The sequence below is a fragment of the Mytilus trossulus genome, chromosome 9 (assembly GCF_036588685.1).
Source record: "Mytilus trossulus isolate FHL-02 chromosome 9, PNRI_Mtr1.1.1.hap1, whole genome shotgun sequence".
In the NCBI taxonomy this organism is placed as follows: Eukaryota; Metazoa; Mollusca; class Bivalvia; order Mytilida; family Mytilidae; genus Mytilus; species Mytilus trossulus.
In genome coordinates this window covers 33,038,042-33,096,862 of record NC_086381.1, presented here as the reverse complement: position 1 = coordinate 33,096,862, position 58,821 = coordinate 33,038,042, and the positions used below count along the sequence as shown (strand labels likewise).

The window sequence follows — 58,821 nt, the reverse complement described above, 5'->3', positions numbered from 1 at the left end:
GTATTTCCCATTTCCATTCTCAATTTTATTTTGCTTTCATATAAAAACTTGAAAAGAAAGCTACATCATGTACATGTACCAAAAATATATGCAAGAAATGACATAAAACTGACTCTGAATTAGTACATGAAATTGATGTAGAACTCCCAAACTGAAGATGATCTGAAATACAAATTTATTTTTTTTTATTCGAGTCAGATTTTTTTTTAACAAAGCCCTTCAGTACTATCAATTAAAATTATTTAGTCAAAATGTAACACTAGTATTAAGGTTTATCACAAAAAATTGGCAAATACGGCCTTATTACCACCTAAAAACACTTCTGTGTTACTGTACACACTGACATGTGCGGTTTGGGAAGATTTTATGTTTTTAGATATATAAAAGTTCAATTTATTTTGCATATCTGAAAGATAAAATCATTTTTGGTGAAGATCTGGATTCAAAATATTTTTTTTGTCCTATGCCTGACAGACTTTTGGCCTTCTTTTACTATAGGGGTCCCAACATATTTGGATTTTACTTTAGGGGTCCCAGTCCATAAAGGTTTGTGGTATGTTATTATATAAAAACAAAATAGTTCCCTATATACCTGTTTTAAGTGTATTTAATTTTTTAATTAATTTTCCAATCTTTTTTGGTGCTTTAAAATGCATTTGCTTTTAGTAAAATGACCTAACATTCACTTTTTTTATTTTTTGTAATACATTTGGACCCTTAAAGTAAAAGAGTGCTATAATGCTTTCCTTTACTTTAGGGGTCCCACAACCTATATACAAGCCAAAAACCATATAAAGATTATTTGAATTGGACCCTAAAGTAAAAGAGTGCTATAATGCTTTCATTTACTTTAGGGGTCCCACAACCTATACACAAGCCAAAAATCATATAAAGATTATTTGATTTGGACCCTAGAGTTAAAGAGTGCTATAATGCTTTCATTTACTTTAGGGGTCCCACAACCTATACACAAGCCAAAAACCATATAAAGATTATTTGATTTGGACCCTAGAGTAAAAGAGTGCTATAATGCTTTCATTTACTTTAGGGGTCCCACAACCAATATACAAGCCAAAAACCATATAAAGATTATTTGACTTGGACCCTAAAGTAAAAGAGTGCTATAATGCTTTCATTTACTTTAGGGGTCCCACAACCTATATATAAGCCAAAAACCATATAAAGATTATTTGATTTGGACCCTAAAGTAAAAGAGTGCTATAATGCTTTATTTACTTTAGGGGTCCCACAACCTATACACAAGCCAAAAACCATATAAAGATTATTTGATTATTTGATTGGGACCCCTTAAGTAAAAGAGTGCTATAATGCTTTGATTTACTTATTATAAGGGGTCGCACAACCTATATACAAGCCAAAAACCATATACAGATTATTTGATTGGGACCCCTAAAGTAAAAGAGTGCTATAATGCTTTCATTTACTTTAGGGTCCCACAACCTATACAAGCCAAAACCATATTAACAGTTTTAATATAACGGACATATTTAAGCCTATAACATATAAACAATCAATACAACAGAATATTATTTAATATATCAATTACAAAATGTATTCAAACACATGTATATAGTGGGACCCTTCATTTTTCAACAGTAATGTTGGGACCCCTAAGGAAAAGGAAGGCCAGATTTTTTATTCATCAATTTGGGAAAGAGAATATTTTTTTCAGGAAAAATACTATAACCCTTCTGCCTTTTCCAGTTCAATGTTTGTTCCCTAAACATTATCCATCTGAACTTATAATTAAATTTTAGACATAAACAATACGTTAATTAGGGAGGGGGGTAGGAGGGGTCCTGACCCCGAAATCCCGGGCTTAAAAAAACGAAATCCTGCAATCCCGGACTTAAAAACACGAAATCCCGATGTCCCGAAATTCGAATAAAGAATTCCCGGATCTCGAAAGAGTCAATCCCGAAATCCCGACCTAAAACACCCGATCCCGGAGTCCCGATAAAGGTCCTATCCCCCATCGTTAATGTAGCCTAGGACATTCGTTCTGAACATGCATGACATATTTGCCACTAGACGTTAAACAACCAACAACCAATCTATATAGAGGACATTGTCTTAGTATAAAGCTGGCATTTAAGGTAGCGCCTTCCTCATATTAACAAATATTACATCACAGGAAAAGTGGTCCTTAATCCTAAATAGACATAATATTATTTGAAATAAAATATACAGACTGCCATTTTACCTAACTAGAATTTACAGTCGCTCCAATACAGGATTAATCACAGAATTTTGGCAACTAATAAGTTACTCTACAAAATTAAAGTATCACAAAACAATAAATGCACTTTGTGTTTGGACTCTTATGAAACTAATGAACACAAATTTTTGACATGTCCAAATGTTTTTGATGTTTGGGAAGACGTAATAAATAGATATATTCAAAAGTTCAAATTGAACTACCACTTAATTTAGATATTGTCTAATTTGGGGTATTACAAGAAAAAAAAACAGAGAAAAAACTACATAAGAAATCTAATTATACTATTAACTAAATATTATATATACAAAACAAAAAATGCAATCTGGGCAGGTAAATATTGTAGTATTAATAAATTATCTTAAAGAAAATTTGTTTATTAAAAAAATAAATATTGCAAAGAGCGTACGCCTGCTGGAACCCCTGGCTCTAACTAATAGAATGAGTTTATAAGTTGACTTTCACGTAATAAATTTATCTACCCAATCCATGCTACCTCAGATTTAGATTTTCTGTTCAAAATATCAACTTTATGTACTTGTCTCGATTTTCCTGATGTACTACGAACTTACTTACTATCATTATTATATGTGTAGTGTTTTGCAAATAAATACATTATAATAAAATAAAATATGAACGGACTCTTGCAGGACCTGTTGTATTTATTGTTAATTTGTTATCGTTTTAAACATGTATGAAATATTTATCACTGGCAACCAACAATCAATCTTTTAAAATAGGTCGTTTATATACAAATTACAAAGATATTTAGGTTTAAACTCCCTCGTGCAAAGAAGCCCTTAGACGGATATGTTTAACCTTCCTTTTGTCCAACACCTCTTCAATGGTTTCGGTTCTTATATTTACTTGACTTTCAAATATTCAAAATATTCAGCGTTCCCTAGGTAAATGATTTACTTAAATTCACCTGGTGTATGGCCAAAATGGCATAATCCATCATGCAGAGAGCGTGTCATTTTCTTTGCACAACCCATTCTGACTGGACGTAGCTGCATATTTGTACTTTGATAAAGTTGATTGTCGTACGATAACTTAAAATGGGCTTAAACAAATACTCAACTATCCCTTCATACAAAAATATCCCGATCCTTTAAGTCGCTATGTAAATTTATAGATGGATTAAGAGAGGAACCCACACACAACGGAGCTACATATATAAAAAAATGCATATCCTTTTTACAAGCATCGATTATAACGTTGACTAATAACATGTAGGCCCCAACATTTTCAAATTCATGGATCCACACCTTATATTAGTGACAACATTCATATGTTCGATTCCCAAAAAGATTACCATCGTAATTGATCATATGTTTATAGTTGATATGGACATTAAAAGATTATTTAAAATTACTATTTTAAAATGCCGATACCTTCAAATGGACATATAGGCAAAATATATAGCTGCAACTATTACATATGGTATGAATGCATTCAGCTTTTGGAAGACCAGCACAATCAGTTGGATGTAAACGATACCAGTATCATAGTACCAAGCTACTTACATTTTATCTTACTCCTAATTTCAGCGTGTAAAGCGGGAAGCAGTGTTAATAAGATTTCAACCTCCCACATTCGTGACTAACACAACGTTCATTGCGACACCATACCTTCAGTATTCGTTCCGTATAAATACATTGAACTGATATCAATATTACTACAGAATAGTTTTATCTTATGTGTTGTCCAATATGTTTTTATAAAAAAAATCTTTTTTTAATTATTAATTTTGCAACCAAAAAATAATTTTATATATTTAGTGCTGTTGATTATGATAATAGCTGTGTTTCTTGCTTTAAAATGAAGTATCCGCTTTTGGAAAATAATTATTTTGTTATCCAATTTTACACCGCTTACAACTGTCTGCCCTTGATTTTATTTTATACATTGACTTTTAGGTAATAGTAACTTATTTCCTTTCTTTTTGTTTTTTGTTTTGCTTTTATTCCATCTTGCACTTTATAGATATCCCTCTTTTCGCCCCTTTTGTGTTTTTGACATCTTCATCAAACATTTTAAAAACTCAAACTGTCAAAATGCGAAATAATCAAAACTGCACGTTTAGTATAAAGTACTTTCGTAGTTTGATCTAATATCAAATATTTTAAAAGTGTTACACAGACACATTACCGGTGAACGTCATAGTTACTTTTGGTTCTTATGAAATCTGAAGCTTTTTTTCATTCAGATATATCCGTCACTATTAACTAAGAATATAATTTAATACAATTTTGCGATTTCAATTTATGTAACGTGATTTATATAAACGGTTAGTAGTTGACATTGAACCTTATACTTTATAGACTCTTTTACTCTCATTATTGTGTGACCTTGTGATCTCTGGTTGCTGACTCTAGCACCCTGAAGGCAACATTTTAATATTATCTTTGCGTTGACTAGTATTTAAAATTTCACGGAAAAGTATTTTTTATTATAACACGTCCATTAGTAATTCACTTTATTTGATCCACAAATACTCACTTTGTTTGATTCACAAATACTCACTTTATTTGATCCACAAATACTCACTTTGTTTGATTCACAAATACACCTTTTTAACTTTAGTTTGGACAAGTAATGCATTACATTTTTCAATCTGAAGGTTTAACTGAGTATAAAAACAGATTTGATCTCTTCATTATTTCTAATCGCGAGAAATTTGACAACTTCACAAGTTGTATGGTTAGTTAATAATGTGGAGTAATTTTTCCTGTAAGTTTTTTTATGGACGTTCCTGTTTTTCCTATGATATTGATATTTTGTTTTTATCTTTTCAATGTTATCCGATAACGAGCAAGACAAACTTATTCCTTTCTGACCTTATACACTTGATATCATAAGCGAAGATAGGGTTTACATTACAAGAATAAGGTCGAACCTTGACCTATGGCATTGTTGATATTGTGTTACCAAAGAAGGATAATAGAAGGGTGTCGAAAAAAACAATCAAACTCAGCAAATCATAAAATCATATATAATATATATATATATATATATACAACTCGTCTAAACATCAACCCAACAATGTTAGATCTGTAAATTTGCTTTCGCAAATTTTTGGTTCTTCCCTCGCCGGGATTCGAACCCATGCTACTGTGATATCGTGACACCAAATCGCCTGCACTGCAGCCGTCCCGCTAGACCACTAGACCACCTATATATATATTTCAACATGTTATTACATTGAGTATAAACAACATACATGTAATTACTATAATAATCTATAATGAGTGTCGAGTGGAAATTCATTAGCCACCTGATTAATACCGCAGTCCAACAAGGCCCTTGCCGTCCTCATCACGCTCTTCTTACGACCCGACTACGTTCACACCAGTACTACGACCATCCTTCTCATTGTCATTTTCACATCAAATATATAAAAAGCTCCCTAGATTTTATTTGTCTGAATGTTATTATTCATTTGCTCTGACGGCTCATCCATGCTTCTCGTTTTTATGTAGATTAGACCGTTGTTTTTTTTGTTGTAATGGGTTTACACCATTATTTTTTGGGCCCTTTATAGCGTGATTTTCGGTGTGAGCCAAGGCTCCGTGTTGAGAACCGTACCTTGGTCTATAATGGATTACTTTAAATATTTTTTATAAATTGTTACTTGGATGGAGAGTTGTCTCATTGGCACGCATACCACATCTTCCTATATCTATTGACACATCTGTGTCATCTCTGCTATCGTTCACTAAAATATCATCATTTGAGCTTTATGGACCAGCGATAAGTTGTAATTCAAGTTGGATTGGTCGGTCGACATCTCTGCTTGATCAGGATTTGTTACTTTACTCCCTCTGTCTCTACATTTGCCCCTACCACCACGCCCAAGTGTTATTGTAGATTTTGGTGGCATGACTGTATTTCAATTGCTTCCGAGAAATCTACGTATTAATCAGAAAAAGAATTAAACTGTATAGATATGAAACACAATATTGACGTTATTCCTGAGAACTTAGTAAGATCGCGGTATGAACGTAGTATAGTCGTGGTAGGAACGTGTTATAATCGTAGTAAGATCGTGTTGCAATCGGATAACTTGTGATATGGTCGTATTGAGAAAGTGAAGAGCGTAGATAGATCTTGATAAGCGTAGTGAAGTAGAAGAATAAGCGCGTCAAGAACGTGGTATAATCGTAGCGGGACGAGCACGTAGTAGCATGGTTAAAGCAACGAAAATTTGCATTTTCATGCCGCTCATACCACGACCTCACCTCTAAATTTATTCTAGATCGCGGTGAGCGTGGTGCGATCGAGGTTTTGTGTGACTGGGGCTTAACGCGTGTTTTAAATTTACTGACCTAGTCTTCAGACACTAATCATGCTAATACAAAAGATAATCAAACTGTTGAGAAATAAACAATTTAAATCATATCCTTTTATAAATGTTCCGAAAACAAATGTTAAACCATGCGTGCAACGTCTAAAGTTGCTTGTAGATTAGTTCAAAACTAAGTTGCACCTTCTTATGGAACGCCACAGTTGTCTTATGTGAATTCTGATTAACGTTATGTTGTTTTATTATTTCTTGGTAATATTAGATATATGGAATAGTCATTACTTAATCACTTTTCGACATGACACGACATTACACGACATTGTTTTGTATTGAATTGATACAGTTTTGTCATTATATAATATGGTTTTGTCATTACTCGATGTGGTTTCACCATTATTTAATGTGATTATTTCATTAGATAAAAAGGTTTTAACATTACTTGATGTGTATGTGACTAACATTATGTAGTTGTTTACATACATTTCCTTATTTGAAACAAAGATAAATTCTGCACAATTATTTGAAAAGTGCAAATTTAACAAAGACTGATAGGGGAAAATCAATGGTGGTATTACACCTTAACTGTGCATTTGTATTCAGATATCGCAGATCAAATTTATTCGTTCATTGTGTAATCATACGTTTTTTGATTGAGTTAAGTCTGCCAATTGATATGTTATCGTGTGTTTTTCTATGTTGTGATGTTATACTATTGTTTCAGAAAAAGGGAGAAGGTTTGGATCCATTAAAACGTTTAATCCCGCTGCAAATGTTTGCACCTGTCCTAAGTCAGGAATCTGATGTACAGTAGTTGTCGTTTGTTTATGTTATATATACGTGTTTCTCGTTTCTCGTTTTGTTTATATAGATTAGACCGTTGGTTTTCTCGTTTGAATGGTTTTACACTAGTAATTTTTGGGCCCTTTATAGCTTGTTGTTCGGTGTGAGCCAAGGCTCCGTGTTTAAGGCCGTACTTTAACCTATAATGGTTTAATTTTTAAATTGTTATTTGGATGGAGAATGTCTCATTGGCACTCACACCACATCTTCATATATCTATGATGTGGTTTTGTTGTGTCATAATGATGATTTGCCAATTTTTCATATGGTTTTAACATTATGTAATGACGATTTTACACTACATGATGTGTTTGTTTCAGTATTTGATGTGGTCCTTTTATTCTTTGATGTGGTTATCAAATAACGTGGTATCTTTAGATAATAGATTTCCATGTTTCATGTGCCTTGGCTGAGTGTGGCAATCAATCGCGTTAGAGTTTAAATAAAAGTTTTGGTTACTTTTCGAATTAAACGTTCATTTAAGTCTCCGACTTAAGTTATAAATGAAGCCATTATTAGAATAAACGATGTTGTAGCATTAAGTTTCTGGTTCGATTTCAAGTCTCAGTTTAAAGGTAGCATTCGAGTTATCAAATATGATTTCGTCACCGTATTTTTTTTTCTATGTAAGACCAAGGGCTTGTGTCTGGGCTTACAAAAAGAGGACTGAGGGGTATTTGTACAACACATAAACAATGTTATAGTAAACAAAACACAACATAGATATTAAAAAGAAGTCAGATGTGTGATAATTGCCAATGAGATCACTATCAACTTAAATTCAAATGCCACAGTAATGAATGGATGTAAACAATCATAGATATAGTTACGTATACGGTGCTGTGGCTTTGATGTTGGTTCGCTTGTAGGGTCTTTGCATCGGAACTAAACGCATTTGTTTAGGAGCCGGTTGTTGGCGTGGCACTGCTTGTGTTCTTTTCATATATGTTATGATGCTAAACCCCTAACGGGAGGGATTGTGCATGATATTCATTGGATGAAGACATACTCTTTCAATCAGTTTAATTGAAGTCTGGAGCTGGCATGTCAGTTATCTGCTTGTTGTCTTTTGTTAATTATGTATTATTGTCATTTTGTTTATTTTCTTTTTTTACATCTTCTGGCATCAGAATCGGAAGTCTTTTGAACTCAATTTTAATGTGCGTATTGTTATGCGTTTACTTTTCCAGACTGGCTAGATGTATAGGGGGAGGGTTGAGAGATCTCATAAACATGTTTAACCCCGCCGCATTTGTGTGCCTGTCCCAAATCAGGAGCCTCTGGCCTTTGTTAGTCTTGCATTATTTGTAATTTTTGTTTCTTGTGTATAACTTGGGAGTTTAGTATGGCGTTCATTATCACTGAACTAGTAAATATATTTGTGTAAGGACCTATTGGTGACCTTCTGCTGTTGTCTGTTCTATAGTCGGGTTGTTGTCTCTTTGACACATTCTCCAATTCCATTCTCAATTTTATTTTATAGGCAACCATTCATCCTTCAACGCACCGAATAGTAAAATAGGGATACAAAGGCTACCACGTGAAAATGTGAAACAGTTCAAATTCAAAAAGAGTCAATCTATGAAAAACAAATATGACACACATCAAATAATGACAACCATTAAACCACGTGTTTCTCAAGTGGCTTTGGCAGGCACACACAGAAAGTGCACGTGGCGATGTTTAACATGCATGTGAGCACAAAACCGTAACCTAAACTCGGACTGTAACAGAACATTCTAATGCAACAACGTTTGTAACGTTCATTTTGATTGGATAACGTCACTTATTTACATGGCATCAATTGACAATTGATGCTATGGGACTTACGCGCAAGCGCAGACGGCATATAACAGATTTTAAATACATGTTTTAACGTTGTTTCCTGACAGTTTCATTAGAATGGAGATAACAATATTGTATTTTAAGCTCCGACGGCATCAATTGGGGATTTGATGGTCGCAAATACCCGTTTACTGTCTCCGCTAACGCGTCGCCAGTAAACTTAATTTGCGACCATCAAATCCCCAATTGATGCCGTCGGAGCTTAAAATACAATACAGTTATCTCCTAAACATAAGAAAATGTATAAAAAAACATCAAATAGGCTTAAATGAAAAGATCAGTATCACTGGGTAATAAAAATCCATTGCTGATGATCTCGAGTGCTCCAGAAGGTTAAGCAGATTCTGTTCAAGTTGTGGTAGCCGTCGTGTTATTCGTGAAAGTATAAACCCAGTGATTTGGTTTTAATTGGTAGTTCCCGTTAGAGGAAAAGATGACGGGGTTGTGGTACGAAAGTTGGAACATATCCTTCGTCACTTATAAAACAGATATCCCCAAAAAAGATTGTTGTTTCAATTAGTGCGATATATATCTGAGTACCAATTTATAATATTAAAAGATTGATATTCGTATATGTTTATTTAAGAATTGAATGCTTCTTTTTGTAAATTTATTGGGGTGTAAAAGCGTTGACCGAAGTACATTTTGTATGAAGCGCGGAAGCGCTTCATACTAAAAATGTGCGCACGGTCAACGCTTTTACAGCCCTATAAAGTTACAAAAAGAAGCATTTAATACTTATAATAACATTTTTTTAGCTATGATCATGAAAACACGAATTTTATAAATTTTGTATATTATTCACCTGTGCACTTTATTGTTGGACCACGTGCTATCATGAATGAAAAGTTTTATTGAGTGATGCAACTGCTTACGGAATAACAAGTGATGTGCCGTTAGCCAATCAAAATAAAGTATTATAATGAAACACACATCTAATGTAATTATATGATTATACAGGCTAAAGGCTAAAGACAAATCAGAGAATTCATGTTTTATAAAATTGAAGTTTGTCGCTCATTCTGATTCCCTCATTTCCCTGTAACTCGAGTGTGAGTTGATTTAAGTGTCTTAATGCCGACAACAAAGTACAAGTCTTTTGATTTTTGTGTTGAACCTTGGTGTCTTGTTTGTAAATGTATATGCATATATTATGTAATTGTTAATGTATAATTGGTATCCTGTTGTAGCACCATACGTGTGCCTAAGTTGAAATAAATTGTCTTGTCTTGTCTTGTTTTATAAAAAAGAAGATGTGATATAATTGCCAATGAGACAACAAAAGACCAAAATGACACAAACATTAACAACTATAGGTCACTGTACGTCCTTCAACAATGAGCAAAGCCCATACCGCATAATCAGCTATAAAAGGCCCCGATAAAACAATGTAAAACAATTTAAACGAGAAAACTAACGGCCTTATTTATGTAAGAAAAATGAACGAAAAACAAATATGTAACACATAAACAAACGACAACCACTGAATTACAGGCTCCTGACTTGGGACAGGCACATACATAAATAATGTGGCGGGGTTAAACATTTTAGCGGGATCCCAACCCTCCCCCTAACCTGGGACAGTGGTATAACAGTACAACATAAGAACTTAAAATAAAATTGAGAATGGAAATGGGGAATGTGTCAAAGAGACAACAACCCGACCAAATAAAAAAACAACAGCAGAAGGTCACCAACAGGTCTTCAATGTAGCGAGAAATTCCCGCACCCGGAGGCGTCCTTCAGCTGGCCCCTAAACAAATATATACTAGTTCAGTGATAATGAACGCCATACTAATTTCCAAATTATACACAAGAAACTAATATAAAAATAATACAAGACTAACAAAGGCCAGAGGCTCCTGACTTGGGACAGGCGCAAAAATGCGGCGGGGTTAAACATGTTTGTGAGATCTCAACCCTCCCCCTATACCTCCAACCAATGTAGAAAAATAAAGCATAACAATACGCACATTAAAATTCAGTTCAAGAGAAGTCCGAGTCTGATGTCAGAAGATGTAACCAAAGAAAATAAACAAAATGACAATAATACATAAATAACAACAGACTACTAGCAGTTAACTGACTTGCCAGCTCCAGACTTCAATTAAACTGACTGAAAGATTATGATTTCATCATATGAACATCAGGCACAATCCTTCCCGTTAGGGGTTTAGTATCATACCATCATAACATATATGAGAAGAACATAACCCGTGTCATGCCAACAACTGTTTTTAGAATAAATGTCTTTAGTTCCGACGCAAAGACCTTATCAGTGACTCAATATTAACGCCAAAATATGCAAACTTTAATGACTTGACAACAGTATCGTAATTATATCCCTTCTTAATCAGTCTATTTAAAGGTTTTGTAAGTTTCTGAGGTGAATACTGACACCTTTGTGCTTTATAAAGAATATTTCCATAAAAAATTGGATGTGAAATACCTGAACGTATAAAAAGTCTGCATGTTGAGCTATATTTACGAATGATGTCTTTATACCGATGATAAAATTTAGTAAAAGTTTTGACTAGTTTGTGATATCGAAAACCCTGGTGTAATAATTTTTCAGTAATACATAAATTTCTCTCGTTAAAATTTAAAACATTGTTACAAACACGAGCGAATCGTACAAGTTGAGATATATAAACACCGTAAGATGGTGACAAGAGAACGTCACCATCTAAAAACGGATAATTAACGATAGGAAATGAAAAATCATCCCTTTTATCATAAATTTTAGTATTCAGCTTTCCGTTAGTGATATAGATATCAAGATCGAGGAAAGGGCAGTGGTCATTATTAGTATTAGCTTTATTTGTCTTTTCTTGTCTTGCCATTATTGTTGCGGTAGTGAGACACAACAAACCTATATTTCGTTGTCGTTAGTGGCGTCGTCCATTTAGATTGTCAGATTTCTCGTTTAAATTGTTTTTAAATTTTTCATTTCGGGACCTACATGTATTATAGCATACTATGTGGTATGGATCTTGCTCATTTGTGAAGACTATACAGTCAAACATATTTGTTTAAATCTTTTTCGTCATGTGGTTAATCTTTGGGTGAGAGTTGTCTCATTGGCAATCATACCACATTTTCTTATTTCTATATACGTTTTTTTGCATTAAAAATACTGAATTAGACTGGTTTGGTATGATACATTTGAAAAAAATTGATGAATTAGTACAAAACTTGTTTAGGAGTTATTTTACAAGATCAAGATAAAAACTTTTCTTTTTTAAATTTGTATTTACCGATATATGTACAAATAAGTGTACAGTAAACATCACGATTATACACTGACAGCAGCAATATCAGTCGAGGCGAGAATTCCGTGGTATCTTTCACGAATTATCATATAATACTGCTTCTATTTGAGAATTAAGAAAGAAGTAAAAACGGCAATACCAAATAGTTAAGGAATATTCCCCGTATGCCCGATAGGTGGTTAACAGTTTAGTACTTTTTTCTTATTTTTGTCTGCCGTTCCACTTTTAACTCTGAACAAAAAGTCGAATTTTAATTGGAACTTGAACTTAATGGATAGCGAAACTCATTCAAAGGACATTAAACAAACGACAAAGTGCAATCAGTTTAAAAATAGTTTTTTTTCGAAATGGTCACGTGGTTTTACCTGTACCACGTAATGTGATAGCCATATCAAAGAATGAAAGGACCACATCAAATACGAAAACAAACACATCATGTAGTGTCAAATCGTCAAATTTGAAACATCATTACGTAATGTTAAAACCATATAAAGAACTGGCAAATCATCATTACGAAACAAACAAAACCAAATCATGTAATGAAACAACTACATAGTCACATACACATCAAGGAATGTTCAAACCACATTGCCTATCGAAACAACTACATTAAATAATGATGAAACCACATCGACTAATGACAAAGCCACATTGTTTAATGATAAAAGCATATCAAGTTATGATAAAACTATATCAAATCATGATAAAACTATATCAAGTCAATACGAAACCACATGATAAAATATTTAAATTTAATTAAGTAATGACTATGCCATATTCGGTTATATCAAAACATCATTATGTAAAGATAAAATATCATCAAGTTCTAATAAAACAGGATAACGTATAATGAGAGTTCCATATAAGACAGCTTTGGCGTTCCAGACCTTTTCACAGTATTGGGTAATCGTTTAAACAATTTCAGTGTTTTTAATTTGCAACCTTATCCTTTGGTTTTTCCTTTTGAATTAAGAGTTTAAAGTCTGAGAGAAAGAAAACAACAACAACATATTGAATAACTAACATTCTATGTCTAATTTTATTGTCATATTAATTTCTGTTTCTGTTATTTTTAATGCTCTTTTTTCCTTTGCTTTTCGTATTTTTCTTGTTTTTCTTATCTTTCGTATTCTTCTTATTTTTCGTATTCATTGTGTCTTTGATCCAATCTAAGTAAGCAGCAATTTTGGTATGAACACTTGGTGTAGGTCCATTACATCCAAGCCCAAAGGATAGTAAGCCAGCTAACTTGTTATCGTTATTGCAAATCACAGGTCCACCACTATCGCCCTGTATATATAAAAGAATCTCTGAAGGAAACAAATGGGTGTATGCAAAGCCACAGTAGTTAGTAAATTAGTACTTCTAGGACTAGCTTCAACTGAACAGGTTGTCAAATCTGCTTAAAAATTAAAAAAATTATCACAATCACAGATTTGTTTGTCCGTGTTTTTTCATTAACTAAAAACAAAAACATCATGAGAAATGTTTTTCTTTTTATATAAAAAAAAGTTATTGGTTTCAATGATAGCTAATATCAAAAGTCGCATTCACACGTTTTCTTTATCCTTAGTGTAATACATAGCTTATCCGCCTTTTTTCAAATCAAATTATCTATTAATTTAGTATTGTGTTGATATCGAAATGAATTTGGTTTTGCTGTTAGTATTTGCATAAGGAAATACATGACATATCTGTTCCCGGTTTTGATTTTATATTACACCACATGGTAAAATAACAAGAGGCTTTAAGGAGCCTGTGTCGCTCACCTTCGTGTATGTGAATATCAAACAAAGGGTGCAGATGGATTCTTGGCAAAATTTTGTTTTGGTGAAGGTGATGTGTTAGTACTGAACATTCTTGCTGCTCACAATTATCTCTATCTACAATATCCCAGTAGTTTCAGGGGAAAATGTTAGGCAAAATTTACAAATTTTATGAAAATTGTTGAAAATTGACTACTTAGTATAAAGGACAGTAACACCTTGGAGGGTCAATTGACCATTTTGGTCATTTGACTTATTTGTATGTCTTACTTTGCTGTTCATTATTGATGTTTACAGTTTATCTCTATCTATAATATTATTCAATATAATAACAAAAAACGGAAAAATTCCCTAAATTTCCAATTCAGGGACAGCAACCTAACAACGGGTTGTCCGATTCATCTGAAAATTACATGCCAGATACATCTTGACCTTAATAAAAATTACACCCCATCCAGATTTGCTCTAAATGCTTTGGGTTTTGAGTTATAAGCCAAAAACTGCATTTCACCCCTATGTTCTTTTTTTAGCCATGGTAGCCATCTTGGTTGGATTTCCGGGTCATCAGAAACATTGTTTTAACAAGAAACCCCAAAGATAATTGTGGCCAAGTTGGATTAATTTGGCCCAGTAGTTTCAGATGAAAAGATTTTTGTAAAATATGGTTAAAAATTGATTATAAAGGGCAATAACTCCTAAAGGGGTCAACTGACCATTTCGGTCATTTGATTTTTTTGTAAATCTTACTTTGTTGATCATTATTGCTGTTTACAGTTTATCTCTATCTATAATAATATTCAAGATAATAACCCAAAACAGCAAAATTTCCTTAAATTTACCAACTCAGGGGCACCAACCCAACAACGGGTTGTCCAAGTCATCTGAAAATTTCAGGGCAGATATATCTTGACCTGATACACAACTTAACTGCCATGTCAGATTTGCTCTAGGTTGTTTGGTTTCAGACAAATATAACCAAAACTCTACATTTTACCCCTATGTTCCATGGTTAGCCATGTCGGCCATCTTGGTTGGTTGGCTTAGTCACCGGACACATTTTTTAATCAAGATAGCCCAATGATGATTTTGGCCAAATTTGGTTAAATTTAACCCAGTTGTTTCAGAGGAGAAGATTTTTGTAAAAGTTAACAGACGACGCCGGACGACGGACGCAAAGTGATGAGAAAGGTTCACTTCGGGCCAGGTGAGCTGAAAATGTACAAATAACCACGAATGCAACTATTCTATGACATTCTGTCGTAACAATTATGGAACATGTCCTTTATCACCATTACAGTTGTAATGCAGTTAAAGCAAACGCACGTCAATTACTTGTTAGAACAAAGCATACAAATTAGATGTAGCCTTTTATAACAGATTACATTTAAGAGTTGTTCATGATTTTGGCCAACTAAGGGGATTTCGATTTAAACTTGCGTTTTGTTATCAGAAATCTACATAGTTCATTGCATGGCCATTCAAATAGTTTCTACTCTTCAATGCTATGGATTTGCTTTATTCTTGTCATTTATATCTTAACTGAAACAATGATTGAAAAGTCTTTTTGATTGAAAATCAAACAAGATACCAAAATTGGTTACGTGCTTTGACGTCGATATAGATTTTGTTTCATAAAAAGCCAGACGGACGATAGTTTTCACACTTTTTTGTTAAAGTCTACCAAAATCATAAAATGTACTAATTTCATATTTTTCATGCCGGAGCCTTTTTTTATAGCCGACCATGCGGTATGTCATGTTCTCATAGTTGGAGGCTGTACTATTGCCTATAATTGCCATCATGCAGTTCATTTGAACTCTGGTGGATAATTTGTCTCTTTGGTATTCATACCACATATCATTAAATTTATATTAGTTGAAAAATTTCCAAATATTAGATTTTGGGTCAAATAAAATGTAGTTACAGTACATGAATCCTTTCCAATCTCCTGAAGACAAAGTATGTTGTTCCATAACGTCTCAGGCATGAAATTAGCAGTTCCACAGTATGTTTTATTGACTGCAGGCATAGACAATATTTGCAGACGATCGGGCGAATTCCCATCTGTAATCAAATAATATTAGATACTCCCATTGGTTCATGTCTGTCATAGTATTCATCTTCCAGTTTATTGATTTTTTTAAACAGATTTGTTGTTTTTCTCGTTTTGATTACTTCGCATTTTTCATGTCTGGGTGTTTTATAGCTGATCATAAAGTATTGATGTTTCTCATTGTTAAAGGTCATTCGATTTTACTGTTTACGGCCATAACAATTGTGAATAGCTATCGTTTTTTTTTAATAAAACCATATCTTATTTAGATATCGCAGGGACTTTCAAAATTCTGAAAAACTTTTTAAGATGTGTATTCAAAGATTATTATAAGTGGTTTAATGTCATTCGTAAACTTATTTGTCACATTCGTCCTTTCTTCTTCCGCTCCAATTTGTAATACACCATTTGAAAGACATTACAAATAAAACATAATCAAAATCACAGCTGTTAATTTTATTGGTCGGAGAAGTCAATATTATATTGCTCTTTTCTCTTTATCAAATGCTCTTGTAAGCTTTATTTTAAAATCACATACCTTTCAGTTATTCAAAAACGAATTCAACAAATATGATAATTGTTTCTGGCAGATAGCCAATGCGCATGGCAAATGAAGCATTCATAGCAGAAGATGCTATTGTGTTTATTGTGTTCTCTTATTCGTCTGTTTGTCTTTCTCTTTTTTAACCATGCCGTTGTCAGGTTATTTTCGATTAACGAGTTTGAATGTCGCTCTGTTATCTTTTGCCCCTCTTTTATAAGCTGTTGTGAGTCTTTTCTCGGTTTTTTTTTAAGTTCGTGTGGTTTCATCAGTTTTTGTTAAATTACAAGATAAGTTTAATGGATTTAGTTGAAAATGATTTGGTTGACATATTTGTATGTTTTATAGTGATTAAGATTATAACACAAAGTAACAAAGTATATAAATTCCGATATTGCAGAAATTCGGTTTTATCAAAGATTGAGACTTGAAAAGACAAGCAAAAGTTACTAATGGGATATTCAAACTAAGGACAATATCATTGCCAATAAATAACGATATTTTCAAGTTCCAATCCTTGATAAAAAATAATACTTACTGCCATATCTGTATTTTATACACTTATATTTGGTTATATATAAGATAATTTTGATTTGAGGGTGAAAAAAGAGAGCCAAAAGTATTATCATTTTTTTGCATGCACAGTTGATAATTTCAATTTTATAAAACATACCACCGTTAACACCCCATCCTGTTATTGTGCACATGTCTCCTGTATAATTTTTGCCTATATCAGTTTCAAGGTTGATTTTATTGATGGTAGATCCGAATTTGAGCGGTTTTTGAAGCTGCAGTAGCATGATGTCATTAAAGACACCAGAATAGTTTTTCGGCTAAAACATTAAGAATAAAATTCAATTAAAAAGTATTTGCAGGCGTGTTATTCACATGTATACACATATATCTATACAGAAACTATTTGTTCAAAGTGTTTTCTATATTACACATAATGATGTACTTAGGTGAGGTTGAGGAATTTGTATCAAATGTTCAGACTCCTTGGTGTTTTTCAATACAATACTATGTAAAATATTTTGACCCATAACTCCCATTTGAATTTTCATATAAGCTTAAGACTTCATAGCTCATGAAAGGTTATTTGCCAAAATTTTAGAAGATTCTTGATTTGCATTCTTTTGATTCGAGACCCAAATGATATCAGTGCAAATATAAGGTATAAGTCCAAGTCAATTTTAAATATCTCGAAAAGGAGGTCCCTGACCAATCAATATTTTTAGCTTATCTTTGTCCTTAATCGATGTTCTACCAGCTTATAGTATCAATTTTAATTTTTTCAAATTATTTTTTTCCCTCACCGCACTTAAGTACATCCATAAGGAAGACACCAAGTAAGCTAGTCATATTATATTTTTTTTACAGGTCTAATAATATTTTGTCTTTTATTTGCACTTGCATGTTGTCATAATTTGTGAAAACAGAACTTTGTCATTTGAAAGATTGATATTCTTGAATCCTTTGACGCCGTCAAGTTCTTCTTTGTGTACTCAATATTACATGAAATTGCTCTACGTTTATTAATAAATCGAAACATTCTAAAGAGTAGGACCCAGTTTCTTTCAATTTTTTTTTTTGTAATGATTTTATTAACAGAAAATTGTCAAATGTTTGGATAGTTGTGTTAAATGTTAGATTCCATGTAGTTATGTGTAAAATAACTGACAAGTAACCTCTGGATTGCCACTACTACTACACCGACAAATACACAACGAGTTCTAAAAAAAAAAACTTCTCATCAATCTAGATGCATGTCTTACAGTTTTATACATTGAAAAAATTATTGACAAAGCAGGCAATGAACAATCTCTTTTGATAAATTAACGTCTCAATCCGTTAGTCAAAGTATAGAAGTTATAAGTTTGACGTTTTAAAAAAAAACCCACTCCAACGTTATAAATCATAAGCTGCCAAATATGTGGTATCTGTTCTGTTGATAAGAATTGTGATGATTCATTTGTGTTGTTTTAAAACCTACCGTGTTTTACCGGCGGATGGAACGGAAAGACGAAAAAATAGGCTGATTTCAATATTTTCTCATTTCTATACATATATGTGTAGTGTAGTAAAATATGTAAAACTGAAAGCACATACCAAATAGAAGTTTTTCAGAGGTACAGTAGTTGTCATCTGACTCAAAAAAGAGCTGCCAGCTGCTATTCGCTGATCCTTCACCCTAAAATGACAAAAGACCAAAAGATAAAAGTCTGGTTATCATTAACTATATAAGCAACAGTAAACAATTCCTTATAGCCAACATACTTTAGAAGATTTTAATGCACAGTAGTGCAACTCATATGTATATTGGCGAAAATATGATAAATAAAGGCAGCAGTAGTATACCGCTGTTCAAAACTCGTAAATCCATGGAAAAAAAAACCCAAAACCTGGTTAACAAACATAACTGAGGGAAACGCATTGAATATTAAAGGAGAACAATGACACAACATTAAAATGTAACACACAGAAACGGATTAAGCATAAGACAACATCCAATGAGAATAACAAATATAAAATCAAAACCAAATGCATGAATTTGGGATAGAAAAGTACCGTGACACGTCTTTTGGTAATGGGAATTCACACTCGAATATAAGAGAAAACAAACGACACAACCGAAACAAAACGTTAAAATGTAATACACACAGAAACGAACTATAATATAACAACGACAATATTGCAAGCTTTGAACAAATGGACCGGTCAATAGTTTCCACCTATTGGACCTCGATGAAACTATTTGACCGCAAGCGTCATTATATAACGCGGAATGTACAATTCAGCTAGGGGATGGGAGGGTTTTTAGATCCGCGGAGTAACGATGTCGCTTTTAATCTAATATCTCTAGGGTTGATGCAAGTGCAAAACGTAGCGTTTCAGAATATTTAAATGAAGTTAACATTATGGTTGGATTTCTGCTATATATATTACAACAGTTTATTAATCACCGCTATTTTTTTTCTGTTGTCGTTTGCGATATAATAAAACACTAACTGACTCGATATTTGTAGTATAGTAAGTTTATTGTCCCCTAGGATACAACTATTGCCCTTGGTTAAGCTTCTGGACTATAGTTGCACCCCGTTGGTCAACAAACTTACTATTTCATTTATACTCAGTCAAAATGTATACAATATTACATATGGTGTAGCATTCTACTATTCTTATCGGATATTAAAATCACGTACATTTAAGGCTTATTTTACGTATACATACTCTTGTTTCTATGCTTACATTTAATAACGCTATGTTTCTATATATATGTTAATTGGGGGTCAATGTAAAAAATCTTGCTAAATGCAGACTGATGACGTCAAACATAACACAGACAAATCACCGTAGCAGACAAAAAGAAATTTTAAAAGTTTTCACTGAATATTTCAAGAATTTATCTTAAATGCAGAAGACAAAAAAAGCTAATGCGACAAGCTATGAAGTTGTTAAAAAATAGATATATTTTCAATATCATATTATATTTCTTGAAATTCAATAAAAAAATACACAGAAAAAAAACATTGAACTTCATTTCCCAAATACATTTTTTCCGGAGTTCACCACATACATAGTATTTATTGTAAAAACAAAATTAGCATGTTATCAACTGGAGAGTTTATGAGTCCCCTGCACTATTACTAATTGTAGACTTATAAAAACAAGTCCATTTCATCGTTAACAGTTTTTGCTGTATTAATCTTTAAATTAATTTATAAACTGTAAATAAGCAAGCTCACTTATATCCATAAATACTACAATGTCCTGCTGTCAGAACCCAGCTTTTGTCAATTATTGCTCCACCACAAAAGTGGGTAAAATTTGCACCATTTCTATACTGAAGAGACACCATCCATGGATGATCTTCTATATTGGCATTGTCACCATTGATAATCTTTACACTTGCACCAGCTGAAAAAGCCTGAATTATGATATAACATTAATTCTAAATATTCTTTATCAAATGTCAAGTAAAGAAATTTTATTTATCGGAAATGCCACATTATCTATCGTTTTTGTGAATGCGATTATAAAATTGTTATAATGAAATCACAAAATTATGATTAATCCATAAAAGCTATATGAATATAATGTCAATAAAGACACATTGAGACAGTTTTGATTTCGAAACAATTCAATAATAATCACCAGATGACTCAGATAAACAGTTTGATTGTATCAGCTTTCAATTACATTATCAACTCACGAAATTAATACAGTTCCTTTAAAGTTATAAAGCAGGTGTTATTACGAAACTACCTAGTTTTTCGATATAAGAAGATGAAGTATAAGTGTAAATGAGTCAACTCTCCATGAAAGTTACAATTTGTAAAAGAAAACCATCATTGGGGAAAGTATGTCTTCAACACTGAGCATTTTAATCACACCGAACAGCCTTCCATGATAGCCCCAAAAATGACTAGTGCAAACACATTCAAATACTATTTTCGTTGGCTAAAAAAAGGCCATCATAAAGAAATACGAGATTAAAAAGTTTTTAGAATGATAACCAAAGTATTAGTATTTAATCACCATAAAAAGATCAATAATAAAATTATTTTTAAAGAATACCCGTAAGTAAAAATGGGTTAGTAAACACAATTTTTGTTATAGCAATTATGCAACTCTTATAATCAAGAGAACGTGTAATATCTGTTCATTAAAAAAGTGTATTTATACATGTATCTTTGGCGTGACACGGTATGTATACATCCCGCCTATTTGTTATAGTGTTATGGTCACTTTTTGTATACTTTTCTTTCATTGCTGCTTACATTTGTATGTAAAATGTCTAAAATATTGACATATTTTAGAGACATGGGTGATAATACATAGAGGAAAATTCACTTCATACCAAACAATTACATTTTATAAATTTTGTGCGTCAGAATAGCTTTTTTGTATACAATTCATTCTGGAATTTTTTTTACATCTCAGTAGTGATACAGGCTCAAACTTTAGTACGCTAACCCTTACAAAAGTTGAAATGGTCAATCAATACGACGCAACAGAACACAAAAAGTCAAAAAGTCATAATTTTGTGACAAATACTTGAATGCATTACAAGCGTGTGAGCAGAAATCCTCATTATTGTGAATTAATCAACATTTTTTAAGCCATATAAACATCATGATATCAAACAGAAAAGGTTCAATTTCAGTTTGGAAACCAATTCGTAATTTTTTTTTTTTTTTTTTTTTATTAAAACCTGTATATTTGTAACCAAAGAGAGGGACGAAAGACATCAAAGGGACAGTCAAGCTCATTTTGAATGCATCTGTTGATAGAATAGGTTTCTCTCGATGCGTGGATATTATATTGATGGAAGTGACATGCATATTCTTAATCCCCCGGTGGCGCGACGTGGACTCATTCAATCAATAATAGTGGTAATTAGTCCTTGCCATGATATAAATGTTAATCGATGTTTTAGTAGTATTTGTTAATTGTACAAAAACAATGGATTTTTTAGAATGTTTTTAACTGCGTTTTGTTTATAAGCAGTAATTTTGGGGCCCTTTGAAGCTTATTGTTTGGTGTGAGCCAAGGCTCTGTGTTGAAGGCCGTTGATCTAAATGGTTTGCTTTTATAAATTGGTATTTGAATGGAGAGTTGTCTCATTGGCGCATATACCACATCTTCATATATCTACAGCTAAAACATAGCGAAAAGAGTATATTGCCATCATAAATATTCTCATACATTTCTATATAGTATACTGAGAATACTTATGTATGTGTAGGTTATTGTCTAATGTATGATAGTGATGAGAATACTGAAACGACTACCAGAATCCATGTGATCAAGAAATTAGTACAGCTCCGCCAGTATGTGTCGTTTTTTTTGTTAACTTTCAATCAAAATATAAGCTTTATTTATCATTAAGTGCAGATCACCACATCAATTTGTATGGCTATGTTACACATAACACTAAAATGACAGCATTACATCATAGGACTACATTGCAAAAAAATACCAGAACATTTGTTTTAGAGAAATAAACAAATTAACAATACATTAGAACATTTCGACTTGCTAGTAGTTGTCAAAGGTACCATGTAAAAGCAACAATGCTAATTGTTGTTGAATTTGTATAATAGTCATAATATCTTAAAACAATGTTCATATACGTACCGTGTAGAACACTACAAATTGACAAAAAAGGTATATTATGAATATTTTTATCGTAATTACTAAAATATTTCTCTTAACATTATCTTAACCATGCATTTGATAAAGAAAATGAAATTACGACAGATTTATTAGTATAATCAACAATTGTTATAATCATTTCTGTACTGAATTGTTTAAAAGCATAGGTTTAGAACAAAATTGAACGTTTTTGTTGTTCAGATCAAATTTCAAATAAATTAGATTCGTTTAAGACCGAAATACATTTACCTCTGACTTGCATCAATACCCTTTGACGCTAACCTTTCTACCCACTTGGTCATGTTACGATTTAACTCATGCGATTCACGGATTTGTTAAATTGTTTCATCTTGGTGGTCTTTTTCAAATCGATTGACAAGACATCAAAAGAGAAAATATATTATCGCTTCTATGTATAGATAAAACATTTTTACTTACCGACAAATATACTGACGATGAAAACTCGATACATCTTTATGTTTCCTAACAACTCAACTTCTTCTGAAATCTAAAATAAAACGACCAATACCTATTACATGACTCTGATATCTTTTTAATGCATGCGACCACCAATCTAGCAATTTTAGATTAATGTCGCGTTAAGACAACATTTCAATATGACAGATATCTCACTCAATAGTTTTGAGATCCACACAATATGAGAAATTAAAAATTAGCTGAAAATACTGTGCTGCAAATAGGCATCCTTAGATAGTTGTCGTCTCAGTACAAATTCTAATTCATAGTGATTTATATCCAGGATCTAATCTAGTGAAAAGTTCACATATTTTTACAGCTTGCCTTCATTTTGTGGTTTGTAATAAAAATTTAAAGATGATCGTTGGCCTTCTCAATCAGATTGATTTTCTTGTTTGAGCTCTGTTTAATCTGTTCATCTCAGTTTTACCTATGACATCGTTGTTAATTTCTTTAACAACGGACACGTGCGCCTTTACTTTCATTTATCTCTAATGTGAATAAGAACAAATGAAAGTTTCTCAAAATATCGATAATGATAGTTAATCAACCAGACATGTTCACAATATTTTAGATTGACTTTGAAAGAGGAGCGACAGATACCAAAGGGACAGTAAAACTCATCATGATAGGCAAAATAGTAAATTTTAAATGTCAGTCAAGATATGAGGCAGACTTAATTTTATCTATTGTATCCTCTGTGTCTAATTCGATGTTATCGCGATTATATATCTTCAAGATATTAATTGATTTATTTTGATTATGTGTCTATAAGATTTTATTGCCGGAGATTATAAATTTGATGATAATTGGATAAACAATCATTTATCAATTAAAGCAAAATTTATTATGAAAAACGAAAAAAAATAAAAAAAACTTAAGAGAAAAATTTTCCAAGAGAGAATACAATCACAAATTATTTCAAATACATCGATTTTATTTAATAGTGTTGTTTTATTTCTAATGTGTAACCCCTCGAACCACACAACAGTACATATGCTATATGCCGTAGGTTTTTCGGCCGACCTTCAACTCTGCGATATTAGAAGTCCACGTATGTTTGACAGAATATATGTTTTGCGTTTTTTATGTCTCAAATTATAAATTGTTTTTAAGATTAAAAATTGGAAGTGGATATATTTTTGCAAGTTTTTGATATCTTACATAACAAATTTAAGTCTCTCAGAAATATTTTAGTATCAAATTAATATTAGTTTTTTATTCACAATATTAACTGTCCATAGGTTATTTTGATTTTCTATTAATTTTTGATAGTAGTCTTATGGCTTACTGCTTAAATACTAATAAATCTTCCATTTTCTCGATCATTATAGACGTTGTTTTATGCAATAAATCTATAAGATCAATATGACATAGTTTTAGATGAATTTATTCAAAATAAAAAAGATATAAATCATTAATTGACAAACCATTTAAAAAAGATATAAAATGATTAATTGACAAACCTGTTTTGGAATTTCTAAGTTGTATTACCACTACTGTAATGCTTTTAAAATCTGAGCAGCCAATTTTATATACATCCACGTAATGCGTGGTATGTAGTTGAAGCTGTTACATCTTGCTACGAACATAACATAATTGTCAGCACGTCGATAACAATTTACCAATTGACATCGGTTAATTATGGAAACAAAAATAATGAAAACTTTATGGTAAAATATATGAAACGTTTTGGTTATTAATAAAAAAAAAAAAAACATCCAAAAAGCAATACAGAAAAAAACACGTTCAAACCAATTTTTACATTACACAAGATTGAACTACACGAAACAAAACATACGCCAGGGTACTCCTAAAGGTTCAAATGTTCGTGTTTAACTGGTGGCATCGATCATGACATAAGGTCGGTTATATCATATACAGAGAAAGGAGGAAGATATAACGCCGATGGGAAATGGACCATAGTGCTTGGTTAATGTTTCGTACAGTTATTGTCAACCTAAATACAGATTTGAGACTGATTGAGATAATATTATATTAGGTTATGTCCCAAAATCTAATCAGTTACTGAAGAAAAATGTCAATGTTTATAAAATATAAAAAAGGTTCACACAATAGTTCTCTTCTACATACATGTATTGTCATAAACTATTGAAATTACAGTTATATTGTATATTAGGATAACGATATTTGGACGAGAGTTGAAATGTATAAAGAATGGCGATTTGACTGTCAAAATGAAATTGTCGGTACTAAAATAAAATTGTTCAAAATTTGGCACCGGGACAAGATTTGATTATTCACAGAAAATTGTAAATCTGAATTTAGAAAGTTCTTGAACAAATCATATCAGATAAATCACCTTAATAATGCAAGTATATTTTAAGCAGTAAGATGGCACATGCAATTGCTAGTTTAATACTGATGATTTATTATTACCTTTAAACTATATCCCTATCTACTTTCCACGTTGTGTAGGTAATCATGAGACTCTTAAACATGTATATGTATAATCATTAAGCTTTTAATTAGAACCTATTTTTAAAATTGACTATTTTTTGTTGATCTATCGCGATTGAAGCACATTCGGAATCTACTCATCGGGAAAAACTTGTTTGAAATAAGAAATAAAATATACCAAAAACGTTTTTCAAAATGCATGTAATGTATGTAACCCATGGCTTACATATTTGTACTTTAATTTTTCAATTTATGTTTATTTTTAACTGTTAAACATTACTATTTTTCCTGCTGTAATTTCCTACACACCAGATGTCACATTGAATATGATTATAGAAAAATTATGTAAAATAATGATGTAAAGTTATTGGCAAAATGCATTTAACTGATTTTTTTGTGTTTTTGTGTCCAACGATAAAAAATAAGATGAGTCATATTTTAACACAGCTCTAGGTATTCACCCGAAACGAATATTATCATATTAGTTTCTTCCGTCGATATGTATAAAATTAGACTGTTTAGAATCCCGGATTGAAAGACACTTTCGACTTGACAAGATAATTAATACCTCCAAAACTTAGTAAAAAAAAAATCCAAATTAAATAAAAACCATCAACTTGTAACCTGTCAGTTGCTTTCTTCGTTTTCGCCTTAATGACATGTTCGTGTTACTGATACGGAAAACAGGCTTCAAATCTTGTCTAAACTATATAAAAAAAGAGAACAAAATTTCATATTAGATAAAGGCAACAGTAGTATACTGCTGTTCAAAACACATAAATCCATAACATCGGGTAACAAACTAAAACTGAGGGAAACACATATTATATAAGAAGAGAACAACGACACAACACTAAAATGTAACCTACACAGAAACGGACTAAGCATTAGACAAAATCATATGAAAATAACAAATATAACAGCAAAGCCAAATACATGAATTTAAGATAGATAAGTACCGTGACACGTCTTATAGTAATGTGAATTGACACTCAAAAATAAGAGAAAACAAACGACACAACGGAAACACAACGTTAAAATGTAACAAACAGAAAAGAACTATAATATCACAATGGCATCATTCCTGACTTGGTACAGGGAATTTTTTAAAGGAAAAAATGGTGGGTTGAACCTCGTTTTGTGGCATGCCAAACCTCCCTCTTTTATGGCCATGTAAAATATAACATTAAAATGACAACACAACATTACAGGACTACAATATAAATAAATAGGAGAACACAATTGACAAAGAAACAAACGAATAATATCTAACAAAAGGCAACAAGTTTGAAATTTTGTTATGCCAGAAGTGCATTTTTTCCTATACAAACACTAACTCATAAAAAGAAAATGATGTATTTTTACTCTTGAAAGTATAATTATTTCATATTTATGTTAAAATGATTAAACTCATTGAGACATGCTGATCATAAAGTATAAATACAGTTCGAGCTTGCAAAAACGTCAAATCTATATTTGTTGTCTTGATTAAATGTTTACCTTTATTTTTATCTTCTCTTTCAGAATGATATAAAGTCAAAAGAAAGTGAAAAAATCATAATATGACGGGAATGCATATACGGCTACACTTGTCAAGGCCAGACACGACCTTATATATTGTAACCTTCATTACAACAAAGTAAAAACTAGTGCCGAATCGACATAAAATATGGACCTGTAAACAACAATATTGAATACTATTCTTATGCCGAAGACTCATATTTGGTTCAGTTGGAGGCTCTTTGATGAATATTTATTCTAATAAAACCAAAATATACTTAGGGGTATAAGTTTTATCAACTTATCATTATTGACATATTCAACCACTGTACGATTTACATATATTAAATATTATCATATGTTTAGTAGTAAATTCAGTAGTTTTGCATATGTGATAAATAGCCTGCTGTTTAATTCATATCGCGCAACTTTGATGCGCACCCTTTATCGCATACCAATAATCACACCCCTACCCTTTATCGCATACCCTTTATCGCACCCATAACCTCACTTTAGGGGGTTTTTTTGCTTAAGAAAAATTTTACACAAATTTTTTTTTGTGATGACGTCATTGTTTGGTATGTGACGTCACGAACGTCGTTTTCATATTGTATGTGACGTCACGAACGTCAGGTTTTCATATTTTTTGGCACACTAAATACAACTATAAAAAATACAAAAATAAACAAAAATATTTTTAAAATAACAGCACGCAAATTGTAAGGTAACCCAGGTGCTTCGGATTAGTAATTGAGCAGTTCTTTTTAGGCCTTTGAAACAAGACAGAACTGAAGGTAACCCAGTGCTATGGATCAGAAAACAGTTCATATAATACTCTTCTGTTGAAACATATGATAAAACGTACAATACATGGCAAAATCCATATCACATGCCGTATCACCCTCAACCAATATCATCCCTCGGGCCTAAAGGCCCTTGGGCTGATATTGATGTCTCGGGATGATACGACATATGATACGGATTTTGCCATGTATTATTCTCTATATATACGATTGAAAATAACCACTTGTTAAAGACATACATTTTTATACCCCCGTATACGGAACGTATTATGGTATACCGTTGTCCGTCTATCCGTCTGTTGTCAACATGTCGGGCATCATCTGAAAAATGCTTTAACCAATTTGCATAAAACTTTTGGTGAATTGTTCATATCTATTGATGATATGAGCTCCCTTTTGTTTTTGCATTGATTTTATATTCCGAGTTATAAGGTTTTATTCATTAAAAAAATGGGATTTTCTAGTTTTCATACAATAATGCAAGAACGCTTACACCAAACTTGAAATACATTTATTATGAATTGTTTATATCTTTTGACATGAGCTTCCTTTCGAGTTTTCATAAGCCAAGCCAAACATTTATTGAATAGGACATTCACTATAGGTTATGATTTTTTTTAAATCGTAGACAATTACCAGGCTTCTCACAAAAGAACTCAAAGTTACTCAATTTTATTACGGCACAATATATATATATACACAAGACAAATAAATATATTTCACAGCACAGGACAAACACTCGACTATACCACTGACAGTCACATATAACAAGTAAAGTTAATGTTAAATATAGCGTCTAGCCATTAGAAATGTTCAATATATTAGTCCAAACAGTCGAATAAACACATGAGCTAGCCACAGTATACATAAGCACATCTTATATATAAGCACATAAAATACAATAAAATTAATAACTAACACAGTTGTATGCGGCGGGTGGGTGGGTAAATAATTTCAATGAAAATTTTCAAATGTACCGCGAATCCCGAAACAAAGAAATATATAAGAGCGTCCTGTATCCAGGTAACAAATTAACCAATCAAAATAGAGAATACTCGGAACAATTTCTTCCGAGTAAATGTAAACAGTGATTCACGTGGTAATTATCCATTTTTATAAAATCAAAAATTACACAATTACCAGGCTTCTCACAAAAGAACTCAAAGTTACTCAATTTTATTACGGCACAATATATATATATACACAAGACAAATAAATATATTTCACAGCACAGGACAAACACTCGACTATACCACTGACAGTCACATATAACAAGTAAAGTTAATGTTAAATATAGCGTCTAGCCATTAGAAATGTTCAATATATTAGTCCAAACAGTCGAATAAACACATGAGCTAGCCGCCAAGCCAACGGCCGCCAAAAAATAAACAAACAACTGTGTTGCACAAAGAATGAAGCAAATTAATTTAAACTAACATATAAACAATACACAATTTAAGCTTGTTAATCTAGCATGCAAGAAATAATATCCAGCACAAACTAAATAAATAAAGCAAGCAAGGAAGAAACAATATCAACCCTGAACATAAACTTTTCTCCATACAAGAAACCATATCTCATATGAAAAGAAACATCACCCCACAGTGCGAACAATACTCACTGAAAAGAGTCCCTTACCTGCAATATAAAATAAAAATTATTAGTACATAATATATAAATAAACATTACTACATCATAACCCAACAAACAAATACAACCCTTACATATTAAGGAAAATAAAATACAAAATATCCAAATTTTAGTATGGAAGAAATAATATCAACCATAAACTAAAAGAAACAAAAGGAAGTATGGCAGAAACATAAAATTCAACCACTACTAATCCTTTAACTCCATCTGAGAAAATCATCTCAAATGACAAGTTACCATATCTAAATCAAATGAGCAACCCGTCTTTTAAAATATACCCCTAACTGCCTTGTACCTTCACAATTCAGGTGCAAACCACCATCTTTATATGCAAATAACTCCACCTTTGGCTTTCCACATTTCAAAAAATATCTATACGAATGAATGAACTCTACATTATAACTCAAACATAAATTTAACAAAGCCATATTAACTGCCTTAATTTTTTGACCTGTTTCCTCAAAATCTACAGGACGAGGAAGAATACCAGACATAGCAATAACCATAGAAGGAAACAACAACTTAGCAGTTGAAATCAAATTACAATAAGCAGACTTAAACTGATCAATAGATAAAATATGAATATCATTGGAACCACAATGAATTATTAAACATTTATAACCTTCATAAATACTCCCCTTGTTCTTGTTAAGCTGATAGGTTATTTCTCCTATGGAAGCCCCCCGAAACGCAAACACATCAGCATTCTCAAGCTTCACATATTTGCAATTGAGTCTGACATAATTTCAATGAAAATTTTCAAATGTACCGCGAATCCCGAAACAAAGAAATATATAAGAGCGTCCTGTATCCAGGTAACAAATTAACCAATCAAAATAGAGAATACTCGGAACAATTTCTTCCGAGTAAATGTAAACAGTGATTCACGTGGTAATTATCCATTTTTATAAAATCAAAAATTACACAATAGGCCCATACATTTACAAACCTTTTCCAAATCAATGCAAGAATTATTTATGAACACTATTTATGAACACCTTGAGGTTGCCTGTTCAATTGCTCACCTGATTGTATATAACAAGTTAGATGGTCGATCAGGGTAACATTGTAGTTGATTTAATTGTATATCCGATTATTTATATTATACATTTCAATTGAATACGATTCGTTCAATTTCATATATAAACAATTTTTTTAACATTCAATTATTCAGATGTGCATTGGAAATAAATCTCTAACTCGCTTACAGTAAATGCAAGTACTCCCAGATTGATATGTTTTGTCTTTTATATTATAAATTATATAAGTAAACTATTTGCCATCTGATGTAAACAATTTGTTTTATGTTGTGTCATTACACCTCTTTCTAAACTAGGAGGTGTTCCGCAATGGCAAATGTGCCAGTCCAAGGCAACTACCCATATCAACAGAGATTGTCGATCGTTGCTGTCCAACCTATCTGTTTTTGGTAATTGTTGTACTTTTATTCTGTTTATTGTTGTTCTGTTTAGAATGGTTTTAATTGTTTTGTCACACACATGCTGTTTATCTGTTTAGTAAACTGTGTTCATATTCTCATTGTTTAAATGCCATACGATGACCTGTAACTGTTCACATCTAAGTCTATTTGTTAAAATTTTTTTTTTTTAAATTTTGACAGGAAATATTATGGTTCGCCAATGTCAGGCGTCCGTCTGTTCGTCTGTCTGTCTGGCGTACACGTATCGCACCGTTACTTGAGAACAACCTATCAAAATTTTATGAAATTTAATATGGTTGTTTATTATGATGATCAAACGATCTGTTTTGTTTTTGGTAAAAATAAGACATGGCGTTGTCAGTTTGTTTTAGATTTGTGAGTTTGACTGTCCCTTTGGTAGCTCGTGGCTCAGCTGTTTATCTGCCTATGGAGCCGTACCACATCATCAAACACTGTAAACTAATTAATTTTTACAAAAGATTAAATGTCGCGACATTTACAAGTACAAACATAACTCTTAATTTCACTGCAAAATAGTTATCAAGTAACTCGCAAATATATATAGATATTAAGACGGAAACAGAAATGTAAGCTGGTGTGTGTGCAAATAATTTTTTTCAAAAAGTTTTCATAAAAAAAACCCAATACATATAGTTTGTCTTTTCCTGCAAGGTACTTTGAAAAAAGTATAATAGTTCAACATTGGATCTAATAATCACGTAGACACATTATTCAATACATATTTTCAATATTTTTATATTTTAAAAGTATGAAACTAAGGTGACATCTTGTTTGTAGGGAAACATTACAAGAAAGCATGTTCTTGTTTTTTACTATGTGTATTAATATAAGGACATACATTAAACTACTAAAGTACAATGATGTAATATTAAAATTATCAAACGTTTACAATAATTGAGACATGCTGAGGTCAGCCGGTTAATTTAATTTATAGTACTTCTTTAATATTGTATGAAGTTGTATCATGTTTTATTGTGTTTGGTTACATGTAAATTCTTAAACTAAAAAAATATGATAAAGGAAAATTATTTAAAGTTTTATTTCTAAAATCAATTCACCACAATAAAATAAACTAAAAAAATTCCTCTATGTTTTATTCGAATGCCATTTAACATTGTTTAGTTGAAAGTATGCATTCATTTTTTAAGTTATTAGTTTAGTTATTTTCTTAATTGTTGGTTGCTTAACCTCCAGTGGCAAGTATTTCAAACGTGTTCTTTACGATAATAATTAAAAATATACCAAAAGGTAGGTTGGTCTTGTAATTGATGCCATCTTGGAAAAGGTCTAAGGAAATGTTGAAGAGAATAGATTTTATTTGCATCCCATAAACACTTTAAAGTATGGATGACAACGAGTACTCGAGTACTCGGGTACTCGCTCGGAAGGCCGAGTACTCGAGTATAGTTTAAGTACTCAGATACTCGTTTGTGTGTTATACATTTTGTCAATGAGATATTCCTCTTTACATTTCCACTTTCTTTAGTTCCGTTGTACACAGGCAAATTTTGCTCACATGAATTTCACATCAATCTCACGTGAAATTCACATGAAAAATATCATGTGAGATTCACCTCAATCGAGCTTATACATGAAACTCACGTGAAAATATTTATGTGAATTCCACGTGTATTGAGATTCACGTGAATCTGATGTGAAATTTTTCACATGAATTTCATGTGAAATTTAAAACATTTTTTTTTTACAACTTACATGATTTTAATTAAATTTGAAAATTTAGATGTTATTAGAATTACTCTATTTAAAAAAATTCATGTGAATTTCACATGAAACATTTTTACGTGATTTTCATGTGAAGTTCACATGAGGTTCACATGAGAATTATGTGAAACTCACAAAAATTGTTTTCACGTGAGTTTCACGTATAAGCTCGTTTGAGGTAAATTGATGTGAATTTCACGTGAGATTCACATGAAATTAAATTCACGTGAAATTGATATGAGTGAAATTTGCCTGTGTAATATCCCCTTCGTAATACTAAATAAAATCTAACACAAAATTTGTTCGTCCTGAGAATACTATTTGTTATAGTAGTACAATCAATGTTCTTTCCTGAATTCTTTGCACTCTTACACTTGAGAAGATACCACGAAATAAGATTGGAATATATGTACACAAAAGTGTAAATATAAATAAGGGAACCGAAACAATAAGACAAAAACTAAAAACTACAAAATTCTTTCAAATCAACACATAGAAGACTTAACAACTGGGAATATCAAAACAATCATCATTTATGATCTCAGAATCTCTTGGAAATTTGCCGGATCTTTTTCTACATGGGACACTTTTCGTTTCATAGTACGGTATGAATATGAATACCGCAATACAGCTACGACTTACAAATTTTTTGCATAACCGTGGTCCTAATGTGATGGGGTGCAACACCCATAATTTCATTCGGTGATCTCGCAATGTTACCAGAGAGACATTCTCAAACATTTTCGAACATATATATCGATAATAAACTGACAACGCAATTGTTTAGAAAGGTAAAGACAAACAGACAAATAATAGAACACAAGAAATTTAAAGACCCAACAACACGAGTCTCACCAAAAACTCATTTGCGCTATATTAAATAAACAAATGTCTGAATATTGGATAAGAATATTTGAACATATCCATATCATTCATGATGAAAGGGAACAATAACTGTCTTCAAAACACCACATAAAAATGTTATGATTTAAGGATGAAATACAAATTTGAAACTGAAAATTATATATAAATATAGCGCCATGTGCCTGAAACGTTATTCTTCTAAGACAAGATGTTGTTTGGGATGTATTTCAAATTTCACATTGGCTTTAATTATTTTTTTTATTATTCTAACCTTAAAAAGTCACAGTTTTAACTGTTTTTATGAATAGAATAAATTGCAATGTTTTACGGTACTTGATTCTGCCAACATAAAAGAGTTACGTCATTTTGAAAATTTCAAAGTAGCATGGATGTAATTAATGCTCATAAAGCACATAATCGACATAGCATAGTTTTTAATTCTTCAATACGAATAAAATTATTTTGTTTTCAGGAGAAACCAACCCTGATCACCTTCAAGTTCTATAATTATACATTGTCAACATTATTCATAAAGAGTGTTTTCTTAGTGTTCATGAAGACAACACAACAAAAATTTGTGCTCAGGGAGAAAAAGGAAAAGATGCATGTGGAGTATGTGTGACAATCATGGAGGAAAAGTGGATGGTGGGCGGTGGGATTGGGTACACAAAAGACATATATACAATCGTTAGACAAAGTTATAAACAAAAATGAACCACATAATTACATAATTAACAATACCATTATAACAAAATGTCGGGATGTTTAAGCACCGAGACACGATTTAAGTATTTCCCTAACATTGAGCAAAGAATAAAGTTGTACAAGGACAACTAAAAATAACACACTCACAGTAATAAAGACGATAAACAACATTGGCTCATCAATGTTATACTAAGATATTGGTAAAGTTACTTTACTAAAGTGAAGTTAATTTATGATTTCAAAACCAAACTCGTCTCGTTTGTCTTAGATTCTGGTAGTAATATAGCCTGTATCTGTTAAAAACGTTTGATATATCTGTCTGATAATTCATATTCATTATAATATTGATTTTGAAAAGTAAGACTCCAAATATCTTTCAAACTAAGAACTACAAAGTGTACAGGATGGCATCATGTTCATCAATCTGCTAACGAATGCGACAGTTTTTATAGAATAACTATCTCATGTGTTTGATATAACTTTTTTGTTATATTTAGGGAGATAGTGGTGGACCTCTAGTTTTTAGCGAAGATGATAAAAAAACGGTTAAGCTAATGGACATAGTGTCACATGGTAATTATTGCGATGGACATGTACCATCTGTTTATTCGAAAGTGTCTGCTTACATAGACTGGATTAGAAATACAATGAACAAGAAAGGTCGATCAGAAAACAAAGGCAAGAACGGCAAAAAGGACAAGAAAGACAAGAAAGATAAAAGAAATAAGAGAAACAAAAACTAAAATTAGTAAATGAAACAGTTTTTGATGCGTTTGTAATTTTTTTTATTTTTTTCTATGACATAAAAAGATAAAAACTAAAGTGTGAAAATAATATTAAAACATACTGTTTTGGATTGCACTAATGGAACGTCTAAACCGAGATTTTTTATAAAGAGAAATATAAATGATTGAATACTATTACCAACATAACTATTGCGGTTTGCCACGATGTGATGAAAATTATTTCAATCCCTAAATAAATTATTGTGAATATTTCCAAACTTATTCGTTTTTATAAATCTCTTATTTAAAAAATGTAACAAACATTAGAAAATTAAAAAGAGCATGACATAGGGTTTACAGTATTTTTTGGTATACAATTAAGTACATGTTGATGTAAAATAGTTGGACGCCTCTTCGTTGGATGATCTTTATCTTCCCATTGAAGACTTCATTGTTTGTCAACACTGGATTGGTGCCTAATCATAATTGAGAATTGATAAAGACTTTTACAAATTGTAATAGTACTTATAAGTTAAGGATATTCTCTGGCTTGGTTTCCTTATCATGATTTACTGTATAGAGGGTTGCTGTTCGCGAGGACGATAGTAAACTAAAAGTCCAAAATGTTTGAAATCGTCCCTTCGTCAATTTTACGGATGCCAAAATAAGTTGGATGGTCGTTATTAACCGTTTCAACGACGATATCGGCTTTGTTTCTCATGTTGTAACTACACTTCCTTTACCTTTTCACAAATGTGACCTACCGAGTTAGCTTAATTTCGGGGTTTGTAATAACATGTGCAATACGACAGGTGCCACATGTGGGAGAGGATCTGCTTATCCTTCCGGAGCACTTGATAGCCTTCTTTTTTTCTTTATAACCATGGCGTTGTAATTTTTTTTTTAGTTTTAAGATCTATGAATTGACTGTCCATCTGGTATCTTTCGTCCCTCTTTTTTGTAGATATTAAGCGGAATATATAGTTTAAATGCTGGATATAATTTCTGAAAAAAAACACTATGTGCAGGTTTTCCTTTAAGGTGGTATGGTTGTCTCAATTAAAAATGATACACGATCATCCAAAACTGTGGAGAAGTCTCGACTTAGTTTTGAACGTATTTATTAACGTTATTTAACTTTATTAATATATATATATATGGTTGAAATTTTATTTGTCAAGTCTATAGATAATTTCAGTTTTGTTAACCACTGCCTAAGTGATTTGTAATAGTAAAAACAAAGTCATAAATTAACAGGATAATTGATATCTGTTTCACATATAGAGGACGGTTATGATATATAAATTAAAATGGGAACCTGGAAGGTGTCAAAGAGACAATAACCCGACAAAGAGCAGAAAACAGCCACGTTTGCTCGTGTATGTAACAATGTTTTAGATTTAACGAGAGAAATTTATGTTTTACTGAAAAGTTATTACACCAGGGTTTTGGATATCACAAACATTTTTTTAAATTTTATCATCTAGTCCGGCCGATTGGTGCAGATATAGAACAGAATTGCTCACTTGATGAGGAAAGCATGAAACTTTGCATAGTAGTTCTTGGTTATATACCCTTTGATTTCAGCTTTGGACCCACTCTGAAAAATCCAATATGGCTGCCATTTTCAAGATGGCGGAAAAACGGTAGAAAATTCAAGATTGTCCTAAAAGTATTCTATATAATTTCGGAAATTAAAGTAATGATTCTTTAAAAATGGACTTTATGTTCTTGAATTTGTTATCAATTAATTCTAAAGTATAAAACAAATAATTTGGGTATTTCTATAACACATAAGTTGCAAATATAGCTGCATATACAAAAACAAATAGTGAAATTCAAAATGTTAATCAATATCATAATGTTATATGTTATTGTAGTTGTTCTTTAAACGTTTTCAGTTTTAATGGTTGGAATGAAATAGGTTGAAACGAGTCGATTGACGTTTATATAGGTCGGTTAAATGTGGTGGAATAGAAGGTAACTCATCTGAATTTGAGGCAGTGCCGAGGGCACCTTGTCTCGTGTCTCTTCAATGCCACTTCTTACGTCACTTATTGCGTTTGCATCTGCCGTACATCGTCAAATTATTCTATGTAACAATAGGTGTACCTTTCGTCAGGCGGATTAGACGATTTCCGTCATTTAAAATGGTTAAGGGGCAACTATATCCTTTCCAACTACGTGCGTAACCAATTTGCAAGCATGGTCCTTAAATGCACTCCTGGTCAGCAGTTTTATTAGTTTTAATGGTAACAGTCATGTTTGAATTTGGCGGAACTGTGATGGTTCGTTTTATCAAACAAACTAGCTGAGTTAAAATCTCGTTTCCACTATTAACAAATGTCGCATTTATCTCTTTATTGTTAATGTTAAAAATGGTAATTGTGGGAGTACTCAGGTTTATCACTGCGATCAGTGTGTCCAAGATAACTAGCCTAAGTATAACATCGTCTGTTAATGGCTCTTTATACACATCCCATTGTATGTTTACTCTATTAATGTCGAGAGTTCTCCAAATCTCCATTTTCTACCGGAATTAATTTCTCATTTACTAATGTTATCATTGCAGCAGTGTCAACAATCATGTTCACATTCTGGTCATGTGTAGTACCTCGTACTACTAAACTCTTTCAAATTATTCGTCTGATGACAATATTGGACGAGGCAGTGGGCCTCTGTTCAATTTTGTGATAAGATGATGTTTCATGGCCAATAGACTTAGGAATCTGAGATGTCCTACTGGCCCGACCCTTTGCTCCATTGTTGAGGTTACACTTTGATTTGCCCCGTATTCTGGTGAAGATGACCGTTGTCTGAAATATTCGGAATTTCTGGAGTTTGTCCGTGGAGATGCTAACCGTTGTCTTTAGGGACTATATGATCTCTAGATTAGTGGGGGTGTTGCTGATCGAAAGGCATTAAGCTTGGGTGTACTTCTATCTGCCGATTTACCGCGACTGTATTGCTCAAAAGATCTTCCACGTTTATATTGATCAGGTGATCTTCCATTGAACTGGTGATCTTCCATGATTTTTTTATCAGAAGAACCAAGATTATATTGATCGGCAAATCCAAAGTTATGCTGATTAGTTGAAAGCTTAACATCAGCTAGTTTTGTGACAATTTGTGTGAGGTTATGCAACTCATAATTCAAAGGAATGCTCATATTTTCTTTATCGGTGGTCGATTGTAATAATTGGCACTTTTTTATCCATATATCGGCATCTGGTTTGCTTTTGAGGTTTTCAATTGTGTTATTGCCTTGTTGAATGTTCTGGGTTCCTCTCTTTTACTTGCCTTGAAGAATCTTTGTCTTTTCATCCTCGAGGGAATGTTTTGGTTCCAATCTGGTTTGATCGTCTTCCTTGCTAAAGCGCTGCTTCAAATGAATGCTTTTTTAAGGCCTTGGAATCATCATCTGTGTTTACCATGCAGGCGTACTCAAAGCCAACATCGGCTTGGCAATCTGTGGCCTACACACATTTTCCCTGATTTCCCATTTTCATCTACCGGAAGTTCGTTCAAATTGGTAAATGAGCGCCTCCCAAGAGATGGATCCTCTTCAATTGAGTTTTTAAATTTTTGGCAGCTGTGGGCTTCGGCTCCGGTCCCTTGCACCAAGATTTTTGCCACATGGTATATTGTCTCTCCAGTGAAGAGTCTGAAGAAGAGGTGTTGTCACACTCTTTTTCTTTCCTCTGCCCTTCCCTGGATTTGTCAATGGAGCAAACTTGATGTTATGGGAAGCATATTAGAGCTCCAGTAGCGGACGAGGTTGTCATAATTGGAGTGATAAATGTGGGATTTGCCATTGACCCGACGGGGATGATACCGTAAGTAGGCACTGCATTCAACATTAGAGAAACTTGATAGGATCCATTTGCTGCTAATTGTTTCTGTAATGGTGTGCTGATCTAAACCAAATATTATTTACTCATAGTAGATGGTTAGTGTGCGTAAGAAGACACATAAGCCTTTTGCTGGTATCATTGATTAGTACTAGAGGTTTATAGTATGTTCTTAAATGGAGATTGTTGTTGAATAATTTGAACTGTCTCATGCATGGCCAAGGGCCCTGACATAGGACTTTTGACTTAAGGTAAAGACACCTTCAACAGAGTTGGCGCGGTTTATGGTTCATGCGAACTACAATTGTGGAAAGACCCACGTCATGGATTTTGATGTGTACTTTTGGTAAACTTGCGTTGTACTGCCTAAGTTCAAATTTTGGCTTAGATGATGTGTCCATTGCAAAAATATTAACTTCTTTATTTCGATTGTCCACTGATTCATTCACAACAGATGCCAGTTGTTAGAAGGTACCCTGCTGTTCAATTGCACTTTGAAATAGAACTGTGTCTCCTTCCTCAGTTGTTGTCAGCTAGTCCATTCGTCTCACCACAACATTAAATATCTTACTGGTCTGACCATCAATTCCGCCAAGCAATTATTACTAGCCGTGTGGTCTATCCTGTCTTCAGACAGCTGAAGTTGCTGAGATATTGCTTTCACCTGTTTGTTATTGATATGTATTGCCTCTTTCTGTTCAGCGTGAAACGTAATGAGACCTACACATATTTTATATATTCGCGCTTCGCTCCGTTTTATATTGTGGTAAATCTCAGCTGTTCTTTTAGCGTTTGATTTTCTTTCTGTTTAATATTCTTGGTACAATTGATTAAAAGTCATTTCTGAGCTGTCATCTGTTAAAGCGTCTTCAGCTGTGGGTTTCTCGTTATCTCCAAGTTTCTGCCATTTCAATGTTCTTGTCCTTGTTGTTCTCAAATCCTGCCATTTCACTGATATGTGTTTAATTGATTCTAAATTCACAGTTTAATGTCTCAAATTGCAAAATATTGTGACCAAGAGATAAGATAGGCACTGAATAATATCTTAAGGCAGATAAATCCCAATTCATAGCTTTTATGTGTGACGCAAGACAACAAATAGTGCAGCTTTTAATGAAAGCTACAACTGCAGCTTTTTATGAAAGCTACTACTTTGTGTATGAAATGACAAGCAAGGCAAAATCAGAAAGGACAGAACTGGGACAGATACCAAAATGACACTATACATCAATAAAATGCTTATATACAGGTCAATTCTCAATAATGAATATATGCTTGACCTTCTGCTGTTGGTTTTCCTATTGTCGGGTTGTTGTCTCTTTGACCCATTCCCCATTTCCATTTTCAATTTTACCAACAGGTCTTCAAAACACCGATAAAATATAGCACCCCCGGACGTGCATCACCTGGCCCCTAAACAAAAAAAATGTACTTGTTCGGACGTCATACTAAAATCACCAACCTAAAAGAGGGACGAAGAATACAAGAGGAACAGTCAAACTCATTAATCGTCATGGCTAAAATTGAAAAAAGACAAACATACAAATAATAGTACACAAGTAACAACATGGAAAACTAAGGACTGACTTACACAAACCCGGCCAAAAACTTGGGGTGTTGTCAGGTGCTCCGGAAAGCTTAGCAGATTCTGCTCCTTATGTGAAACCCGTCGTGTTGCTCATGTTATTACAAACCCGGTAAATAGTCTAATTCGGTAGGTCACATTCGTGAAAAGTAAGGGGATGGTAATTACGACGTAAAACATATCCGATATAATCTGTGAAACGGTTATTTCATAACGGTCAACCAACTCGATATGGTGATCGTAAAATTTACGAAGGATGTCAACGTCTTCATTTGAAACTCTTTATTTGATTGCTTCCTTGTGAGCAGCAACTTTCTATCACGATAGGAAATACCAGCCCAGGAATAACTTATCAATTAGGAAATATATACTTCGTATGCAGGCGCTGCAATTGGGAAGGTGAAATCATCTCGTATATCGTAAAATTTTGTTTTCAACTAACCCTCTACTGAAACTCAAGATATGAGGCATACTTAAATGTTGCTGTTTTATCCTTTATCTCTAGGTTGCACGTTGTAAATTCAGCTGTTTTTCAAAACAAACCTCTTTTGGGAAGATCTTGAATATTCATAGAAAATTAATATTGTGTACATACTGGTTCCTATATATGCTCTCTGTGTTCCATCTCGAAGGGACATAACTTGGGAATGTTACCAGTACATTTACATGTACATATTGTTTACATTGAGGTATGTGGTAACATTTCATTCGAGGTAGGGGTAGTGAAGAAAATTATTGTTAGTTTCAGAAATTCAGGGCATACAAGCGTTAGAAATATGCCGAAAAGTCCTATATTTCGACCTTTGAAAAAAGTGTGGTGCAAATGAACCCGCTGGGACGTCGCCCAAGTTACCAAGGTCCTCTTTTGCTGCACGAAAAACTGTAGCATTTGATTTGTGTGTTCCACGGAATATCCTCCGGGATACCCCTGATATATGGACTTTCCGAATTGATTTTCCTCCAAATTCAGTATTTTTGTGATTTTACTTTTTTTTTCAATTCTAGGATAAGATTTTTTTTAAACTTTAAAGTAAAAGAGGTACAGTTTGAGCCGTAAAAGGAGTTCTTATCGGAAATTGCATTGTCAATATTTACAGAAATGCAACCTCTAGTTCGATGGGATAAATGCGTTCAACATAGTCACTAAATTGTGAATTATTGAGTGAGCGATAATCATCTGTATAGCGGAAAGTAAAGTTAACGGATTTTGCTAACTTTGTTGTCATCCTAAGAAGTTCCTGTATGAAGTCAGCCTCATAATAATAAAAAAACAAGTCGGCAGGAAGAGGGTATAATTGGTTCCAATTAGAATGCCGACAGCCTGTTTTAAAACATTTTCTCCAAACGTATCAAGTATGTCAGTTTCAGAGAATTTTGTTTTGTTTGCATCAGTATTATTCTTAAAAAGTTGGATTTATCCCTCCCTATTGACAATGTACTAGTATCTTTGTTGGCCATTCATTTTTATGAAACAAAGCAATACCAATACCAACTGTTTCAACTTGTCATTTAGTTTGTAAGAAGAATACTTGTGTAAAGTGTAAAAAAGTAAAATGTTTTATTACTATTTTGATAAACTAAAAGGAGTGAACTATTATTTTATGCAGAGATATCACACACTCGACTAAAGCAATACATTTCCGTACTGTATCACCTGAGAGTGAATTGAAATCAGTCTCCATATGAAAATAGTTATCATCTATTAATCTGGCAAGAAAGTTTATCAAAGAGGTAGGTATGAATTGTAAAGCCGTAGGGATAGAAACTTCCGAAGGAGATGGATAAAATTCAGCCGAAATTTTGAAGGATTAAAAACTGCTTCTCAAAATTTTTGCCGCATCATGTAGGGTCTGATCTTCTTGATGTATGGAATTATTAACAAAACTGGTTTCATGATTCCAAGTTTTTTTTTACTTGTTTAGGCTTCAAAACACGACCTATGATATTTTATTTGTTCTAATGGAATCATTTTTCGTTGACTCAAATTTATCATAAATGCGGCGATAAACAATACCATGTCTGACATTTATTGCGTCTAAAAGAGTAGTCTTCCCCCTTTTCTGTTGCATTTGACAAATTTTCACCAGTAGATATTTGGCAAATAACACATAATTCCCAATTACATTTAAGCCTACTCCTTTATGGAACTGAGTGAGCAAACTTAACAGGACTTGTGTCCATTATTTTCCGGGTTATTTCGGGGATGTACCAATGTGGTTTAAAATTAGTTTATTCAACAAAATCATCAAGAAATAAAACAACTAAAAAACACTAACACATAAAATCTGTATACTCAGTCAAAAATTGACATGGCAATGGTATTAATATGTCTTACTATAGATGAAAATAAAGAAAATACACAGTTTTATTTTCTGGGGAAAAACAGCAAATCATAAGTCAGGGGAAAATAGGAAAAGGGAAAGCAAGAAGACTTAACGAGGTGACAATCAAATAGTAAAACTGCTAAATGATAAGTATTATAAAACGGCCCATAAACTTAATTTGCATGCTTTTTCGAAATGTTAGGCATTTAAAACTTCTTGCATATTGATTATTATACAGTTTTTTGTGAAAATGTACCACTAATGACATAAATAAGAATTGTTATATACTTTGTCAGACGGTAACATTGTAAAAAATGACATATACATTTGAAAATCGTCCAATTCGATTACTTTATATGTTCATATGATAAAAAAGTTTGATATCAAATTAAAGATGATACATTACTCTTTCATCTGATCACAACTTTTGTCTTGATATCTTCATTCGGGAATTAGAATTACACGTTTCCGTTTTTGAAAATGAAAAAGAAAAAATTCGGAGAATTAAAGTTTATCGCAATTTTACAAAAAACTGCACCGCGGGAAAACTTTACGACAGGGCTAAAATGAAAGTATAATGTTAACTCTATCTTCATGTGCATTTTCAGCCGTGAGGTATTTCGGTGCATTAAACTCCTTAACTAAGCGACTTTTCCTAATTTGTCACTCCACTACCACTTCGGCAAGCGTTTTACTGCCTGGCGGGAGAATACCAAGTGACCATATTTTTATTCCCCATGCACCCTTGCGGAGATTCAAGATACGGTGTTTGTGGTAAAGATATAAAATCTTCATAAAGAACAAATAAAACATCCACAATACAGAAACTCGCCAATTAGTGTCCATCTTAACACTTGTGGTAAACACATTTTCAAATAATACCAATTTTTAAATGTAGACGGAATGAATAAAATTGAGAATGGAAATGGGAAATGTGTCAAAGAAACAACAACCCGACCGTAGAAAAAAAACAACAGCAGAAGGTCACCATCAGGTCTTCAATGTAGCGAGAAATTCCCGCACCCGAAGGCATCCTTCAGCTGGCCCCTAAACAAATATGAAGCCTATCCAAAGGAGATGGAACGTTATTTCAACACAACGTTCCGATCAAAATTGAATCTAGAGATCTTTTAATAACGAAAAATGCAGGAACGTCACAAACCTCCTTAACGCTCATAACGACGACATATCAGTTATCATGAAGAGTCTCAATGGAAGGATGAAATCGATTGAAATTTAAGTGTTAACTTGTTACTTATTTTACTTATTATTTATGAATATATATATCTGCACAATTGAAAATTATTTAGATTAAAACTGACGTGGAAAAGTAAAACCCGGCCACCGAAAGCTTCACTTTTATGAATCCCAGGTGGTCGTGTGGTCTAGCGGGACGTCCCGGCTTCAGTGTTTGCGCTTTGGTATCACGAAATCATGGGTTTGAATCCCGGCGTGGGATGAATAGAAAACTTGCAACAGCAAATTTACAGATCTAACATTGTTAGGTTTATGTTTTGACGAGTGGTATATATATATATATGCATATAAACTTGTAACATTCCCAAGTTATGTCCCGTCGAGTTGGAACACAGAGAGCACAACTTGGAACCGTTATGTAAACAAAATGAATTTTCCATGAATATTCAAGTTCTCCCCAAAAGAGGCGTGTTTTAATAATCAGTTGTATTTACAAGGTGCAACATAGAGATAAAGGATACAACAGCAACATGTAAGTCTGCCTCATATCTTGAGTTTCATCTAGAAATTGACAATACGGGTCGGTTGAAAACGTCCGAACAAGTACAAATTTTTGTTCAGGGGCCCGATGATGTACGCCAGAGGTAACTATATTTTATCCGTGTTTTGAAGACCTATTGGTGGCTGTTTTCTGCTCTTTGGGGGGTTATTGTCTTTTGACACCTTCCAGGTTTCCATTTTAATTTATATATCATTATTGTCCTCTAAATAAGAAACCGATTTCAATCAATTATTCATTTTATTAATGTCTTTGTTTTGACCTTTAGAAATCATTTAGGATATTATCAATAGACTTGAAAAATAATTTTCAACCATATAATATATTAATAAAGTTAAATAGTTTTCATAAATACGTTCAAAACTAAGTCGAGATTTCTCCACAGTTTTGTCTGTTCGTAATCATAATTTTGGTGGTGACACCCCATTCCTTTATTTACTCTTGAAACAAGTCAACAACAACACAATGCATTACTTATATTTTTTCTAAACTTTAATGTTATTTATTTGAGTTTTTCTTTCCCTTTCCCTTTTCTCCTGACTTTAGTTTTCCCTCTGACTTTCTCTTTCCGTCTGACTTTCCCTTGTTATTTTTCTTCTCTTTCTTATCCTTCTGATTCTTGTTATTTTTTGTATTCATTTTGTCTTTAATCCAGTCCAAGAAAGCAGAAATTCTGGTATACACACTTGGATTAATTCCATCGCAAGGGTTACTACCAAATGATAGTGCGCCTACAAGTTTATTACTGCATACTACGGGTCCACCACTATCACCCTGAATGAACAAACATAATTTAAAATAAAAAAATGAAAGTAAACATAGACACAATCTTAAATTATTGGGTATTAAACCAGTCGCAACTCTAACTTTAATCGACGGCTAAGTAAACTAAATGACAAGTACATCATCAATAGCTTTTTCAATTGAAAAGTTATCTTCCAAAGAATGTTATTTAAATCACTGATCTTATAATGCTCAATGTTCTAGACTTGTGGTTAAGCATGACCCAATATATTAATTTCTTGTTGATATTTGTGCGTGAGTTTATGTGAGAAAGGAATGAAAACAGCACACACAACCCAAAGACCAAAATAGTGAAAAGTATTTTTTAATGAAACGCAGGTAATCAACCGATGTTCTTGAACACTTAGTCTATTCTACAAACTGCTCAGAGTTTGAATTGACCAGTTTTTGTGCTCGACCAGTAAAATCGAGCACACATTTTACTCGCCTAGTCTCGACATTGTCTCGACTGTACTTAACTGTACTTAAGTGTACTCGACTAGGTCTCAACTTTACTTAAATGGTCTTGTGGATAGTTGTCTCATTGGCAATCCTACCAAATCTTCTTTTTAATATTGACCAAGGCTCGACCTGTCTCGACCTGTCTTGACTAGTCTCGACCTGTCTTAACTAGTCTCGACCTGTCTTGACTAGTCTCGACCTATCTCGACTAGTCGTGACTCAGTCTCAACCAGTCTCGACTAGTCATGACCTTTAAATTTAGTTTTGACTGGTGTAAATTAGCCCATCTATCTAAATTAAATATTGATCTTACATAATTCAAGCTTATTAGGTAGTTTGAATTATTGCTGTGAAATGAAAGAATTTAATTTTACAATAGGTAAACATATTTTTTTATATAAATTCAGATAGGCATCTTTATTTTTTTCATAACTTTTATAAATCAACTTGGATTTTCATCAAACTATGCAGCTATCTTAGATATATATCAATTTTACTGAATCCCATTTCATTTACTTTTTTGTTGTATTACTGTAAAGATTAAGAATTAAAGTCATCTTGGAAAAAAAAGCTAGGATTTGCAGTTTGGACAAAAAAGAGATAGCACACTTTAATTTTTTAATAACTTTTTCATATCAACTTGGATTTTCATCAAACTATGCAGCTATTTTAGATATATAATAAGCTTACTGAATCCCATTTCATTTATTTACTTTTTTGTTGTATTGCTGTAAAGGTTAAGAATTAAAGTCATCTTGGTAAAAAAATGGTAGGATTTGCAATTTGGACAAAATAGAAATAGCCCACTTTATTTTATTTAATAACTTTTTCAAATCAACTTGGATTTTCATCAAACTATGCAGCTATTTCAGATATATAATACGCTTACTGAATCCCAGGTCATTTTTTTTTTGCTTTGCTGTCAGTATTTAAATTAAAAATTAAAGTAATCTAGGTAAAAACATATGATACAGTTTTAATTTCAATTTTATCGGACGGCAACACTTGTCATACAAATTAAGATTAATGTATTGGTTGATACGATCAGCGCAAACATTTGATTTGTAAGAAGCCATAATAGTGTCGGTACGATGTACATTGAAACTTGTTAAAACCGCGAACCTCTTTTGGACATAATATTGTGTTCGGTTTTGATCGATGTTCGGGTTTATCAGGTTCACAGTACATACAATTTGATATGACGGTGCTTAAGACCAGGTTTTCGTTTTATACAGGATTCGGTTTAGCCAGGTTTCACTGTTTATGTCTTCAAATGACTGTCACCCACACAGTTATGTGTGTTCCATTTTGATGAGAAAGTACTCCATGCTTTTATTTTCAGTTACACACAAAACAACGTTTTAAACATGTGTAGTGTATCAATCACAATGTATAATAATATTGTGAAGTCTTGATTATGCATGAAATTTTACCGCTAGACGACAAGAAGTATCCGGTAAGTTAAATGTCTTGCAGTTACCGTTTGCCTTGTAAGACAATCTTCTTCACATAGTTCATATCCAATCCGTTTTAAATTTCATTTTACTGCAACAATTCTACAACGGACTACAAATTCGTGGCTTAAGTTTGGCCATATGTGTTAGCAATGCGTGAGTGGGAAATCAACTGTGAAGCGCTGTAATTAGATGTCAGAGTATAATTTTTTTTTATTTACTATGAATAAATGCAGTGAGTATTGTTTGCATTATAAATTTTAAAATACATTGAATAGTTTCTTGGGAAATTATTTGAAAAGGTATCACATTTGTCATAAATTTGATGAATATATAACCCTGTGAATCCAGCATCATTCCGTGAACCTCGGCACGTGATACATTAAAGTCTGTAGGTCTATAATTGACACTTTGGCTGCTTTAAACGCAAGACCGTATAAAGTATATATACGAATTTATTCACAAGTTTACAGCTTGAAAGCTAGGATAAGACTGTCCCAGCTACAGTTTACAAAACATATAAATTAGGTCAAAGATAAGGGTATTCAAACATTATAAAAGGTTCTCAAAAATATAAATATAATTGTCCAATGTTATGCAATAATAACAATAACAATCCTTGATGACCTTTTTTAAAAAAAGAAATGTGTTCCAAAGTTAGAGTAAAAGTTTATTATAATCAAATCTTAAAATATTTTTTGTCAATTAAATGACATGGCACTATATATGATTTAATTACATCAGTACACGTGAGTTTTACAGGTAAAAAGAAAGCCCTACTTGTCTTAAACTCGTGTATTACTTATCTAGTGAATTAAAAAGCCTTGCGATTTAGATTAAACAGGATGTTGCAACTTTGAATAAATGTTATTTAGAATTTAAAACTCTCTGGAAGATGTGATCTTTTTAATAAGTTTGCTCCAAGCAGAAGGTATTGCTTTATAAATCACCACATATCAGAAAAGCTATTTTGATTTAAGATTTTTTTAATAATTTTTAATTTCTTTAATGTTTCATCACTTTTTGATATATTTATATATATATTTATCAAAAGGCACAAAACATTAAAAGAAATTATATAACTAATTTATATATACTTTTCCAAAATTATGAGGAAAGATATATTTCATATATCATAGCTTTTTAAACTAGATTAATTAAATTCTTAAATTTGACAGCAATACAACAAACTATAACAACCTGGTATTCAGTAAGATTAATACATCAACAAGGTAGCTATATAGTTTGAATAAAATCCAAGTTGATTTGAAAAAGTTATTAAAAGTTCAAAATGTACTATCTCTATTTTGTCAAAACTGCAAATCCGAGCTTGTTTACCTAGATTTCTTTAATTCTTTAATTTGACAGCAAAACACAAACATTAATAACAACCTGGGATTCAGTAAGATTAATACATCAACAAGGTAGCTATATAGTTTGATTAAAATCCAAGTTGATTTGAAAAAGTTATTTAAGAGTTTAAAGTGTACTATCTCTATTTTGTCAAAACTGCAAATCCGAGCTTGTTTACCTAGATTACTTTAATTCTTTAATTTGACAGCAATACACAAAACTAAATTACAACCTGGGAATCAGTAAGATTAATACATTAACAAGGTAGCTATATAGTTTGAATAAAAATCCAAGTTGATTTGAAAAAGTTATTAAAAAAATTAAAGTGTACTATCTCTATTTTGTCACAACTGCAAATCCTAGCTTTTTTTTTTACCAAGATAACTTTAATTCTTAAATTTGACAGCAATACAATAAAAAACAAAATGACCTGGGATTCAGTCAGCTTATTATATATCAAAGATAGCTGCATAGTTTGATGAAAATCCAAGTTGATTTGAAAAAGTTATTACAAAATCTAAAGTGTACTATCTCTATTTTGTCCGAAATGAAAATCCTAGCTTTTTTTTACAAAGATGACTTTAATTCTTAAATTTTACAGCAATACAACAAAAAAGTAAATGAAATGGGATTCAGTCAAATTGATATATAACTAAAATAGCTGCATAGTTTGATGAAAATCCAAGTTGATTTGAAAAAGTAATTAAATAAATTAAAGTGTACTATCTCTATTTTGACCGAATTGCAAATCCTATCTTTTTTTACCAAGATGACTTTAATTCTTAAATTTTACAGCAAAACAACGAAAGAGTAAACGAAATCGGATTCAGTAAGCTTGATATATATCTAACTTACCTGCATAGTTTGATGAAAATCCAAGTTGATTTGAAAAAGTTATTATAAATATTAAAGTGTACTATCCCTAGTTTGTCCGAATTGCAAATCCTATCTTTTTTTACCAAGATGACTTTAATTCTTAAATTTTACAGCAAAACAACGAAAGAGTAAATGAAATAGGATTCAGTAAGCTTGGTATATATCTAACTTACCTGCATAGTTTGATTAAAATCCAAGTTGATTTGAAAAAGTTATTAAAAATGTTAAAGTGTACTATCCCTATTTTGTCCGAATTGCAAATCCTAGCTTTTTTTTTTACCAAGAAGACTTTAATTCTGAAATTTTACAGCAAAACAACAAAAAAGTAAATGAAATGGGATTCAGTGAGCTTGATTTATATCTAAGATAGCTGCATAGTTTGATGAAAATCGAAGTTGATTTGAAAAAGTTATTAAATAAATTAAGTGTACTATCTTTATTATGTCCAAATTGCAAATCCTAGCTTTTTTTTACCAAGATGACTTTAATTCTTAAATTTTACAGCAATACAACAAAAAATTAAATGAAATGGGATCCAGTAAGCTTGAGCTTAGATAGCTGCATATCTTGATGAGAATCAAAGTTGATTTGAAAAAGTTATTAAAAAAATTAAAGATGCCTATCTGAATTTATATAATACTTTTTATTTTACCTATTGTAAAATTAAATTCTGTCATTCCATAGCCATTGATCAAACTACCTAATAAGCTTGAATTTTGTAAGATCAATATTTAATCTAGTTAGATGGGATAATTTACACTATAATATCTTTATTATGTCCAAATTGCAAATCCTAGCTTTTTTTACCAAGATGACTTTAATTCTTAAATTTTACAGCAATACAACAAAAAATTAAATGAAATGGGATCCAGTAAGCTTGAGCTAAGATAGCTGCATATCTTGATGAGAATCAAAGTTGATTTGAAAAAGTTATTAAAAAAATTAAAGATGCCTATCTGAATTTATATAATACTTTTTATTTTACCTATTGTAATATTAAATTCTGTCATTCCATAGCCATTGATCAAACTACCTAATAAGCTTGAATTTTGTAAGATCAATATTTAATCTAGTTAGATGGGATAATTTACACTAAATTTGAAGGTCAAGACTGGTTGAGACTGAGTCGAGACTAGTCAAGACAGGTCGAGACAGGTCGAGCCTTGGTCAAGACTATTTCAGACTAATCAAGTAAAGTCGTACAGTTAAGTACATTCGAGACAATGTCGAGATTAGTCGAGTAAAATATGTGCTCGATTTTACTGGTCGAGCTCAAAAACTGGTCAATTCAGACTCTGAGTGGTTTGTAGGTGTAATACCACCAAATCATGGTAAGTCACATCCGATTGCATACGAAAGTAGGTATAAAAAAATATTCCCTTGAATTTGACCGTTGTAGGTAACTAATCCTACATTTTATTGCAGTAAAACTATTTCTGTGTCATAAGCATATGTCTTTGGTATTTCAAAACACCATTATTTTTTATTTGTGATTTCTATAGAAAATTTTGTAATCTTGAGGTTACATGGTGACTAAACCTTGTACACAGATAGAATAAGGGGAGAAATTTGATTGGTTAACTTCCAATGATGGTTATTTTCTTATATGCAATGAAATGTTATGTGAAATTTTTTCTATAGAACTGGACAGGATAAAACTTTACTCATGCCAAGTATTTTTTTTATTTGAAACAAAGATAAATTCTGCACAATTTTTTGAAAAGTGCAAATTTAACAAAGACTAATAGGGGAAAATCAATGGTAGTTTTACACCTAATATGGGAAGCTGTACATGCACCTATGGCCTTGTGAGTAATCTCATGTGTTAAAATTTCTTGCTATTTAAGTGAAGTAATACAAAAAATGAGATATTCTGAGTGGATTGAGTCTCCAAATCACATTTTATGAGAAAATTGTCTTGAAATAGGACTGTACCATGAATATTCAGTTGACAGAATAAGCCATACTAAGTGCATATATTTTTTTTTTGGAGGGCTTTTTCTCCTTATTTCTTATATTTTGCTATAATATAACATTTTCCTAGGTAATACTTAAATAAATATATAGTTATAAGTAGATGAAATTATTTTTAATGTTGAAACGGTATTTCAAAGAACATACAATTTAACTCAAATGAGAATAGACTCTTGATTCTCTTTGTTTTTGTTAGATGTAAATGTATTTCTATTTGTATCAATCTGATGAGTAATATAAAAAGAAGAAGATGTGATATGATTGCCAATGAGACAACTCTCCACCTGAGACCAAAATGAAATAGAAATTAACAAGTATAGGTCACTGTACGGTCTTCTACCATAAGCAAAGCCCATACCTCATAGTCAGCTATAAAAGGCTCCCAAAGTACAGTGTAACACAAGTCAACGAGAAAACTAAGGCCTTATTTATGTAAAAAAAGTGAACGTTGACCTATAGTTATTAATAATTGAGTCATTTGGTCTTTTATGTAGAGTGGTCTAATCGGCAATCATACCACATACTATACCTTATTATTTATTTAATATCAAACAAAAACAATACACTTGCAGAAAAAATAGTAAACCGCAGACATTAGGTGCAAACAATCTTATCTGGATTTTCACAATTAGTTTGTTTTCCGTGATGTTAGGAAATGAAACGGTATTTCAAAGAACATACAATTTAACTCAAATGAGAATAGACTCTTGATTTTTTTTGAATTCGAAATAGGATGAACGGATTATAGAGGCAAACATCACACAAGCACAAACGGAATGCGTTGGATAACAACTGCAGTTTTATTTGTTTGTATGCAAAACACATGTTTTGATTGAGGTGTATAAATACACAAAAAACACTTTCTAAAAGAAAATCAAAATGACGAATTATATTTTCACATATATGCTTCCGTCCCGCTAGACCACACGACCACCTGGGCTCTACAAAAATAGAGCTTTCGCTGGCCGTGTGTTACCTTTCCACGTCAGTTTTAATCTAGCGGCGTACTACAGTACATGATATATAAGGCATGAAGTTGTTACTGTTACACCCCAGGTGGTCGTGTGGTCTAGCGGGACGGCAGCAGTGCAGGCGATTTGGTGTCACGATATCACAGTAGCATGGGTTCGAATCCCGGCGAGGGAAGAACCAAAAATTTGAGAAAGCAAATTTACTGATCTAACATTGTTGGGTTGATGTTTAGACGAGTTGTATATACATTATGTACACAGCCATGTATTACCGTCATTGATGGCGATCCGATGGATACATCTGTTGTAGAGTTATCACTGACTCAGACGTACTTATAAATATAATTATTTTCTGTGACTGTATCTTACATTAATTTGCAGGATCCTTTACTATAGATAATTTAGCTGATCTGTAACAATAACAACTTCATGCCTTATATATCATGTACTGCAGTACGCCGCTAGATTAAAACTGACGTGGAAAGGAAACCCACGGCCAGCAAAAGCTCTATTTTTGTAGAGCCCAGGTGGTCGTGTTGTCAAGCGCAGGTTACAGTGCAGTCGATTTGGTGTCAAGTTATTCCAAGAACATAGGTCAGAGTCCCGGCGATGGAAGAAAAAACAATTTGAGCGGAAAGCAAGTTTACAGATCTATCATTGTTTGTGATGGTGAAACATGGCTGTGAACATTCAGAATATATAATAGTCATATATATTTGATATATATAGTTGGGCATCTGCAATGAAACGTTAGCTAACTTTGAAAGCGTTTGTGAAGCGAATGACGTTGTACAGTATAATTCATACAATTATGAAATGTGCCCACATGTAAGGTTTGCAAGTTTGCGTTAACCACAAGAAATGTAAGGTTTGCGTCAAATGAAATGTACTTACCTTACAAGAATCCTTATCCCCGTCTTGAAGACAAATTAATTTGTTCCAATAGGCCTCTGGAAATAACGGCAACTTCCAAACCGAAGTCCAATTACTTCTACAGTATTCAGTAGTAACAGCAGGCATAAACTGTACTTTAAGACGATCAGGGAGATTACCTCCTAAAATCAGATGAAGTTGTAATGGTTGTAAAATTTAGTTATTGTGTGTTCGAATTTTTCACAGTATGTTCTATAATACCACTATTTTCATGAAATTAAATTGATGAAAATTAAACGTTTACTTTGCTTTATGAACTGTTTCACATTTCATGTCGGGACGCTTTATAGCTGACTAAAACGAATTGTTAGTTTTCATTGCTTAAGATCTTAGAGTGGCCTATGATTGTTTACTGTCCACCATCTTAACAATGGTAGATAGTGTCAGGGTTGGCAATGACAAGGGTTTAGTGAGCATTGCTCATTCAAGTGGGAATTACTGGGAAAACCCCGGTTTGACTGGGTTTTATGAGGATATACTAAGTTATATGAAATACTGTCCTAAATTTTGAGTACGATTCAGTATAGGATTAAATTAATTGGTGTAAAAACTCGACCAGTTCACCTACAAACCAATATAAGTCCACAGGACTTTTATGCTATGTTTGTGAGTGACTTGGTCAATTGTATACACCAATAGATTCCTATAAAAAGGCGTTTAATACTTTTAATACCTTCAAATTGAAGATATGGAATACATTTTTCCACAATCGTTACCTCTATCATCCGTAAATGAAATATGTATGTCACGGAATAGGCCAAGCGCATGAATATAATTGTTGGTTAACGCAAAAATAAGTACTCAATGAAATTTGCTATCTGATAAAAAAATAAGCTGCAAAAACTCTTATTATCATTCTAACGAATGTTTTCTATATTATTTTATTTAACAATTAACTTGCAATGAAAATACGTCGTTGTTATTATCGCCTCCATCGTATTTACATTGGTAACGAAAATAAGTTCGGTCAACGTCGTCTATCGAAAAATGACCAACGTCAAGATCAACTACCGGAAGTCATCTTGACCAATCATATCAACATATTCCCACACATGCAAATCATTAAAGAATTATTGACCAATAACAAAGGAAATGATACTTTTTTTAAAATAAAATAAAATACATATACTGACTTGTTTGAGAGTCTTATTATACAAGTGAATGTGAATCTCAGAAAGAACTTTTCTTGTAACTCTAAGATAAGTGTACATGAAGACACATTAGACAAATATAAATACCTTTTCACAATTATATTCTTTCTAAATAATACCATAACGCCTTTTTTTGTCTCTGTAATATCTTTATAACTATTATATTGAATTTATAGTCAACGTACAATTTACGAAAAATAAATCTAAAACACAAAAATTTGTTCATTCCTAAAAATGATTACTAAGTTTTGGCATATTTGACTGTACAATGTCACAATTTGATAGATAATTATTCTGATAAGAACGCAGCAGATAACAATAATTAGCCTTTTCATTTCTATAAGTCATATCTGTTTATGGTGTTCATTTAGGAATATCATTGTACAACAAATAGTGCTTACAATTCACTAAAAACACAGAAATAAATGAAAATTTAATTTTCAGCCTACATATATAGAACAAATGGAGAAAAGGATGAAATATTCAATCATCTAGACATGACTCTCAATGATTATGTGTATACAATTTCTATATTTATCTATCATACTTTGACTCTTTTTTTCCCAGTATTGTCCGTTTGAACAACCAGGGTTTGAATGTCAATTTCTCGATTTTCGCTCTTTTTGTTCAAGGTTCAATCTTGGGAAAAAAAAACATACCCAAATTGACATCTGTGTCTCCCCATCCTGTTATTGTGCACACTTCTCCTGTATAATTATGGCCTACATTTGTGTCCAGGTCGATTTTGTTTATAGTAGACCCGAATTTAAGCGGTTTCTGAAGCTCCAGTAGCATTAGGTCATTTTGGAGAAAATTTTCACTTGTATCATAGTTTTCGTGCTTTAAAAATATTCAATAAAAATCAGTTAATCAGTTTATGCAATTCACATGTTAACAACTACACAAGTTAAAAAAACCGTCTTCGGTAAACATTGTTTAAACTGTACAGTGTTGAGTCCTCTATCAATTTTTCTCTGACATTAAGATGTTTCTGGTTTATCGGGCAAAACATTGTATTAAAATAATGGAAAGCAGATTTTGTTATATAAAATATTCTGGAATTCTTTGAGGTCACAAAAAAAATTCGACATGTATATGTATTCAATCTTAAACAAAATTGCACCAAATAAATTTATGAAGTTTATATATCCCTATAACTATTATCAAATCATATCTGTAAATAATAAAACCGGTTGTGTGGTCAGCGCGAAAACATCGTCACATATACACGAAGTTGAACCAACGTACATTCAAGTAAAATATTTGAATACTAATATAAATTCTAAAAAAGCTAACCGATAACATCATATATAAATAACTGACTTAAATTCAAGTGTTGAAATCATCCACCGTCAAGGTACGGGAAATCTTTAGATATTTAAACTTGAAGAATGTACCAATAACATCAAATAATTGCAGTCATGTATAAGAAAATCAGTAAAAGTCAGTAGTCAAATGACAAAATAAAAAGCTCAAATATAAATTGCATACAATATAATACTGTTTCAGTGGTATGATTTCTGTCATCTGACTCAGAAACGAGCTTCCAGCTGCAATTCGAATATCCTTCACCCTTAAATGAAAAAGGAGTATTATTAAAAAGACAACTTAGTTGTCAAAACAGCTTTTTATATCTATTTTGATAGTGTTCAAGCACAAGAAAAAGCAATGACATATATTAGAAGACATGTAATAAAAGTATATCAACCTAAACATTAATTCTATCATGGTGAAAATTTCACTCAATACCGAATCTTACTTATAACTTAGTGGTATATAAGTCAGCAGTGATCCATAATCAGATAACAAAATAAAGATAAAATTTCCAGGTTAACTTTCATAATGCGAATACAAAATAAAGACAATTTCATTACAGCGATAGTGCAATTAATATTTTAAAACTACATTTGAAGAAAGTTATCATTTTTCAGCAATCCAACTATCATCATTAGTTCACCTAGTAAATACGGTTTAATTGCAATTTAACAATTACATCACCGAGTCAAAAATGTCAAAACAATTTCTTAAAGGTGAAGGAAAATACAATTGAAATTATAAAATAAATAAGTAAAGGTAATTGTTGTTTAGCTTAAAAAAAACGTCAGTATCAAATCACTAAATCGAACGGTATTTATGAAGAATAAAAATTCATATGTGAGTTTTTAGTGTGATATAAAATTGAAGAAAATGTTTACTTATACATAACTTTTACCGATTGACATATGGAACACGTTGCATTTAAATGCAAAGTTATATTTGATAAGTAAAAAAGAAAACTCACTTGTATAGAATCGGATTACAATGTGCGGCTGTGATAACCCAACTTTTGTCAATTATTGCGCCTCCACATTCATGGGAAAAATTAACTCCACTTGATCTTATTTGAACAGAAACCATCCATGGATGATCTTCTATGTTGGCATCGTCACCATTAATTATTTTGACACTTGCAGCCGAAGAAACCTATATCATGATATCAAATTAATTTCGTTATGTATCTTTTATGAAACCCGAAATACATCAAATAATTCAACATCTCATAAACCGTATATTTTATATGTTAAAAGAAACTTAATTTATAAAAGATAGTGGATAACAACAGGGGGATTGTTGACCGAGTGGTTTGCTTATTAAATTTACAATATAACTTACACATCGACACTGAGGTGTTGAATATCGCCAGATGTGCTCGACTCCAATATGAATTGTCAGTTTTTTTGCCGACGGTCGGAATTTTTCATCGGACATTCAGTTTTTCTTGATCAATTGTAACTAACCGTCACAAATTATCTAATAGGAGGATTGAAAGTGGCTTAAACACAAATCATTAAATAAAACACTTGATCATATCGAATACATTGATGCTCATTGATAAGGTACAGTGCTTATTACCGTCGAAATTAGATTAGTATCTTCAAATATTGGAAATATATTGATATACTTACAGAAGTCATGTAAAACACTACAAACACATAATAATGTTGTTTTATATATCATCATTATCATAATTATTACAATATATTAGTTTAAGCATTAATTCCCCGATAGCATAAGTTGAAATAATATGAATATCATTTACGTTATTCCTCTACTAGACTGACTGCAAGCGAATGGTCTGAATAGTATTGAATTACGCATTGGAAATGTCTAATAAAGGCAACAGTAGTATACCGCAATTTAAAAAATCATAAATTTATGGACAAAAAACAAAATCGGGGTAACAAACCAAAACCGAGGGAAACGCATTAAATATAAGAGGAGAACAACGACACAACACTGAAATGTAACACACATAGAAACGGACCAAGCATCAGACCAAATCCCACGAAAAACAAACATAACATAAAAACCAAATACATAAATTTGGGATAAACAAGTACCGTGACACGTCTTATCGCAATGTGAATTTAAACTAAAAAAAGAGAAAACAAATGACGCAACGTTAAATTGTAACAAACACAGAAACGAACTATAATATAACAATGGCCATCTTCTTGACTTGGTACAGGACATTTTTAAAGGAAAAAATAGTGGGTTGAACCTGATTTTGTGGCATGCCAAACCTCGCACTTTAATGGTTATGTTCAATATATAATATTGAAATGACAACATAATATTACAGGACTACAATACAAATAAATAGGAGAACATATTAGACAAAGAAACACATGATTAATAGATAACAAAAAGCATCAGGTTTAAAATTCAATACGCCAAAAACGCGCCTCGTCCACACAAGACTCACCAGTGACGCCCATATATAAAAGATCGAAAGTGAAAAAAAGTACAGCACTGAGGATCAAAAGTTGAAAAAGGTTGTGTCAAATACGGCTATGTTTTTTAATTAAAATTAAGCATCTCTCAATAATTAATTCTTGCACTTTTCCGATGATGTTTGGACTAAAATAATTAAATTTTGTGATTTCTGCATCCTATTTGACGTTAATTCTATCGATGGTTCGCTTCCTTACGAATTGATTTGATTCCCTCATATAAAT

The 58,821-nt window shown here is 32.2% G+C and overlaps 1 protein-coding gene across 1 annotated transcript; it reads right to left on the bottom strand.

Moving 5' to 3' along the window:
* Positions 1-13,541: 13,541 nt before the first annotated feature.
* LOC134683828 (trypsin-like) lies at positions 13,542-23,016 on the bottom strand. Its single transcript, XM_063543136.1, has 6 exons — positions 23,004-23,016; positions 20,609-20,790; positions 18,972-19,053; positions 17,536-17,695; positions 16,193-16,332; positions 13,542-13,792 (listed from the first exon to the last, which is right to left on the bottom strand). The coding sequence occupies exons 2-6, from the start codon at positions 20,719-20,721 to the stop codon at positions 13,553-13,555; spliced, it is 735 nt and encodes a 244-aa protein (XP_063399206.1). The 5' UTR covers positions 20,722-20,790; positions 23,004-23,016; the 3' UTR covers positions 13,542-13,552.
* Between the last annotated feature and the right edge of the window lie 35,805 nt (positions 23,017-58,821).

What these genes read in the sequence shown, in the direction of transcription:
- LOC134683828 (XM_063543136.1), bottom strand. Translation starts at nt 20,721, where the DNA reads ATGGTGTCTCTTCAGTATAGAAATGGTGCAAATTTTACCCACTTTTGT. An exon ending in CTCTGAAAAACTTCTATTTG is followed by an intron (nt 17,696 to 18,971) that starts GTATGTGCTTTC and finishes TTAATGTTTTAG; the next exon opens with CCGAAAAACTATTCTGGTGT. An exon ending in AGGATGGGGTGTTAACGGTG is followed by an intron (nt 16,333 to 17,535) that starts GTATGTTTTATA and finishes ATTTGATTACAG; the next exon opens with ATGGGAATTCGCCCGATCGT.